This window comes from Equus caballus, chromosome 5, assembly GCF_041296265.1.
Source record: "Equus caballus isolate H_3958 breed thoroughbred chromosome 5, TB-T2T, whole genome shotgun sequence".
In the NCBI taxonomy this organism is placed as follows: Eukaryota; Metazoa; Chordata; class Mammalia; order Perissodactyla; family Equidae; genus Equus; species Equus caballus.
In genome coordinates this window covers 46,072,200-46,143,376 of record NC_091688.1, presented here as the reverse complement: position 1 = coordinate 46,143,376, position 71,177 = coordinate 46,072,200, and the positions used below count along the sequence as shown (strand labels likewise).

The 71,177-nt window shown below is 42.3% G+C and overlaps 1 protein-coding gene and 3 non-coding genes across 7 annotated transcripts; 2 read left to right on the top strand and 2 right to left on the bottom strand.

Moving 5' to 3' along the window:
* Positions 1-14,093: 14,093 nt before the first annotated feature.
* On the bottom strand, positions 14,094-14,165 carry TRNAH-GUG (transfer RNA histidin (anticodon GUG)). Its single transcript has one exon. It is a non-coding gene; the product is annotated as a tRNA-His (tRNA).
* Positions 14,166-28,803: 14,638 nt separating this feature from the next.
* On the bottom strand, positions 28,804-50,906 carry LOC100068789 (neuroblastoma breakpoint family member 6-like protein). Of its 4 annotated transcripts, none has more exons than XM_070268404.1 (6): positions 50,362-50,906; positions 36,297-36,509; positions 35,760-35,833; positions 34,328-34,430; positions 32,451-32,686; positions 28,804-29,017 (listed from the first exon to the last, which is right to left on the bottom strand). In XM_070268404.1, the coding sequence occupies exons 3-6, from the start codon at positions 35,821-35,823 to the stop codon at positions 28,962-28,964; spliced, it is 459 nt and encodes a 152-aa protein (XP_070124505.1). In that variant the 5' UTR covers positions 35,824-35,833; positions 36,297-36,509; positions 50,362-50,906; the 3' UTR covers positions 28,804-28,961. The 4 variants fall into 4 exon arrangements, with proteins under 4 accessions (XP_070124505.1, XP_070124506.1, XP_005610258.1 ...); XM_070268405.1 differs by lacking the exon at positions 50,362-50,906 and adding an exon at positions 36,731-36,867; XM_005610201.4 differs by lacking the exon at positions 35,760-35,833 and having other exon boundaries at positions 50,362-50,905.
* Positions 50,907-56,273: 5,367 nt separating this feature from the next.
* On the top strand, positions 56,274-56,347 carry TRNAN-GUU (transfer RNA asparagine (anticodon GUU)). The gene has a single exon. It is a non-coding gene; the product is annotated as a tRNA-Asn (tRNA).
* Positions 56,348-63,377: 7,030 nt separating this feature from the next.
* Positions 63,378-63,450, top strand: TRNAV-CAC (transfer RNA valine (anticodon CAC)). Its single transcript has one exon. It is a non-coding gene; the product is annotated as a tRNA-Val (tRNA).
* The last annotated feature ends 7,727 nt before the right edge of the window (positions 63,451-71,177 follow it).

Sequence of the window (71,177 nt, the reverse complement as noted above, 5' to 3'; positions counted from 1 at the left end):
TTTGCTGTGAGGTAAATGTAAAAACACCTACACTGGCTTTCTGTGCAAACCGCCTTTACCTCTTTGTCCTAGGTTAAAATTGACACTCATGACCTGTTGAACAGGAAAATTACAAAAGGCAAATAAAAGGAATTTCAGGTATTGTATAAGGTAAAACAAAACTGTCCTCCAAAAAGAATCTAAAGACCGATGAGGGAGAAATTGAAGAATCGTGAAATCTGCGTGGACTGCCTCTGGGTCCTCCACGGATTTATACTCGGCCTGGTATTCAAACGAATTTGATACAGGCCGGGAAAGGTGGCTCGGCCTGTGTTGGATGTTCGATATTTTAAAACAGCCAAATGTTCCACGTAGCCCTCTTTGCTGCGGCACTGGCGAAAACTACAGGCATCATTAAAGTATTGGATTTAAAATGAGTCGAATATAATAAGCGACAGCAGCAGGAACCGGAGGGACCCCTTTTGCCCAGAGGATACCAAGGAGACCCTCTTTTGCCGAGAGGACACCAGAGAAGCGCTAAGGCGAAAGGGCTTGCGAGGAAAGAGCGCGCAGGAGCATCGGAGCAGAGGGGAGGGCGGGTCCTAGGGTTCCCAGGTGAATTCGAAGCACTGGTCATTTGTCACGAGCCAAAAACGCTGACCACCGGGCCGTGAAAAAGGTCTCGGAAGCGCGAGTCCACAGCCTCCGTGGGGCGAAGTCCGGACTCCTGGGCGGCGGCGGGCGCCCGGGGCTCAGACGCGCCCCACCCGCCGGCTCCTGCAGCTTCCGGGAGCTGTGATCAGCGGGGGCGACTCCTGCACACGGGCACCTAGTCCTGGGAGTGGAAATCCTGAGTGTGATGCGGGACCCCGAAGTCAAACTGTGGGGTCCCAGGGCCCTGGCTTCGGGGATAGGCGCGGAACCCTGAGCCAGGGCCTCTCCGGAGCCGCAGTCTCCTTGCCTGAGGGGTCGCTGGTACTTTCCAGTTCAAAACAGTGGGCGTCTAGAATGATTGTGGCAAGACCTAAGGTTTTCATGGATATGTTGTTACGTTCTCCAACGCCCCTCCGTTCTGTAGTGTAGTGGTTATCACGTTCACCTCACACGCGAAAGGTCCCCGGTTGGAAACCGGGCGGAAACAACCTCTTTTTCCTCAAACTTACCTTCATGTCGCCAAATCAAACAGAGGAGGGGACCGGGCGTGGAGGTGCGGCCGCAGCCAATTTTCCATTCACGAGAAACGTGGCACAACTTGAGTTACTCAGCCCTAGGAAACAGGCCTCGTTGGTCTGCTCTCAGTCACAATGGAGACCGCAACACAGTCAGTGAGTCCAAGGGGGGTGCAGGACTAGGCTGACATCAGCCTACTTTGAGATCCAGAGAGCCCCTAACCTTCTCCTCTGTCGCCGAAATCTTCTCTGCAGGCTGACAGGTAACACGTGTCTCAAAACCAAGAACTTCTTTCCTGTGAAGCACATGTAGGGGAGGAAGACATTTCCTCTACCTTTTCTGGGTTCGTCTGGCTGGAGAATGAATTAAATTCACATGAGACAGAATAGCAGGAGAAACTTAAACAAAGCTTTATGAGGACCATGGCCTGGGGCCTTTCTTCCCAAAGGAAGAAAGGGCACAGAAGAAGTGGGGTGCACAAGTGGTTATATCCCCCCAAACAGGATGTTTCACATATGATTGAAATGTCCCTCCCACAATAGTCACAAGATTGCTTGATGGACACAGCACGTAGTGGGTCTGCTATCTCAGAGGGCATAGCAGGAGGCAAGTCTATTGTCTCAAGCTGAGTGGTCACAGGTGAGCACAGCAATCGGTTCCTAGCCTAAGGAAAGATGCTTAACCCTTAAGGAAATGCCAACGTTGGGAGGAGGAGAGAAGTTGCACCTTTATCTCAAGGGCCTTTGTTCTTGCCATAGTAAATGTTTTAAAGCAGATATACAATGTGTGCTGAATGGCCTCGGTCAGGCCCTTTTGGAAAAAAGCAAAGTCAGGCCGAATTAGGTTTACACCAAATGGCTTCCTCATGTCCTCCAACACATCCCATTGCTTGCCATTTTTATTTGTCAATATATAGATGGGAGAGGCTCAGGCAAGCCAAGCAATTTGCCAAAATAGCCGAAACCACCACCACAAACATCATATCCAGCTAAAAGACAAAGGAGGATATTGGGGGTGGGGGCAGTCAGTTACAGGAAGTTACCAGACAAGCACAATAAACAAATGCAGATTTAAGTCCTTGCCTTCCCCATTGATTAAGAGTTTCTAGAGATAAGGTCATCTCCCCTTCTTCCTGGTAGAGAGGGAGATATCTTTACAGATGGAGAGTTCCTTTACAATGTAAATGTCTCTTACAAAAGGGTAAGTAAATTCTACTTTTCAGTTGCTTTCCTGTCTGCAAAGGAACCAGCCTCAAATAATCATCTAGCCAAAGAGACATATCTTGGGGTGGCCAATTCCAGGCCCCCACACACACTTGGCTTTCCCCCTCCCAGCACACTTGCACAACAGCTTCATTTGCCTGACGGAGCAAAAGAAAGCAGAACCGAAGCTGGCTCTTAGGGCTCCAGGCAAAGGCACGTAGGACGGAGCCTCGTGCTCCCCCAATCAAGCTGGTCTAGGCCCCAAAAGGAGCCTGTACACGTGCCATTGTCAGGAGAGCCGCTTGAGCCAGTTCAGAGATCAGGGCGTAGACTGGTTCCACTTCTCACTCCCTCAGAGCCAAGTCCGCCCCTTACTCAGAAGGAAACCGAGGTTCGGAAAAGAGCACGTCCTTGGCTCTGCGGCACACAGTGTTAAAGCTACACTAGAAGGGAAGACAGAGCAGTTCCCCTGTGGTCAGGCCTCAGAGCCCAAAGCGTCCCAAGAGTCTCCCGGACCCGCAGAGGTGAAGGGTGATGAGCAGCCGGGTGAGGGCTGGGGGCCCTGCACAGCTGCATTCAGCCCTGGGCCGCTGGGAATCCTCTCCATTTCTGCCTTCAGGGTCTCAGAAATCGAACCTTTACTTTCAGAATTTTCACCTGGAGAAGCCAAATTAGAGTCCTTGTGTGATTCCCTGGTGGCCTAGTGGCTAGGAGTTGGTGCTTTCACCGCTGGCGGCTTGGGTTCCACTGCCGCTCAGGGATCTTCTCTGCATCGCAGAGATGCGGTTTGCGGCAAGATGGGGATGAGGCCTGATCACAGTTTCCAAGGCATCCCCCAGGCTGGCTGGGGTAGGTGAAGTGTGATGTCTTGACCTGGTCCAAGCAGAGACAGGCATCCTGATTTGTGATGGCTACTCAACTGTACTCCTCCCCAAAGTGGGAGATAGTGACCGAGCTCCTATTTCCAGGATCACAGTGGAGTTCAAGGATAATATATTGATGGGGTTTTTTTCTTGCACTTCCTTTCTTACTGAATCTGAAACTCAAAAAGAGATCTAGCTGTAGATAAATTAGTGGTCTCAGTATAGATATAAGAAAAATTCAAGTTGATAATAAGGATGAGTCTTGAATACTTTTAAACACTTTAAAGAATCCTAATAACTGATGTATAATGGCATTTTTATGTCATGTCATATTTCTAAAGATGACTCCTTGTATGTATCACAACACTTTAAAAATTTTGGTCTAAAAACTACTTTATGTTGTCTTTCAGATTTTCTACAATACTGTTAGCATAGTATTCTACTTTATACAAGTCTCGGATTTATTTTCTCTTCAAAATCCGAATGATCCTTGATGAGGATTTTTAGGCTAGTTACTTTTAAAACTGTAGATGAGAAGCAGGCTCCGAGGACTGGAATTTTGCTTGCCCTTTTGAGACATTTGCGTTTGTGAAGGAAGGGGGGATGACCTTGTAGGGACCTGAAATTGGCCACCCCAGGATATGTCTCTTTGGCATCAGGATTGTTTTGGGCTGATTGCTTTCGATAAACTGGGACAGGGAAGGAGGCTCTGGGGAATGGAACTTGCCCTTGTTGGGACACATTTACATTTGTAAGGTAAATCTCTATCTGTAAAAGGTGCCTCCCTCTCTGTACCAGGAAGAAGAGGAGAGATGACCTTGTCCCTAGAAGCTCTTAATGGGGAAGGCAAGAACTTAAGTTGGTTGCTGTCTGGCAATCTCATGTAACTGGTTTAGGGTGGTGGCGTCTAACCTTTCTAACCTTTACTTAATCCAATTTGATTCTTGTCTAAAAGTCATGGGATCACCCAATGACCAGACCCCACCTGCACTGATACCATTTTAACGTTTTTTCATGTTCTTTCCTTTGTCTTGTAAAGAGATGAATCATATACCTATGCCTTAAATTTAGCCCTAACCCTCAACTCGGGGCAGCAGCAGGAGCTCTGACTGCCCATGGGTCCTGTCCCCACACACCAGCTCTGCCTGCCCATGGGTCCTGTCCCCATGCTATTCTATACTATTCTCTAAATAAAAGAGCACTACTGCCAGATCTTGAGAGTCTAAGAAATCTTTCTTTCGACTCCTCGGCTCACCGACCCCGCATCAATCCTGATACTGCCTAAATCTCCTATGCTGGTTTTACTGATCAAATAAACAAACTTTAATTCCAATAAATATTTAAGTTTATAAAATTTAAAGTTATGTGTTCAAGTAAATGAAGCATGCTGTATAATATCTTTTAAATGGAGATTAAATCTTAAAATTCTAGAAATTATGGTAGCTCAGTTATTCCACTTACAATTTTTGGATAAATGTTTTTAGGTATCATCTAATATATGATTCCAACATGCATTTCTTTGTTATGTGTCACCTAAATTAGTATTTTAAGATCAATCATTATCTTTAAGTTATTTGGCTGATATTAAATTGAGCTAATTAATGTATAATCTTTGCCTGGATATTTTCTAATTAATATAGAAACAACACAACACCTTTTTAATATAATGCTACCTCATATTTTATAGATTATAGAGTGGCCATATGTTAACAGGTTAAGAGGAGGTGTGGGCGCCCTTAGTGAGTGTTGGTGAGCTTGGCCATCATTGTCAGTTTAAGAAGTGTAAACACAAGCAATGTTTGCTCCAGGAAGTAAGGAGTTATCACTGGAGGCCTATTGTTTTCCTGAAGTGTTTGCTTATTTTTTTAAAAAAAATCCTAGTTCTTGGTTACCTGCCTTCTAGATCTGAAGTCATCTATTTTCCCACTCTTCCTTATGCTTCTCTTGTCTTACTCACTTCTAGGGACCCTAGACGTGAGTGAGTGGATGCATCTGGGAAGGCTATAGCAGGGACCAGTTGTATTCCCAGCATGCTGCTCTTTTTTGATGCCTCCAGGTGTAGGCACCTCAGGGAAGGGACCTTAGGTTTAGTCATGATGCAGCATCTCTCCCAGAGCACAGCCTGGCACCTAGTAAGTGCCTAATAATGCTTGGTGATTGAAGGCATGCCAATGCAAGATCCCAGAAAGCTGAAGAGGAAGAGAAGAGAGTGGATAAGATTAGGGGCAGCCTAGAGTATGAGGGAGAGAGAGAGGCTGACAGACTGAGATGCACAGGTAGAGAAAGAGAGACAGAGAGAGAGAGAGAGAGTCCAAGAACCAGATTTAGTGTGTAAAAGCCAAAGAGCTCTTTTTTTGCTCATGAGATTCAACATAAGAACCAAGGGAAGGTGAGCCAATAACTCTAAGGATCCAAGTCTGCACAAGGTGCATTGTCAGGTGTAGGATTCTGTTGCTTCCAATGATTTTTCTCAAATGGGATAATTTTTGTAGAAATACCCAAACACTGTCAAAGAATTTTATAGAGACAGTTATCAGCATGCTAATGCAACCTAGCATAGCAGGGAGACTGGTCATTAGATTGTATGCATAAAGGCAAAAATGCAATTCATAAAGGAAAGAGAAGAGGAACAAATGTCTGGGACCAGTAGTTCTTTTCCCCTCCAACTGATAAGCTGCTTGGCAGGAAGCAATCCCCAGTCATTCTGGCCAGTCTTCTCTGGATCCTATTAAGTAGGTCACTATCGAAAACAATTACAATTATTGGAAGACTTTCTAAACATCTTGGAAGTTTAGCTGCTGAACCAATGTAATAGGGTATCTCTGGGTAATGTCCACATTGTTCTACTGTTGTACCTCCCACTAAGTTGAGTCAGGAGGGCACCACTCCTCTTGTTAGAGTATTAGATGCATGTATAGAAAGTTTGCTGTGCTGGCAAGAGTATGAAGAAGCAGGCTCCTTCATCAAGTTGGAAAAATAGATTGGAATATAAATTGGCACACCTCCTATTGACGTCAAACTAAGAATACATAAAGAGATGTCTTCAGCTTCTGGCAAAGGTGGAGTGACAAGAATCAGATTTACCCTCCCCTTCCCCCATGCACTCAAAGAAAACAAAAAGACAAAATACTTGAAATACCACTTTTCTAGACACTGGAAATCAGGCAAGAAAGACAGTAACCCCTGAGAGATGAAAAACAAACCAGGTGAGCCCTATCATTGGCCCAGCTTACTGCTTTCAGAGAGAGTCCAGGCTGGACAGGAAGAGAGAAATCTGAGGCTAACTCATTTGATTGTGAGGATGAAGCTGAGTATTCGTGGAGAGCAAGGCAGCTAGAGTTCGTAGGACAAACAGCCAGTGATGAGGGAGGTGGACAGAGAGAGAATCCAGGCATATGGAAAGGACCTCCCTCAGGTATTCAGCAGATACTGATCCGGGCATTCCTATGAAGAAACTGCCTGAGGCTAAGGGAAGAAACTTCTGAAAAGATCATGGAATGGTGCCTGGTGTTCACACAGGGCAGGAAATCTTAGTTGCTCCCAACAGCCTGACTGGACTAATAATTCATGGGCCATTGGGAAGAACACTCAGGAAGGTCTTGTTTCAGTAGTAGCAACATCAGCTCTAGACTGACCTACCTAAAAAATCATAATGGCAAGATCCAAAGGGATCGCCAACTGTTTAAAAGTCACTTCACTGTACCCAAGAACAAAACTCAAGAAGATTTATAGGAATACCAACATAGCTGGTACCCAAGAAGGAAAACTTTCACAATTTCTGGCATCCAATCAAAGAATGCCACGCGTGCATAGAGGCAGGGAAACATGACCCATAATGAGAAGTATAGTCAATCAAAACTGAACCAGGGGCTGGCCCTGTGGCAGAGTGGTTACATTCGCGCCCTCAGCTTTGGCAGCCCAGGGGTTCACCCATTAGGTTCCTGGGTGCAGACATGGCACTGTTCATCAAGCCATGCTGAGATGGCATCCCACGTAGCACAACCAGAAGGACCTACAACTAGAATATACAACTATGTACTGAGGAGCTTTGGGGAGAAGAAGAAGAAGAATAAAAGATTGACAACAGATGTTAGCTCAAGTGCCAATCTTTAAAAAAAAGAAAAAAAACTGAACCAGAACTGACATGATGTTAAAATTAGCAGTGAGGACTTTAAGACAGTTATTATGACTGTATTACATACGTCCAAAGAGTTAAGTAGACATGTTGAGTGTATACAAATGGCCAAAATCAAACTTTAGGGATGAAAACTAGAATATCTGAGATAAAAAATTCATAAGCTGGAATTAACAGCAGATTAGACATTGCATGAAAATAGGTTAGAGAACAAAAAGCCATGAATAATTGAAAATATTCAAAATGAAACACAGTCAAGACAAAAAAAAATTTTAATAAACGTAGCATCATGAATGGTAGAGCAACTCTAAAAGGCCTAATATACAAGCAATTGGAGTCCCTGAAAAGACTGGGGGAAAATTTTTTTGAAGAAAATATTTTTGAAGACATGATGACAGAAAATTTTCCAATCATAATGAAAATTATAAACCCACTGATCCAAGGAGCCAAATGAACCCCAAGCACGAGAAACTAGTCACATCATAATTAAATTGCTCAAATCCTTTGAAAAAGAAAAAATCTCCAAAGCAGCCAGAGGAAAAAGACTTGGAACATACATAAAACAAAAATAAAGATGATATCAGATTTCTCATCAGAAGCAGTGCAAGTGAGAAGACAGTGGAGCAATATCTTTAAATGACTGAGTGGGAAAAAGTCAACATGGAATTCTATGCCTCCTCCTCCACAAAAATCTTTCAAAAATGAAGGTGAATAATGACATTTACAGACATACAAATGCTGAAAACTTCATCAACAGTAGATCTACAATACAAGAAATGTTGAAGGAGTCCTCCAGGAATAAGGTCACTGATGCCAGATGGAAATCTGGATGTACACAAAGGGATGACGGACAAGAGAAATGGTATCTGCATGGGAAAGTATATAAGATTTTTTTCTTAGTAGTTAAAGCTCTTTAAATACATGGAACAGATTAAACAAAAGAAATACAAACGGATTGTGGGGTTTATAACTTATGCAAAGTAAAATGCATGACAACAATATCATAAAGGCAGGCAGGGGAGAAATGTGAAGTATGACATTTCTTGAAGGCAGACTGGTAAGTTACAGATGTAAGTTATACATCGTAAAGCAGTCGCTTAAATAACAAAATAGTTATAGCTACTAACCCAACAAAGGAGAGAAAATGGAATCATATACAAAACCATGTAAACACTATGATAAAGCAACTGCTCTTCCAGGACTCTATAGATATTTGTAGAAGAATGATGACTGCAGTATTATTTGTAATAATAAAAGCACAGAACCAAAGTAATTTCAAAAGTATATGGAAAGGGTTAAATAAATACTAGTACAAACAAACAGTGGAAGAAACTTCATAGTGAAAAGGAATCAGAAGGTAACAATGATGACTCTACTCTTTTGAGGGTTCGTGGATTCCCAGTGACCTGTCTTCCCCTGGAGCTAATCTCTGAGGATCCATAATGATCTTGACTTAGATCGTCCCGATGTGCACAAGACACAGAGGACAGGAGGGTATGCGCGGAGCCCTCTTTCCGCCTTTGCTTTAAAGGATGGGCAGAGTATAACCGACAGCAAACACTTGAACGTTCTGAAAACGCGAAGAAGCGTCCCTGGTTGGGCTCGAACCACCAACCTTTCGCTTAACAGCCGCACGCGCTAACCCGTTGCGCCACAGAGACACATGGAAAGATCCTAGCCTCACCCCAACAGAGGACAAGCACTCGTTCAATCTAGGTGGGGCCACCCACCTTTTGCAGGACAGCTGTCCAGTCTAAAGCCTCGGAAAACCATAGAGGTGAAGTCGACACAGCATGCTCGTCCCCTTTGAAATACGTTCGTTGAGTGATTCCAAAAGCAAAGGCAGCCGAACGGCCTCGCCCTGCCTTGCTTCACACCCGCCTCAGATGCCAGCACCATGGAGACGCCTGGGGCCGCGACCCCCCGGGCCTGGGCCGAGTCGGGCGCAACGGCAGCTGAACGCCGGTGGGCTCCCGCGATGGCTCTTCCGGACCTTTGCTCCGCCTTCACCCGACCGTCTGCGCAGTTTGCGCTCCCCTCCTTCCACTCGGTCGCGGTCTGTGAAGTAGGGTGGGGTCGGTGTGGCTGCAGCCCGAAGAGGTCAGGTCAAAAGACGAAATGTGAAAAGCAGCGAAAGAAAGCAGAGGCATGAATGAGGTGAGAGCTCCCGGAAAACCTGTGAAGAGGCATAGGCCCGAATCCTGAGAGATGAAAATTGTTTTTATTAGGTAGCAGAATGGGGAGGGAGAAACGGAGAAGATCATGAGAGAGGTCTGGAAGTAGGTGTCCAAAAATGAAACAGCAAAAATAGTGTGAATATTTTTACATAAAAAAGAAATTGTAGGAAGTACAGTGCTTCCAGCAGGCCGGGGTGGCATCATGACCCTTTAGTGGTTAGTACTGTGTTGTGGCTGCAGCAACCTTGGTTCAAATCCAAGTTACAGTAGGGCACTGTCCACCACCGGTCTTTCTGTTTGCTTTTCATCCCAGCACCAGCTGAGCTCCTTTAGCAGCTGTCAGAGAGAACAGTTTACCGCTGGCCCCATAGTGAGATGCCATCAAAGGAGTAAATCCCACAATGCACAAATCTATGGATGGCCTGTGGAAGCGAAACTTTGGATGTTTCCTTGTCTCACTATTGAGCAGAAAATATATCCAAAGGTGAAATACCATCTCTCAAGGAGCCTTGTCTGTAGCTTCTATTAATGAAATAGTGTGGTCATAGCCATTTTTCTGGAAAAATATTTCAAATATCAGTGCGAGGGTTTTTACGCTAATGAAGAACGAGTTTGTAGTGAATTGTAAGTGTATTGTATTGAAAGTAAAGTGTATTGTACTCTACAATAAAGTACAAACCAGTTGTGTCTACACCCGCTTTTGTCCATCCACCATCCACTAATTTTTATGGGAACAGTCAATTATTGAAACATAGTCCACATAGAGTAAAAATCACAAATCTTTATCAAACACTTTGTTGAATTTTGGCACATGTAATCATCATCCAGATCAAGTTACAGAAAACTGCCTTCATCCCAGAAATGTCCATTGAGCTGCTTTCCAGGCAATTCCTACCCTATCTTGCTTGGTTAATTACTATTCTGAGGTCTGTTGCCATAGATTACTATTGCCTGTTCTTGAAATGCAAATGAATGAATTTTGTATCTCGCTTTCTTCATGGAACATTATGTTCATTAAATATATCCATATTGTTATGCATATTACCTCTTAATTTTGGTATTATTGGAGTAATTTGAGTGTTAATTGGTGTTGTTGATGAGTACCCAGTGTTTTGATGAGCACTCTCTAGCAATCTTTTTCTGCGCTTGCGCCTTCACAGAAGTACTGCAATTGCTGCATCATGACACAGGTACAAGTTTAACTTTATTAAAAATTGGCAAACAGTCCTCTAGACTGGTTGTAAACCCACGACTACGGTTGCAATTCCTCCACACTCTTGTCAGCATTTGGTGTACTAATTCTTTTAAATATAAATATGATATAAATATCATGTGATGGTATCTCCTTCTAGTATTAATTTGTATTTCCCTAATAGGTAAAAAATGTCAAGAATATTTTCTCATAAGTTTTGGTCATTAAGATAACTTCATTTGTGATCCAGGAAGACCCTGGCTTAGGCTTCCCAGGAGAAGGAAATGGAGTTGTACAGTCAGTCACCTTGGGGTAGGTGGATCCTCCTGAGGTGTCTCTCGGAGACCGTGACCTGGCTTCAGGATTTTTGGAGCAGCAGACCAGAGCGGCATTGGATCACAGGCACAGATCCAATGACTGGCACAGCATCAGCACACATGCTAGGGGCCCCAGGCTTTTGCCGTATCCACACACTTGTCAGTTGAGCGAGAGCTGAATATATTTTTAAAATATTTTCTTTCAATCGATTCATATTCTTTTTCCTGAGTAGTTTGACTTTTTAATTCATCCCACTACCACAAATGGAAAACCGGTATCAGTTCCATAAGCAGAAGGTAGGTGTAAAAATCAATACCAGAATATCAAAACAATGATGTTCCAGGCAAATGCCACAACTTCTCCAACTGCTGTTTTGTTTTTTTTTTAAACCTCTGTGGACTCTACCAGGCACTGCACACTTGCTCCGAAGATCTGTTGGGATAAATGTTGTGTCCAACTGTAAAGGCAAGAGGAGAGGGAGAGCCTGGGAAGGTAATGTGGACCGAGCTACAGAGGCAGCAGGTGGAGTATGTAGATGAGACAGTGCACTGGCTGCCGGTCAGTGGATCTGGAGCCTCTGCTGAAGGGCAGTCAGTCTGGTGGGCCCGCCTGTGGGGTCTCCCCTGGGGGTTGTGGGGGTGGTGGTGAGGGGGCATGGCTTGACTTGCTTTGGGAGAACAGTTTAAAAGAATGGTGAGGGGTGGGTGAAGGGGAGGGTGGTGATCCTGAGTGAACGGTGGGGAGATGGGAGGCTGCATTGTGCCTGCAGGGAGGTGGCTATACTTACCTGGTTGAAGAGATAACTCGCCCACAAAAGTCGTTTTCCTCTGGCTGGCTGTGCTGACCCATGCTGTTTCCCTGCATGTGGGAGATTTGGCTGTGGAATTAATGCTAGCAGAGGACTGAGTTTGCGCTCTCACCAGATATTCTCTGGTTCTTGATGTCTCTTCCATGTTGCCTCATTGCTCTCTGCCAACCCAGGCCCAGGACAGCATACTTTGGTGTGCCACATTCGGCAGTCTCCACCTCTGTATTCCTGGCTTTTTTCTTTCCTGACCAAGCGTATGGAGAAGCCCTGCTTTTTGCGTGATACCTTCTTTCTCTCCAAATGCTACTAACCCGCAGCTGGCCATGGGTGTGTTCATACGTGGGGACCCCACGGAGAGTATGGTCACAGCAGCCCCTGCATGCTGGCTCTTTGGGGTCAGGTCGGAAGGAGGTACCCTTTCCAGGAACAAGGAAGCCTGACGCCTGGCTTCTCTGGGAAGCTCTGTGTCCAGCGCCAGCTCCATGTCTGGGCTAGCCGGCTGCTTCTTGCCTCTCACCCCATTTACCCTTCACTCACCTTCTGCACACCAGCTGCATTCCTGGGCACAATAAGCCTTTCCCAACCAGCAGAAATGACTGAGACGCCTCTCCTGTGCTGGGGAGAAAATTGGATCCACGTTCTCAAACAACAGGAGGAGAGAACCTGAGGCAGCAGGAGGTTCCCTAGCTGGTTCTCTTGCCTCAGCCATTTGAGGGGCCCGGCTCAGAAGCCTTGAATCCCCGCTCCTCCATGAGGGGCCTATGTTGAGTGCGGCTCATGAAGCTGGCCAAGTTGGTGTCTCTCCCACTACTCCTCAGGGATCAACAGGAATATCCTGTGGAGTTGCTTTGACCCAGAAGAGACACCAGCAAATATTCCAGGAGAAGCCCGGACTCTGCGCACTGGACCACTTCGGAACGACGCTTCCGTCAGCCCATCCTTCCCTAGGAAGACCTTGGAGAGAAGAGGCATGATGGAAGAGAATGTGCTCTTCACTGGCAGTAAAAATTCTACTTTTCTCTGACTTGCCTCGCTGTCGCCCTTCTCTCCCTCATTCTAACACCTCTAGGATAGAAGGCCAGTGGTCTTGCTTTCCTTGCAGATTTTTTGTCTATGGCTTCCCTTCTTTCAGTGGCCATTTTTTCACATATCCACAAATTACTACTAGAATGGTATTCACATGAGCCTTTTCCCCAATGCTGTGGTTTGAAATTGCCCAAATGTCCATCATTTCGGGTGTCGTTTACATTGGTGTAAAGCTTAACATTTACACCAAAATTAAGGTGTGACGAACGCAATAACGTACATATATATCAAAGATATAAGGTTGCTTGATAAGAGCTAGACTGAAAAAGTGTACATCCTTTTGTGTGAATTTGAAGAAAGGACAAGCCTAATCTGTGAGGGTAGACATCTGAATAGTTATAAAATAGCAGGGGATGAAGGCATTACCTGGAAAGTGTATCAAAGGGCCATGCTTAGATGATAGAAAATTTCTGTATGTTATGATCCTGTTGAAGGTTGCATATTTCAATATTCATATAGCTGTCCATTTGTCCATTAGAGATTTGTGCATTTTGTTCTGTGAATACACATTAATAATTCCCTTAAAGGATAAAAATTGGCCGTCGGATTTCAGAGACTGCAACGGAGACCACGACCAGTTTGGAGTAATTGTTAACTCTTTAAAACCTCTTCTTTTTGTGTGTAAAAAAGCCTCGCTGATGTTTGAAATGTTTCCACTAAAAAACCCCTAGTAGGGGCTGGCCCCGTGGCCGAGTGGTTAAGTTTGCGCGCTCTGCTGCAAGCGGCCCAGTGTTTCGTTGGTTCGAATCCTGGGTGCGGACATGGCACTGCTCATCAGACCATGCTGAGGCAGCGTCCCACATGCCACAACTAGAAGGACCCACAACGAAGAATATACAACTATGTACTGGGGGGCTTTGGGGAGAAAAAGGAAAAAATAAAATCTTTAAAACCTCTAGTGACTAGACCATTCCCTTAGTGGAAGTTACACACAAGTCTCATTGAGAGCTCGCACCTCATCTTTATATATTTTCTGTTAAATGGTGTGGTGTGGAGCACGTCCAGGATTGTCTCCTGTGACTGTGCTAGAGCTTCGTGCGCTGTTATATTTTCTTCCCTTCTCGTGACGTTACTGCACTTGGTGGCCAGCAAAAAGCGCTCTCTGGCCCCCAGGTAAGAGGGGCAGCCCGTAAGGTTTTAAACACAAAGCAAAAGGGAAACACTGCCGTGACTCGGATTCGAACCGAGGTTGCTGCGGCCACAACGCAGAGTACTAACCACTATACGATCACGGCGCGCCACAGCCCGGGTGGCACACTCCACTCGTGCTCTACGAATTTTGACGTAAAATCATTCCAGTCGCCGCGTTTCTCTCTTCTTGAACAGCTGCAGGTACGCATGCTTTTGCCTCATGTTGTCTCCGTTTTCCCTTCCCCATTCTGATGTGTTTCTCATCTCCCCTGAATCCGGGCCGCGCCTCTGCGTAGGGCTCCCGGGAGGTCTCGTCCTCAAATGCCCGGCTTCTCTCCCGCCTCTTCGCGTTTGCGTCTTTTGACCCCCAACCCCAACTCCCTGTCACCGACCGCAGCCGAGCCGAGTGGAGTGAGGGGAGCGCCGGCGGCGCAGGTGGTCGGGTGAAGGCGGAGCAAACTGGACGAGCCGCCCGTCACCGGAGCCCATCTGGCGTTCAGCTTCTCTTGGGCCCCACTCGGCCCAGGCCCGGGGGGTATCTCCGTAGTGCTGGCATCTGAGGCGGGTGTGGAGCAAGGCGGGGCGAGGCCGCTTGGCTGCCCTTCTGCCTCCGGAATCACTCAACGCACGGGTCTCAAAGGCGATCAACACGCTGCGCCGACTCCGCGTGTCGGGTTTTCCGAGGCTCTGGAGCCGGCACTGCTGTCCTGCAAGGGCGGGTGGCTCGGCCTGGCGTTGAATGAGTGTTAGCACCCTGTTGAGATAGCAAAGGCTCCCGTGTGTCTTCGTGGCACAACTGGCTGGTGCGTTAGACTGTTAACTGAATGGCTGGCGGTTCGCGACTACTTACAGTTGTAGCTTTTTGCAGTTTAGAAGTATTTACCCTGCAATCCTGTCACCTACAGGTAGGGAGAGGGAGAGACCTCGCTTGCGTTACCCTCCTGTCCTCTGTGTCTGTGCACCACAGGAGGATCCTGAGTGAGATAGTTTCAGATCTCAGATCCTCCCAGGAGAGCCATTGAAAACATACCTAGGTTTATGCTTCAGAATCAAGAAATGTATGAAAAAGCAGAAACATCGAAATTATCCTCTATCTTACTTTTGACAAGAGTTTCTCCCATTGTTTCTTTGTACCCTTTCCATATATTTTTAAAATTAATTTGGTTCTATGCTTTTAATATTACAAGTAGTGCTGTGATCATCATTCTTGTACATATACCTTTGACCGCTTATAGTAGTATTTCTCTGGGGTAGGGTCCTGGAAGAGCAATTGCTGTCATAGTGTTTACATGGTTTTGTATACAATTCCAATTTCTCTCGTTCATTGGCTTATTCACTGTAACTCTGTTATTTCAGTGACTGCCTTAGGATTTACAGCGCACATCTGCAACTTACCACAGTCTGCCTTCAAGTGATACCATACCTCTTCAGTTTTCTCCCCTGCTTGTTTTTAGGCTATTGTTGTCCTCCATTTTACTTAACATGTGTTATAAACCCTACGATCCATTATTATTTTTGTTTAATCTGCTCCATGTATTTAAAGAGCTTTAGCTACTAAGAAAAAGTCATATATTTTCCTATACAGATACTGTTTCTCTTGTCCTTCATCTCTTTGTGTACATCCAGATTTCCATCTGGTATCAGTGACCTTATTGGAGGACTCCTTCAACATTTCTTGTAGTGTAGATCTACTGTTGATGAAGTTTTCAGCGTTTGTATGTCTGTAAATGTCATTATTCACCTTCATTTTTGAAAGACCTTTTTGGGAGAGGAGGCATAAAATTCCACATTTGATTTTTTTCCCCCTCAGTCATTTAAAGATATTGCTCTACTGTCTTCTCACTTGCACTGCTTCTGATGAGAAATCTGATATAATTTTTATTTTTGTCTTCTGTATGTCCCAAGTCTTTTTACTCTGACTGCTTTGGAGATGTTTTCTTTTTCAACTGATTTGAGGAATTTGATTGTGATGTGACCAGGTGTGGTTTTCTTCATGTTTCTTGTGCTTGGGGTTCATTTGGCTCCTTGGATCAGTGGGTTTATAATTTTCACTAGGATTGGAAATTTTTCTGTCATTGGGTCTTCAAAAATGGTCTTCAAAAAATTCTCCCCCTGTCTTCTCAGGGACTCTAGTTACTCCTATATTAGGCGTTTTAAAGTTACCCTACCACTCACTGATGCTATGTTCATTAAAAGAATTTTTTTTGATCATGAGTTTCATTTTGGATATTTTCAAAGTTCATGGCTTTTTGTTCCCTAATCTTTTTTTCTGTGATGTCCACTCTGCTGTTAATTCCATCTGGTGAGTTTATCATCTCAGACATTACAGTTTTTATCTCTAAAGTTTGATTCTGGCCATTTGTATGTGTTCCATGTTTCTACTTAATTCTTTGGACATATGTAATAAGTCATAGAAACTGTCTTAAAATCCTCTGTGATGATTTTAACATTGTGTCAGTTCTGGTTCCGTTTTGATTGATTGCTTATTCTTCTCTTTATAGGTCATGTTTTCCTGCCTCTTTACATGCCTGGCATTCTTTGATTGGATGCCAGACATTCAGAAGGTTTTCCTTCTTAGGTATCTGCTATTTTGATTTAAATCTTCTTGAGTTTCATTCTGGGGTACAGTTAAATGACTTATAAACTGTTTGATCCTTTTGGATCTTGCCTTTATGATTTTTTCAGGTGGTTCAGGAGCAGTGCTCATTCTAGGGCTGGTTATTTCTTACTACTGAAGCTCTGAGGTTATGAATAGTTCCAGTCTGGCTGGTGGGAGCAGGAAAACACTGTTTCTTGCTCTGAGTACCAGGCCCTGTTCCATGATCTTTTCAGATGTTTCTTTCCCTGGCCTCAGGTAGTTTTCTTCACAAGCATGAGCTTGCTGATCAGTTCTCTGCTGAATACTGAGGATGGAATCTCTACTTGCCCCCAGATTCTCTCTCTGCCTCAGCTCTCTCCTCACTGGATTTTTGTCCTGTGAACTCTCGTTGTTTCTCCTCAGACAGTCAGCTTCATCTCCTCAATGCAACCTTTTCATCTGCCTCAGATCCCTTCCTTGTGCCTAGCCTGGAAACAATTCTGCACCTGATGGTGTGAGCTGGAGTAACCATAGGACTCACCTTGTTTGTTCCCCACCTCTCAGAGGTTGCTATCCTTTATTGCCTGATTTCCAAGGTCTTGAAAAATATAATTTCATGCATATTATCGATTTCTTTTTTCGTTTTGTTTTCAGGTCAGAGGGTGAGCCTGGTTTCTGTTACTCCAACTTTGCTGGAATTTGAAGGCTTCTCTCTACATTTTCTTAGTTTGACTTCAGTAGGAGGTGGACCAATTTACATTCCAATGTGTTTTTTCAACTCAGTGAGAGACCCTTTTTCTTCATACTTTTGCCAGCACAACAAACTTTCTATACATCTATCTGATACTCTAACATTTTTCACTTTTCTCACAGAGAGAACACTGATTCTGAGAGTATGAGCATATTTACTCAGAAGAATTGCTCCACAATACAATTACCAACCAAAAAGTTCAATTAAAGGACAAGATTTCTTTGAAGTTCCTAGAAAGTACTCCACTAGGGGTGTATAGGTAGAGCATTGCTTTAAAAAATCACTAGAGGGACATTCATTTCTAATTAGGGTATAAAAGTTTACGAGAGAGTGTCAATCCCTCCCTAACCTTGAGAACAATCTAGATAAGCTAAAAATCACCAGAATGCAAAGAAATTAAAATGAACTGAATTCCAGGAAGTGATAAGCCCATTCTAGGAAAGAAGAAACTATGACTGTTTTCATCTCTTATGAACTGGTGGAATTAGAAGAAGTCTGCAGTACATGAAAGTAAAGTAAAATCAGCCAAATCTTTAAGAAAATTTTAATGGTAACATGTTGGTTACTGTGATGGATTAGCATCCCAAGGAGCTCCAGTTACAGATCAAGTCAGTACCCATCCATCAACTTTTTCTTAGAGGCATTGTTACGGAATGAACTGTGTGGCCCCGCATCCCCCTCCCACCCAACCCCTCCAATTCATGTGTTGAAACCCTAACTCCCAATACCTTAGAATATAGTACCTGTTCTTGGAGATAGGACCTTTAAAAGGTAATTAAGTTAAAATGAGGCTATTAGGTTGGGCTTTAATCCAATCTGACTGGTGTCCTTTGACAAATAGAAATGGCAAGCAATAGTATATATTGGAGTATAAGAGGAAGCCATTTGGTGTAAACCTAATTCGGCCTGACTTTGTTTTTTCCAAAAGGGCCTGACCATGGCCATTGAGTACGCATTGTATATCTGCTTTAAACATTTACTATGGCAAGAACAAATGGCCTTAAGATAAAGGTGCAACTTCCCCCTACATTGGCATTTCCTTAAGGATAAGCATCTTTTCTTAGGCTAGGAACTGATTGCTGTGCTCACCTTTGACCACCCAGCTCACCTGTGACCACCCAGCTTGAGACAACAGACCTGCCACCCTGCTGTGTTCACCGAGACAGCAACCCACCTACTGTGTCCATCAATCGCTGTGCCGACAGAGCAGTCCCGCGACTATTGTAAAAGGACATTTCAGTCATATGTGATACATCCTCTTTGGGGGTATATAACCACTCTGTACACCCTACTTCTTTGGTGCCCTTTCTTCCTTTGGGAAGAAAGGCCCTGGGCCATGGTCCTCACATTTTAGCTCAGAATAAACTCTCCCAAATTTTCATTTATAGATTGGTTATGGATTATTTTTGTCAACACCTTATAAGAATAAGAGATTAGGACATATTGAAGGAGACACCAAGGATACTCCCTGCACAGAGAAAAGGCCAAATGAGGACACAGAGAAAAGGTTGCCATCTGCAAGTCAAGGAGAGAGGCCTCAGGAGAAACCAAACCTGCTGACACCTTGATCTCGGACTTCCAGCCCCCAGAACTGTGAGAAAATAAATTTCTTATTGTTTAAGCCACCCAGTCTGTGGTGTTTTGTTAGGCAGCCCTAGCAAACTAATACAGACATCAACAAATTCATGGTAGTACACTGACAGCTGAGGGCAGCGCAGGAGGGGTGTCAGAGAAAGAAAAGACAAGCCAAACTGAAAGTGACAAGCAAGCCTTTATTCACTTACTGCTACAGTACAAGCAAGAGGCTAAACAGAGTAGGTGTCAGCTCCTTTGGTGTTCCATTTTTCCCCATGGAACAGCACCAAGCAGGGGTCAGATGTATCAGTGCAGATGGGAGGATCATTTGACTGCCAAGGGAGCCCTGAACAAAAGGCTCCCAAGGGCTAGGGGGTAGGTGTAAGGGTTAGGAGTAGAAAAGTACTAACTACAGAGTCAGAGTAAAGAAAAGTATCTTTGAGGGCCCCTGATAAGATCATTTTCACAAAGGCACCTGAGCAGTGTCTCCACCGAACCTCTCACTCCCACTTCTAGCCTCTGAGCTAGGAATGAGGATATTTATTGGAGCATGGCTGGCCCTAGTAGGGTGGAGGGTGGAGGGAGAGCCTTAGTCCTTAATTGCAACTACCTCCAGAGATCAATGAATGCACTGGCTGCTCACCAAGTCTGTGTTGGAGGGTAGCTTTCCCCCATGAGGCCTGCCTGGTAAAGCCTTATAATTGCCTATGGTTGTGAAGCTGGTTTCTTGAGGGTTACTGTAAATATTCAATAAGAACATGATTACTCTTCAACCTTGTTCCCAAACACAGACACAGATGAAAAGAAATCAATCTTGTTAATTTGCTGTTTTCTTGTTTAGCCTGAGGGGTGACTCAAGGGTCACAAGGACTTTTTAGCTTGTTTTGCATAAGAAAAAGAATGCCTTTAAGGAAGTCACAACCACCAGATAACCATCCTCCAGCTGCCACTGACACCCAGAAGTCTGGTTGCCCAAGGCCTTGTCTGGAGTGAAAGAAACACGGACTTCCCCTTTGTTTCTCTGAAACTCCTTCTCCCAAGCCCCTTAGCTCTGTAATCTTTCTAAATAGCAAAAAGCCATAAGAAAATATGTTCAACATCATTAATCACTATGAAAACACAAATTAAAATGGTGATGAGATACCATTACATACCCACCAGAATAGATAAATTTAAGACAGAGAATACTAAATTCTGACAAGATGTGGAGTAATTATACTGCTCATTGCTACCATTTTACAAAACTGACAGTTTTTAATTAAGTTCAACTTGCACCTACCCCATGACACAGCAATTCCAATACTTGTTGTATACTCCAGGGAAATGAATGTCCACAGACAGACTTGTACAGGAATATGTATACAGCCTTCTTCACAATAGCCCAAATTGGAAATAGCCTAATTTTCCATCAACTGTGATGTATTCACATACTGGAATAACACTTGTCAATGACACCCAAATTAATTACTGATACACGTAACAGTATGGATATATTTTAAAAACAGGAGAGAAAAAAAGCCAGATGCAAAAAAACGTACACTCCTTTTGTGAATTTCAAGAAGAGGCAACACTAATCTATTAGACATCAGAATAGAGATTAACCAAACCAGGGGAAGGGTGGGCATAGATTGCCTGGAAAGCAGCTCTAAAGACCTTCTTGGGATGATGGAAATTTTCTATAACAATCTGAGTTGTGGTTGTTTTGTCAAAATTTAATAACCTGTCTAGTTAAGATTTCTGCATTTTACTCTGAATTACTGTTAGCATACACATGGGGGATGGGGGATGGATATATACCCGTGTAGATTATGGCAAGGAGTGTAGATTTTATTTTAAACACACTAAGCTCATCCTCGTTTCTCCCTGAAGCCCCACTAATATTTTAAATATCTCAACCAGAAAAACAGCTATGAAGGCACCATTTCATTAGTGAAAGCTACAGACAAGGCTCATTGAGAGGATGCATTTCACATTTTGGAATAGTTTCTGCACACACTCAGATATGCGGCATGTCCAAGGTACCCAATGACCTGGCTCAATGCCAGTTTAATGTGGGTTTTCCTTCTCTTCTAACAGTAGTGCGCTGGTGGTAAACTGGCTGCAGATAAGGGTTGCGGTCAGTGCCAGGATTAAGAGCAAACCAGAAGGCGCATCAGTGCCTGTGGAGATACGCCAGACACTGGGGGTTTGGATTGGAGCTGAAGTTACTTCAGCCACAACGCAGAGTACTAAACTTGCTGGCAGATGCTGCGTTTCCTTTAATATTTTTGACATAAAAATATTTTGTTTCTTTGTTCTTGGACAACTTGCTTTCTGACAGAATGCAGTAGGAAGCACACATACATATGTGCTGTTCTTTCCAAAAATGTCTAGTTTACCAGAATGTAGGATATCAAACAAGATAACTAGCCTGTCTTCTTCAAAAATGTAATGCCATCAGAAACTACAAAAACAAAGAAATCAGGAGAGAGTTCCAGGTACTAAGGACTAAAGTGCAATTTAGGAACTTTAATTGGAACGTGGAGAAATATCAGTATCACAATACACACTCTTAATCCTTAATCTCGCTCTCGTATATATATGATATAGATGCATTTAACATATGATATATATACATACGGTTTTTAAATAATGGGAAAATTTATATCTGGAGCAAATATTGGATAATATTATTGAATTAATGTTAATGTCCTTAGATTTGATAATTGTATTATGATTATATAGGATAATGCCCTTAATATCAGGAAATACGTACTGAAATATTTAGGGGTGAAGTGGGCTTTTTGTCTGCATTTACTAAAGCAATATGAACATGTATGGGTGTGTGTAGACAGAGAAAAGGAGCAAATAAATGTTAATTGATGAATTGAAATGGACAGAATAGAGGTGTTCATTGTATTGTTCTTTTAACTTTTCTGTGGGCTTGAAATTTCTCAAAGTAAGTGATTGACGGGGGAAATGATTGTAAAATCAGAGGATGATGAAGAGCTAGCTGAGTCCTGGACTAAAAATTGGCTATGAGTGTCCCCCTTGCAGGAGGGTATGACAGTCCTCAATAAAACCCACTAGCACAAAAACATTTGTTACTAGCCTGCTGTACAAACCCATCTAAAGGATCCCTTCCTACCACCCACGACTTGTCCTTCTTACCTGAATCAGCCATCTAGCCTGGAAACCTGGTAAGTTGGAAGCTACTTTATATGTTTCAAAGCTTCTGAATAAGATGTCCTGCTTTTATATTTGCTTGCAAAAGACAAGTCAATGGGTACAAGAACTTATTTTCAGGAAAAAAAAAAAGTCCAAATGAGACTGGAGTTATTTTAAACCTACCAGTTCCACCCAGGCATATTATCTCTCACTGTGGATCCTAAACAGAGACCTCTAGGGTGGAACTTTTGCTAGACCTGTATAGGAAGTAGAGGAGTGAACCCCAAACTCCCAGGATCCTTCTCTGGCAGAGATTCTATCATTGTTTCCTTGGATCTCCCATAGGTGGACATGTATGAGACTACTGTTCTGCTTACAGACGCCTAACTGTTGGGGCAGAATTTTTTGCTTAAGTTATCTTGGTTCCTAGAGTGTGAGACATAATGTAGTTTTTCTATGTAATAACATTTAATTTTGGAATGAAGTGGTGCACCCCCAACCTGGGCGCTATCACTCTTGGGGTATAAATGTAGTGGCCATATTATGTTTGAGTTTCCTGCTTTTAGCTGGACAATGAAAGCTTTATAATTTTGATTTGTACCAAAAAATGATAGGCAACAGAATATATACAAAGTAAACTCTATTTTCAGAGATTTCTAAACCTCTTTCTTCAAGGAAGATGGATATGTGCTGAAGAGCTGATGAATAGTCTGCAGCAACATTACGCTGACTTATTCTTGACCCAAGTCCTTGCCTTTTTCTTCCAGCTGCTGCTGACTCCAGTGATCCACAGGATTGGGCGGGGGGGGGAAGGGATGGGGCCTCTCAAGATCCGAGAATCTAAGTATTGGGGTCCCTTAGGTAGTATCACATTTGCAGGCTGATGGGCTATGATTTCTGCCATCAAACTATCCGTTTGGAGAACAAATCTAGACTAGCTGTGAAATCTGATTCTCAGAGATGGAGCCCTCTTGCTTTGAGATTTAGACTTTCATTGGTTTCGTTGTTTTAGTTTTTCTCATCAATTGGGCAACTGTTGGTGTCTAAGCTTTGTTGAAATTAGACAAGAACTTTTCATAGTTCTAGAAATAGTTGTTACCTGAAACAGAAAGAAAAAACTAAACTAAATGAGAATTTCCTATCAGGTTCTGCTGATACCTAACTGAGCCTGGAGTGAGAGCTAAGTGAGCAAAGAGGCTACATAGAACCTGAATGAAGTTAAGTGGATAAATTCTGGTGGTAATCTACAGTCTGGAAAGAGATAGTCATACTAGCAGATTAGAGGGTGTCCACACCATCTACCTTGTGGTGTGGACAATAGGGCCCCACCACCTCATAATGCTGATAGTCCTACTCAAAGTTGCTGCAGGTAGGTTAGCCAGATCCCTACCACCTCCTCCTCAGTATCAGTTTGCCCTCCATTCTACTCTTCTGGAGAAAAATGAAGGCGTTTCACACCTCCCGGGAGAGATGTGCTTAGCTTCAAACATGCACATTCAGAAACAGTCTGTTCTAGGAAAAAGGATATTTTGCATGGGAATCTCACACCTAAATCCATGTCCTATTCCTTTTAAATGGGAAGGATGCCAAAGGAAGAGCCCTAGAATGTGAAAACCATCAAGGTCCTCAGACACCATCTGTGACATTGTGATGTGTAGTAAAAACTATATATTTGGGGGCCAGCCCCATGGCCCAGTGGTTAGGTTCGCACACTCCGCTTTGGTGGCCCAGGGTTTTGCCAGTTCAGATCCTGGAAGAGGACCTAGCACAGCTCATCAGGCCATGCTGAGGTGGCGTCCCACATAGCAGATCCAGACAGACCTACAACTAGAATATACAACTGTGTACTGGGGGGCTTTGGGGAGAAGAAGAAGAAAAAAATATATATCAATATATATATTTGGTCTTCATCCAGTTTCTGGCACAGAGCTCCTAAAACCCTTGGAATTTCCTAAGTTGATAAAATGTCTTTTGTTATGTCAATGAGGTGACTTTTGGAAAACACCTAAAGATGGGAGCTAGTTGCCAGGAGAGCCAAACATGTGATTAGAGGATTGGAACTTCCAGTCCCAAGCCCTGACCTCCAGGGAGGGGAGAGAGGCTGGACTCTGAGTTCAATCCCCAATGGCCAATGATTTAATCAATCATGCTTGTATAATAAAGCTTCCATAAAAACCCAAAATGATGGGGTTCAGAGAGCTTCCAGGCTGATGAACATGTGCAGGTGCTGGGAGAGTGGTGTGCTCTGAGAGAGCATGGAAGCTTCATGTCCTTTACCCGTGCCCTGCTCTACGCATTTCTTCTGTCTGACTGTTCTTGAGTTGTATCCTTTTATAATAAACTAGTAATCTAGTAAGTAAAGTATTTCTCTGAGTTCTGTGAGCCGCTCTAGCAAATTAATCAAACCCAAGGAAGGGGTCTTAGGGAACCTCTGATTTATAACCAGTTTGTCAGAAGTACAGGTAACAACTTGGGACTCATGACTGGCCTCTGAAGTGGTGGGAGCAGTGGTGAGGGTGCAGTCTTGTAGGACTGAGCCCTTAACCAGTAGAATCTGATGCCATCTCTGGGTAGATAGTGTCAGAATTGAGTTGAACTGTAGGAGACCCAGCTGGTATTACAAGAATTGCTTGTTGGTGTGGGAAATGCCCTCCCCTCTAGTATTGGCACCAGAACCTATTTACTATCCTAGTACAGTTCTATATTTGGCCATGAGGAAACAGTGGTGTCAAGAAGCTAAGTACTAGTTAAAGCCACGTGACCTGTAAATGAAAAACCTGGGACTAGAATCCAGGCCTCAAGCCTTTTTACTACATCGCAGAGTTGAAAAATGGGAGAGGAAAGGCTCCAACCTGGAGGAAGCCAACAGGCTCTGGAGGCTGTTGGGTACCGTGGCTGGGGCAGGAATAAGACTTTACAGAAAGTCTCGTAAATGTTCTTCTAAAGAGATTAGGAAGAGAGAAAGGAATCATCAGAAAGAGAAAAAAGGAAATGAGCAAATAAAGAGCAAAGAGTTAAACCTTGGTCTGATTCATTTATACCCTGTGGAGACCAACCTGCTGTACAGTTAATTCCACATCACATTTCCACTTAGGGACATTTCTAGGAATATTTCCAATAGATCAACTAACAGAGTTCCTGAGTAAAAATTGAAAGAGTACTAATTTCTCATTCCTAGATGTTTCCCATCACCTAATTCTTTCCAAATTGCTTCTTACAGAAAGATTTTTTTCAGTATTTCACTCCTGTGTAGAGAAGGCAAGTATAAATATAAAATCTGTTCCTTAAGATTTTAGATTTTGTTGCTGTTGTATTCTCTTGAGGTGAGTAAGATCTAAAAGTTCTTGAAGGTATCACAGATTTGGCATAAAGATTATTTTAAAAGCTAAAACATTTGTAATCTTATTTGCCCTTCCCTTGTTTGACTAAAGCAGAGCCTCCCAAAAATACAGGTGCCATGAACTTCCCTTCAAAGGGAGTTTCCTGCGAATTCAGCTGCTGTGGAGACAGACTGTCCATTACCAATAACATCAAAAAGCCTAATAAAATTTTCCATACTTTTCCACTGAAGCCCTAAACCTGACCCCCTTTGTTAAGTTGGTGTATAAACCTTTATCTCTGGGTTTTCAGGAAGTTATTCTTTACTCTCTGAGTAAGCAACTCCCACTTGCATGTGTAAATAAACTTTGTCTTTTCTCCTCTTTATTATCAGTTAATTCAAAGACCCTGGATCATTCAAACATAAGTGGATAGAGGAAAAGTTTTCCCTCTGACACTCTCTTTTGGAAGTTTGCTTAATGAAGAGGCTAATCACAAGGGAAATTTTTCAAATTGCGATTCTGAACCATTAGTGGGTTGTGAAATCAATATGGTGGACTGTATACTACAGGTTTATTTGAAGGATCAGAAAGGAAAACACTAGGTAGGACCCATTACATGTAAGGCCTTTTTTTTTTTTTAGCATAACACCAGGTCACAAGGAATTGTATGTTTCTTACTGTGTCTTGTGGTCAAAAAAGTTGGAGAAAGTCTACCCTACATAGACAGGTTATGGGTTCAATCCATCCATCTACCTCTTTTTCTATTCTTTTTTTCCCCATGCTATACAAACAAGATCGTTGAGAGAAGAATGCAAATTACATCAATGGCTGGTATTCAGCCTTTCCAATGAAGAAGCCACACATTTGGGATACTTCTATATTGGTGACCCAAGATCTTAGTAGATTGATGGTGCTTCTCATCTCTAGCCATATATTTGAACCACTTGGGAGCTTTTAAAAGCTACTAATGCCCCAAACACATGTGAAACCATTTAAATCAGAATCTCTAGATGTGGAGTCCAGGCATTTGTGTCCCGCAAAACTTTATCAGTTCTTATAATACGACAGCATATTTTAAAGCTACTTAGTAAACCTGCCCCATTTCCCATGGTTCTTTTTGTTTCTCTCTAGCTCTCCCACCATGGGCTTCTTTCCCATTGGACCTACAGATTTTAATCTGACTTCTTACAGTCTCAGGTAAATTATTCTCTTTCTCAATTGGACTTCCAAGCAAAGATTTCCTTCTGTTTATCTACTTGGGCCTTTATAAAGTTTGCCTCTGAATTCCCTTTTCCCCTCAAGCTGATCCCTCAAGTCAAGCAGCTTGGCTTTTATATGCCTGCACCTGTGTCAATCATGTGTAAAGGCTTTACAAGTAGGGTCATTGGGTGCTGTGGGATTGACAAAAACTCCCAGTTCCTTCCAGCTCTCTGAGCCATCAGGCAAAGTGGTTCCATGAGTCTGAGGGCAGTCCTATTCAGGAGGGTCCTTGAAAGCAAAAGCAACATAAGCATAAGAAGGTAAAAAGAATCTCAGATGATCTTTCTTCACTGACACCTAACAGATCTCATACAGGGATGTCTACTGAGGTGGGCATTGCATTCAGCAAGAACTCAGTAAATATTAAGTCTAGAGTATGGGGGATAGGCTTAAGATATTTTGCAGCTTTGTAAATATTTTTGCCAATCTGAAGGTATTTTGGTTTGCTTTGATATTTTGGCTAGTTTCAGGGGGAGAGGCATGCTTTGGAAAGGAGCATGCTAGTGGCATTGCTTGTAGATTTAACCTTTTCCCTAGTAGATATGCTGGCTGTTGGTTTAGGTTAGATTACAGCACTGAGACTAAACCCACAAACATTTTTTTAAAAACCCAAAACTTTGGTCCTACACAAAATATGGAAACCCTGGCCGTTTACTCAAGGGTTGCCAAGATCAGAGCCTTGTCTTTAGGAAAACCCCCTCATGTTCTGGTACCAAAATGGAAGCTTATGCGGAGGCAAGCCACCTGAGGGGAGACGGAGACTGGACCTTGAACAGCGGAACCATGATAACTGCAAGACTGCCCATATTCTTGGACAGCTAGAAAAGCTTAAGGGACACTGTTTAGGAATTGTAATTAGCAAGAACATTTCAGGAAAGCTAACATGCTTCATCTTAAAGAAGGAGGCCTATTACATAGATTCTGTGCATATGCCGAAGTGGTGGCAGAGAGTTTGCCATGATCCCTTCACCATCTCCACTCTGGCTTTCCTGGAGTTGACCAGCTTGCATATGCCAGTGTGGGCCAGAGTGACTGAGTAAATTACCTGACCCACCAGGGATCTGTACTTGAAACTTGGTCCCACAACTGTGTCCAGTCTAATCACTTTTTCAAGTTTAATCTTTAGGGCCTACCCGCAGAGATGATGTCACTCAGCCTAGACAGAAGTGGTGAGCATGTAGAAGCTACTGGAGCTTTATTCTCCAGTTTTCTGGTTGTTGGAGTTTTATTCTCTTTGCAATGGGAGTACTCACTGGCTATGTCCACAGCAGAACTGGGTTCTTGTGTACCAGACTGTAAGGCATTGCTGCTGGGAGGCTGCCGGGAGTCATGGTGACTGGAGTGAGTCAAGTACCGTTCATCTAGTGAGTCCTCCGGGACTTCACTCACTTCTTCCTCCTGAAGGCCCCTGCTGAGCCTGGGGGCGGGGAGCAGGGAGATTTCAGGTAGGCAAAACAGGAGATTAAACTAAGGCAATCTGGAACCGCAGCTTCACAGTTGGTCCTGATCTGAAGCTCATTGAAGAGGCTCCAGAAACCAAAGGGGCCATAATATCAGAGAGAAAATATGACAATCCACTTCTGACTGGGGTTATAGTGTGTCTAGAGTTGGGGTAGAAGAGAGAGCAGCAGCTGCTCAGTCTACTGACCTCATAACATGTGGATGAGGACGTAGACTGGATTACTCCTCTAAAATATGCCTATGACACTCAGGATACACAGGATATAATACTGGCTTAAAAATGCTGTGGACAAATTTTATTTAATATTATATGAAGTAGTCCATTGAATACTGGCTCCTGAAACAATGTAACCTCTTAGGGCTCTTGAAGCTTTTAGACCTCTCTCTCTAGATATTTGATATGGGTTGAATTTGTTTTTCAAGATAACTTTCTGGCTATGATACATCTGCCAACATACCTCAGGACAACTGTGCAGAAACCAGATAGGCATCTTGCTTTGGTTTTTAACTACACAGGTCTATAGACTATAGAAACTAGGGATCTCTGGCTAGTTTACCTTTAGGTCAGACTGACTGTATTTAACTGAACTTGAAGAATTACTAGGAAATGGTAACCAATACAAGAACAACAAAGAGAACAGACCACATTGTTTAAAAGGATGCATCATTGTATGATGAACGAATGAAATAGGTACAATCAGCAGTTTCTGTTTTTTCTTCAGTCTGGGAACTTTGGCCTCTTGATCTCTCCTTCTGGAATCCTCTCTAGATTTCACCATTCCATTATCGGCCCTTTCATCATTCAGAGTTACCTGGGTGCCAGGGGTTCCTGTCCATCTTCATCCTTCTTATCATTACGATTTTCTGTGAACCAAAAATAGAAAGAGCTAGTCAGAAATTGAGCAGGTCTCATTTCACAAGTTACAAATATGACAGCCTGTATGATTGGAGACAATACTCTACATGTTTGCTCAGCGTGCTCTGGGAGAATTATTCCAGGAGGGCTCAGGTCATGTCTTTAGAGAAGTAGCCTGGCGGGCTTTTCTGAGTAATGCTGGACAGTATGTTCTTGGTATGGTGACTCATCACCATGATGTCTGCTGCTGAGTAAAGGCAAAAAGTTTAAAATTTCTTTTGTTCCCCAGTCTGCAGGATACTTGCCCAGCTGCCTTCTGGACTTCTCCAACTATGACCTTCACTTTTGCCTCAAGGCTGGTTACTAGACCATCGTTGTGTGTCCCATTACTGTTCTCACATAGAACTCACTGCAGTCTCTGAGGAGCAAAAACTTCAGGAGAAACCACCTCTTTATAACCAAATGACTGGACAAAGGGACCTCTGCATGCCAGAGAATGTGAAAAGAATCTTCCCTCCCTTTTCATTTCTTTTTGTTTCTTTTCTCTCCTGACTCCACCCAGAGACCAGCCCAGTTGCAGAAATGTAATGTCAAGAGGTGGCTGAGCAGAGACCAAAACCACGAAAGAAAATCTAGCTCTCTGGTCAAAGGAACCAGGAAAAAGGACTTCTTGTCTGAAAAATGTGAAGAGTGTCCCCCTTTTTTTTCTTTCTGAATTTTCTTGCCTCCTTGCTCTTAAAGGAGTTCTGGTCATGTGGAACTGCAACACAGTGTGAAAGGATAAATCTCTGAGAGAACTCAATCTTTCTGAATGGAGGAATTTGGATTAGGGATTCTTGGAAATTGGAAAGTATGGAAGAAATACCAGAGAGGGAGAGGGTGGAAAATTGTCTCTAAACTGACAGACGTCCCAGGGCTCATCCCCAAACTGAACAGGCGTGGAACAGATCCAAGGATTCATGGCAAAGGATTTGAGAACTGAATTACCATATAGACCCACGTAGCCCAGACTAAACCTGAGTGATATACTTGCTGGACTAACCCAAACAACACATCAAAGGCATTGAACACTGAACTCACGTTGAAACTGGTGCTCACAGAAGGTGAGAGGAGTTGCAGCTTGAACCTAATGGGATTGATTGCCTGCTAAAAACATAATTTCCAGAGGATTTTATAACCATCTCCATAGATAAAAAGCATTTGACAAAATTCAACATCTATTCAGAATAAAAGTCTCAGCAAATAAGATGTAAAAAGAAACTTCCTCAAGTTAAGTTGGAAACATTTCTTGGTCAGACCATGCCTACTTATGTTTGCATTAGGAGGCATAACTTCTTCTGTTGTCAGCAGTCACTATCATAAAACAAAAAACAGAAGGTTTGTCCATTCAATTATGAATAAATTTTAAAAAAGGAACTTTCTCAACCTGATGAAAGGCACTCTGATCATTAATTAGAAAGCTCAATATTATTAAGAATGCCAATTATCTTCAAACTTCTAACAGATTCAAAGAAATGCTACTCAACATCCCTGCAGTGGTTTTTTTTTTTTTTTTTACAGATAATGACAAGCAGATTGTAAACTTTATATGGAAAGACAAAGGACCTTGTTTTAGGTCAAGAGTTCTTAGATATAACTACAAAAGTGTGACCCATGAGTTGGACTTCCTCAAATCTAAGAAATCATGCTCTCTGAAAGAAACTGTTAAGAAAGTGAAAAGATAAGCCACAGAGTGAGAGAAAATATTTGCAAATCAAATATCTGATAAAGACTTGTATCCAGAAAATATAAAGAACTCTCAAGACTCAATAAACAAACAGCTCAACTTTAAAAAGGATAAAATATTTGAACACTCACTTCGCCAAAGATATATGTAGTGTCAATAGGCCCATGGAAGTGTCCTCAAAATTATTACTCATTAGGGAAATTCAAATTAAACCACAGTGATATACTACCACACACCTATTAAAATTTCTAAAAAGACAAAATCAACAGAGCAACCACCTGAAAGTATAGAGAGCTGGCATTGGGGAGCAATTGGAACTCTCATCCATTGCAAGTGGGAATGTGAAATAGTATAGCCACATTGGAAAACAGTTTGGCAGTTTCTCATAAGTTAAACATACACTTACCATATAACCCAGCAATCCCACTCCTAGATACGTACCCAAGTGAAGTGAAAATGGATTTTCACACAAAAACCTGTATGTGATTCTTTATAGCTATTATTCATAATTGCCCCAAACTGGAAATGATCCAAATGACCTTCATTGGGTGAACGGATAACAAAATTGGTACATCCCTGTAATGGAATAGTACTCAGCAATAAAAAAGACAAACTACTGATATATTCTGGAGATGGAAACTCTATAGGGACAGAAAAAAGACCCAGTGGTGGCCAGGGACTGAGGTTGGGGAAAACAGTTGACTACAAAGAGGCACAAGGGAACTTTTAGGGGTGATGGAACTGTCTTATGTCTTGTTTGTGGTGGTACTTACATTACTGTATACATCAAAACTCAAAACTGACACCACAATGGGCCATTTTATTATACATCAATTATCCTTAAAAACCAAAAGTGATTCCAATGGCTGCTGCCTCCTGCTCCAAAAGTCTGTGATGAAGGAGGCAGTTGTAATAATGTTACCTCCAGCCCTGTGTATTTCTCCATGTACTCACCCCAGCCAGTCCTGACATTGTCATGGTCCCCAGAATGTGAGGTGAAAAGCAAGTGCAGAGAAGCACCTGATAGTTGGCTTTTTTTAAAATTGTAATCCAAGTGTCTGATATTAAACTTTTGATTGCTGAGGGATCCACTTCAGAGACGGCTATCTCAAATAAACACATTGCCAGCTACAAACTAGATAAAGAGGCAGGCTACCCTGCCCCTGAAGTTTCCTTTGTTCCAGAGATAACTGGTGTTTGACCGCTTGATTTTCCTTCCTTCACTTTAACTCCCTCTCTTATATTTTAAATTTACCAATAAAAAGTGAACCCACAAAACCCTACGCACCTCACCCTTAACCCTAATAACAGCAGAACCCCAGGCCCATGCTTTCTCTCTACCTATGACCTTGCTGTGTGGCCCTGGGAGTGCCATGTACCCTCCAGGATTTGTGAATAATACATCTTGTCTTTTCCTAAGTTCCCCGAGGGTTGCTGCTGAAGTGCATCTTGCAATCATAAGAACCACAAGGGCCAGTCCAGCCACAACGTTAGCTCCAAAAGGGGAAATGTCTGTGGGGGCTTGCCTCAGGCCCAGGTGAGTGCCCCCAGGTATTTCTAGCTGATAGCATCTCTATTGGAAGGCAGAGACTGGCACAAAACAGCAAGACATCTGGCTAAAAGGTCACTGTGAGAATCGTGGAGGCATGGACTCTTAAGTGAAGATTGGATCTTGGGAGGAGCTAAGGGTCTTCAGAGCCTGTAAGCCAACTTACCAGTGGTGAGTTTACTGGCAAGGTTCTCTGCCAGCTGGCTTCCTTGGGCCAGTTGCTCACAGAATCTCTGTCGCTGGGAGGAGGCAATGCCAGTGCTTCTGAGGAGGCCCTCAAAAGTCTTGACGGTGTTCTTTGCGTGCTGGGTGAAAAGATAACAGATACCTTTTCCTTCCTGTATCTTCTGTCGTAAGTGGGTCAGTTCTTGAGCCTGAGCCTGAATTAGGGGATCATATTTCCTAAGGTGGGAAAGAAAAGTAAAATGTAAACATGAGAGTAGTGAATGATGGGTTATGGGAGTATCAGCAGAGACACCTCTTAGAATGCCCCTAAGGAATTCCCCAAGTTGAATCCTTGCATAAGTTGTGTGACTTGCCTGTGGCAGAGGGAATGAGGAAACAGCATTGGATTTGTTTGTTTCTTATTAATTTTGCTTTAAAAAGATGCCCCTTCATTTCCTCACTTCAGCCCACATCCCATTTCCATGTAGTATACATCATCAAGCATTATGCAGAAAGTTGCAAAAGAAAAAAAGATACAGAAGTGTTGGATGGGTACATCTGGTGTTAAGTGAAAGGATGAAAAGAAAAATCAATCAAAGAGTCAAGAAGGATAACATTCTTTTAAATGACATGAAGATAAGCCATAATCAGTATAGAGGCACTTAAGAATAAATAAAGTTCTGAGTAACAACTCCATCACTCTATGCAGAATTTCAGTTTTCTAATTATTGTACAAATATTTCTCATGCTTCCAATCTGGAATGTGAGCTCTGTAAGGCTAGAGATAATGCCACATATCATCCCACTTACAGTACCCGATAGAGTGTACACATACAAGTAGGCATTCAGTTAATACTTACAACCACATAATGCTAAAGCTGGACTAGATATTTATAGTCATCTACCCCATCTGATACCTTAATTTCTTCCCTATTGTCCTACTAAGCTATATTCTATAGAGTGCCTTTCAAATTCTTTTCCACAGAGTTCCTATAAAGTGTCAGAAGAAGTCAAGGCATATACTAGGGAGAAACAGGGGCTCCAGACCCATGCCTCCTTCCATCAAGTATCTCTTCTTTAGTGGATTTTACACTTTTGAGCTTCTTAGATTTCATTTCAACAAAAGGTTAAAAGACATCTTGAATGCTACAATCTACCCTATATTTGAAACCCTCTAAGAATGGATAGTACTGGTCCTCGGCAAATTAATAATTCATTTTTTAGACAGCAGCTGCTCAATTATCTATCTACCCGATGGCCCTACCAGTTAATACGCCACATAGTATGATATTTAGAAAAAAAATCAAAGTTGGGGAGGAGAACAATTTTTATCACGAAAGGGCACTTTGGAAAGCTTGGAAAATATCTGTTGCAGTAGAAGATGTTGGGTCCATTAATAACAACCACCACACCTATAAAAAATAAGAGCAAGTATAATAATTACAGCAAATATTTGTGGAGAGCTGCCTATGTGTCAGAGATGGTTCTAACCACTTGTAATCATGCATTTAATCTTCATAACCCTCTGAGGTAGATACTGTTGGTATTTTCATTTTACAGATGAGGTAGCAATGTAACTGAGATGCAGAAAAGTTAAGTAAATTTGCCCAGGGTCACACAGCTAGAAGCCACATGGCTCGTATTCCAATCCAGGTATCTGTCTCCATTTTATTGATATATTATTTAAGGGAGAAGCCCAGAGACCCATCTAGTCCATCATCCAGTTCCCTCAGCCCACCAGTTGTCTCTGCTTAGTTCTGTGCCTGCCATGTACATTTCTGCCCTTCTCTTTGCAAAAATTTGCTCTTTATTCTACCAGCCTGGGCCATCCCAATTCAAACAGTAATTCACCCACTTTCCCACATGGGTACTCCTTACCCAAACCTTGCAGTTGGTCTCATATTCTCTGTCAGCTCCCCCTCCTCAAACTGCACTTCCTCCTCCAACACGGACTCAACGATGTCTTTGTACTCTTCACACTCTGAGAAAGCAGAGATGCCTGGATCAGTGCTACTGGACATGCTGCTATGATCACTGCCTGCAAGGGACGAAGCAGGGCCCATCCCAAGGACAAATGTAACCCCATTACCAGGCTCTAACACTGGGATTTCCACATTTTATTTCTCATTCTGCCAACTACATGGCATTTGATTACTCCTCGTTTTAGAGATGAGAAAAGACAAGCTCATATGCAGATAAAATAACTTGCTAAAGATGATTCAACTGGAAAGAGGCAAAGTCAGAATTCCCATCGCTTAATGTGTGTCTCCAAATCTTGGGCCACTTTCACCAAGCCTTGCAGCATCTTAAGTGAAACACATAATGTGTAAAAATGTATATGAAGGGAAAAAAGTCTGAAAGACATACTAAGAGGTGCTGTGTTAGGTCAGAGGGAGAACTAATACACAGTGTTTGCCATGGCACTGTTCTAGTAGATTTTCAAGAATTAGCATCATGTAATCATCATCACTACCTGAAGAGGTAGACACTATTCTTATTACCATTACAGATGAGGAAACTGAGGCACAGAGAAGATAAAGAACTCAGATTTGAAGTCAGGAATTCTGGCCCCAGGGTACCTGCTCTTAATCACTACACTGAATTATCTCTACACTAAGATCTTGGGTGATATCCTTCTTCTCTAGCCTCAAAAAATTTGTTCTACAATTGTATTATGATTATAATTAATGATATAAAAAAAACCCGTATATTCCCACACCCCAAAGCTCATGTTTTCACTTTTTAATATGTAGGCTTTAATTTTTACTTTTTGTCAATGTCAGTAAGTTGTATAGCAAATTGCATCCCCCCTTTGATTTACTGGAAAACAACTGTAGACATTTGAAAGCAAACTCAACTTCACTGTCAGCCAGAATTCTCCTCTAATGGGGCTGGCCCCGCAGCGTAGTGGTTAAGTTCACGCGCTCTGCTTTGGCGACCCAGGGTTTCACCAGTTCAGATCCTGGGGAGGGACATGGCACTACTCATCAGGCCATGCTGAGGTGGCATTCAGTCACTACAGCTCCACCCCTCCCCTTGATTATGAACAGGTTTGAGATTGTCCAGTTGACTTCCAAATGTGAAAGCTGACCATGTAGAGGGATGGGCCAGCCCCTACACTGACCCGGCCTGCTACTGGCCAGGTCATTCTCATTTCGGCTGTGTCTCAAAGCCTAGATCCTGGACCTTTGCTTGCTGTCTGCGAAGTTCATATTCAAGGAGAGAGAGAAAAGGTGTTATAGAGTCTCCGATTTTCCTGGAAAAACCCTCAATCTCACCAGAGTGTGAGGAGTGGCTTCTTTAAACTTACGTGGAAAAAAAATCTTGCTCCAGGCATCAGGACTTTCTTCTGTGTCTGCTATTGATGTTCTCATCTGCAGATATCTGTGGTTCGATTGGGAACAGACAGTTCTGAGCTCCTTTAAGGCAGATAGGGTGTACTATTACTCTTTTCACCCCTAGTGCAGCTAGCGCTGTGCTTTGTAAATGGGTTCTCAGTAAATTTTCAACTGAATCCTGAGATACTTAAGCCAACAATGATATTATATGTTTGTAGAATCTGACACATGTTCCTGAGAGAGAAAAGACAGTTAATGCCTGAAACAACATTTTAGCCTCTAGTCTTCCCTATACTCTCACTGCAAACTTCACTTCTTTGTGCCTCAGTGTTTCCACCCTCTGCAAATTGAGGGTAAAATACCCAATTCCACCTTTCTAGGAGTATAGTCAGAATGAGATTTATTTTGATGAAGGAGAGAGAAGAATAAAGTCTGGAGAGTGTTTAGTTTTTCAGAAGGAAGATGGACAATTATCTATCACTTCGGTGACTGTACTGCATAGGGCTTACTGTATTTCTGCAGCCGGTTGGCCAGGGAGTAAGCAGTAGCTTTGGATGTAAGGAATTTCTCTGTGAGATCTCGGAAGTTCTGTTTGCTTTCTTCCAGCTGGGAGCGCAAGTACTGATTGGTTTCTAGGATGCTCATTTCTGTTCTTGGACTAGAGGAAGTGGTGAGAGATACTGCCATGCTGAGGCTTGTGGTGGAAGAAGTAAAACCAGAACCTGAGGAGGAGAAACCCAAATAAATAAAAAATTAAAAACAAGTGAATGAATTGTGGTAATAGTTGCACTGCCTGGTAAATTACTAAAGGGAAATCATTGAACTATACAATTATAATGGGTGAGTTTTATAGTACATAAATTATACCTCAATAAAATTTCTTTAAGTGAAAAAAAATGGATTCAAACAGGTCTAAAGAATGCAGATGTAGTTCATAACTTACTTTTGGGCTAAGTTTTATCAGCATTCCACAATTCCAAGAATCCTTAACCACAAAAATAAGGCCCAAGATGCCAAAGCTCAGATCTGAAGGCACTTCCTGTAGCTCAGGCTCTGAGAAGAGTGCCAGAGGGAGGATCCAGTGTGCCAGGTAACTGTCTGGAGTCACAATAACAGAATTGGAAGTAGGGGGTGTCATGGAATCTTAGGAGCCTCACTTTCCAGTTGTCTAGGCCATGCTGATGCACCAGGCCACCTAGTCTCTTCTGAAGGTCACCACTGATGGAGACCACCCCGCAGCTGCCACTCTTAATATTTGTGTGTCCTTGTGTTGATACCACAGACCTATCTCTTTCTAAAATTTAAGCATATTTTTCATTGTTTATTCCTGTAAATCCATAGAAAACATCATGGAATCAATATCTTCCCAAATTCTTTCATTGTCTTAAGGACTATCATGAAGTCACTTTTTCTTCATGAAAAATTTAAAACTTTCAGATGGTCTTGGTATTCTTCTTTTGTTCTCTGTTTTTTCCACAACTTTTTAATATTATAAGAAAAAAAATCCTGAGTATAATACTCTACTCAGTGTGAATAATTACTTTATAAGAAGGATTTCTATCTTGACTGTGTCAATTTTCTTCTTGCTGCAACCCAATGTTATGTGGGCTTCTTTTCCCTCACCGGGAAGCATGTCGGCTTTTCATTAAGACTGAAGTCAAGTTTGACATTCCCACTTCCTAGCCCCGCTGTCTTTCTCTACAAGCTGCTTGCTCTGTGTTTTAATCTCTACATACATTATTTTGTGCTTGTCACTTTGTAACCAAGAATGAATGAGTTAAAACTTTCCCTGGATTAGAGTGAAACTGTGCCTGGTACCCACAAGGTTAACATGGGAAACAAAGTAACCAAGTTTCTGAGCTCTTTGCAGAACAACAGGAAAACCACTGATAAAAGAGCAGCTTGCTGACAGCCCCCACCCCTGCCTGAGTAACTATCACACAGCTACACTGAGAAGCTGAAATGACAGATTGTAAACTTCAGACTTCACAGACTAAAAATCCATTGCATGCAACACGTAGAACTCCTCCAAATTTGCACATGTGACCCATGAAGAAATATGAAAGACAGTTGCCCCTATGCAGAGGACCCTTAAAAAACTTCAGTTCCCAACACCTTCCTACTCCCTCTTCTTCCCCAAACCCTAGATAAAAAGCTCTATCTTTTTCCCTTTGAGGATGTGGATTTGAGTTTTAGCTCCCATCTCCTCATCTGGCTGCCATTCAATAATAAACCTCTTCCTTGCTACAAGCCTGATGTTTTGGTAATTGGCTTTGGTGCCTATCAGGTAAATGAACCTGTGTTTGTGTTTGATTTCAACTTATGAATTTCATTCTAGCTCCACAAGATCTCCTTCCAATTTGTCAAAGTCATTGAAATAGTTTTTGTACATTTCTTCGAGTACACGCAGTGGCTGCTGAATTTCGAATGACTTATAAACTAATGCTGTTCCTTATGTTCAGAGCAGTTTTTATAGAACATTGATTGATAGTTTGTGTTGACCCAAAACCATTGATCTGTGGTTGTATTCCCAGACAGAGCATGGTAAAAATCAAGGTTTATGATGGTTAGTGGTGATCCACAGCATTCCTGTGGGATGGGATTTAGTGACATAGAATCTGGGATTTTAAAGAGGCACAGACTGGCAAGAGAGAAAGTGTTCCGCTGACATCTCCTTACTTCCTATGTATCAATTCCTCCCTGGTTTTGTGAACCTGAAACAAAGAAAACTTCCTTGGAATATCTATCTCTTCCCTTCAGCTGCCTACTTTTCTGGGCTAGTGTCCTACATACATATGTGGCCATGGCCACTTCCATATGTGCTACTGAACATTTATGACAAAGTGAAGGAAGGAGGACCAGACAAACTACCCACCCCACTTGCCGACCTGAAACTGTACTGTGTGATAGTATTGGTTTGTGAGATGTCTCAAAATTTTATATGATTTCAGTCTTTTTAAGTGTATTGATGCTTATTTTATGGCTTAGTGTATGGTCTATCCTAGACAATGTTCTTTTTTTTTTCCCCCCCCCGAGGAAGATTTACCCTGAGCAGACATCTGTTGCCAATATTCCTCTTTTTTTTTTTTTTCATGTGAGCTGCTGCCACATCATGGCCACTAACAGATGAGTGATGTCACTTCTCACCTGGGAACCGAACCTGGGCTGCCAAAGCAGAGCATGTTGAACTTTAACCACTAGGCCACTGGGGCTGGCCCTTTGAGAATGTTCTAAGTGCACTTAAGAGAAACTGTATTCTGCTCTCATTGGGTGGAGTGTTCTATAGATGTCCGTTAGGTCATGCTGTTCTTCTATTTCCTTGTTGATTTTCTGCCTGGCTGGTCTATCCATTATTGAAAGTGTGGCAGCAAAGTCTCCAACTCTTATTGTTGAATTGTCTACTTCTCCTTTCAATTCTATCAGTTTTTGCTTCCTGCATTTTGGGACGCCGTTGGATATAAATGTGCTTATGTCTTCCTGATGGATTAACCCTTTTATCATTATAAAATATCCATCTTTATCTCTGGTAACATTTTTAGTTTTAAAGTCTCCTGTCTATTTTGTCTTGGATTAGTATAGTCATGCCAACTTTCTTTGTGGTTACTATTTGTATAATTATCTTACATTATATGGCAAAAGTGATTTTGCAGATGTAATCAAGTTGACCTTAAAATGGGGAGATTAGGGCTGGCCTGGTGGTGTAGTGGTTAAGTGCGCATGTTCCGCTTTGGCAGCCCGGGGTTCGCCAGTTCAGATCCCGGGTGTGGACACAGCACCACTTGGCATGCCATGCTGTGGCAGGCATCCCACATATAAAGCAGAGGAAGACGGGCATGGATGTTAGCTCAGAGCCAGTCTCCCTCAGCAAAAAGAGGAGGATTGGCGGCAGTTAGCTCAGGGCTAATCTTCCTCAAAAAAAAAAATGGGGAGATTATCCAGGTAGACTGACCTAATCACCTGAACCCTTTAAAGCTGGGTGTAGAGATCGGAGAACTAGAAAGTCAGAGAGAGTCAAGCTTGTCAGAGATTCAATGAGGGAGAAACTCTTCATTGCTGGCACTGAAGATGAAGGGAGTCATGGGCAAAGTCCTCAGTCCTACAGCTTCATCATTAGTGCTACCTACAAACATAAGCTGATAATTTTTAAAAATGTATTTATGATATGTGCTGCACAGATTCAGACACTCTCACTGCCCCCGGCCTCCTTCTCTTCTGCTCTGTCCTTGCACATTGCTATGTCTGCCTAGACTGGGGGTCACAACTGCCAGTGCTTCGTTCAGCCTTTTCTCCTCTCTCACATGTGCAATGGCTCTCTGGAGCCAGATGACACTGCTGAGGGGGGCTGAGCACTGGCAGGTAGTGTTATTGGAAGGCACAGGCTCTTGATTCATCTAGACTTTGACCTTCACCCACCTGGAAGGCCCAAGTGCCCTTCTCACAGCTTTCTATCAGCAATATATGGATTATTATGTACAAGCCTTGCCTTTCCCTGGACCTCTAAGGCCATGACTTCTAACATTTTTCTCACTTTTGGGGTATCTAGCCCACCCCAAAGCTACTCTCCTTCCTGGAGGCTCAGTTACCTCATCCCTACCGCATAGTGAGAAGCTACCAGGTAACCAGCCCAAGGCCCAGCATGCATATCGGTGTTAAACAGTGACCTGATGATATGCTGTCTAAAGCAACCAGAGGTGTAGGCAAATGTGCCAAGGATATTATTTCTAATGTTCTACACTAGAGAAACACACCAGAACTTACTTCCCACCTTGGAATATACAACTTGGAGGAATGGTTGTTACACCTCAGGCCAAGCACTAATCCATCCAGGATCACAACCTGGCCCCCAAGGCTGCCAAGCTGCTGTTTAGACAAACTCTTGAATATCTTTTATTTCAAAATCACTGCTGGATTCCCCACAATTACTCCGGTTGACAGCAGCATTGCTCCTGGCTGGCAGATCTCTGCATAGACCAGACTTACGTGTGAAATACATATTCCAGTAGAGGTAGTAAAAAGGATTACTGTTCTAATCTTGCATGCACAATAAAGATCCCCACAGATGCTCTGCAGAGGCAGTGAATGAACTGTGGTAGAGTGAATGGCAAACATGTACATTGGCCAGGAATCAAAACTGGGCACTCCACATGAAACCACAGGTCCTGCCATTGAACCGCCAATATTCAGAATTCAAGGTTGCTTACGTAGCTCATAACACTCTCAATGGTTCAGGTTCAGCAACCACTATACTTAGACTCAGTGACACCACAGGTCCCAACTACACTGAGAGCCCTTCTGTTTTGGAATCTTGGTCTGGAAAGAACCAACTGAAAGAGAACTGCAACTGGGATCAAACTCCTCTTCAAGCTTACAAATAGCCAGCTGAGGTCTGAAGTTCCAGAATGCCCCTGTTCAAAAGTCTCTGTGGTCCAATGGCAACTTTGAGACCTGACTACTAAGAATTCCCCTAAGGCAAGTTCCATAACATTTCTTCCAGGGAGCTTCCTTAGAGGGATCTTTCATGGCCTTCATCCTAGCTGCTGCCTTGAATGGATTCAGAAGCCAGAAGGTCAGGCACACCAGAGTTGTTACTTGATTTGATCCCTGCTTCCTAATTTCTGAGCACTGGCAGAGGCTCTTGGTTCTTCCGATATGAATCTGTGTTTCAAAGCTAACAAAAGTACAGTTGCCACTACCTCAGCTGAACTCTGTTCCAGGAGGCTGGGCCCTGCAAATGTTCTCCCATCACCTCTCAGGATCAGCACAGCCCTAAAGGCCAAGGGAGAGAAGATCGCTGTTGATCGGTTACTCCTCTGATTAGTGTGGTCCAGATGCCTTCAGGACCTTGATAATTAGGAACCAACACATCAGGGTGGTGCAAATCTTTAGAATTTTGTGTTCAAGGAGTAAGACCCAGGGAAAGCACAAACTCAGTCTCAAACCACTATAAATTTTGCTGTATATTTTTCCACACTTGGGAAATAAACCAGTATCATTTGGAAGAGCCAACTGAGAACTCCCTGACAGCATTTAGTGAAATTAAGCATGTACATATCCTGTTCTCCAGCCATCCCATCCTTGTGTGTATACCACAAAGAAAGAGTTGTGTGATTCCATGATGAGATGTGGATGGGAATGATCTTTTTACCTTTACTTGTAGTGTCCTGGAAGTGGGAACAAACTATTATCTATTTTATTATCTATGTGAGAATAGATAATAAAATGTGGTAAAAACATGCCATAGTATTCTGTGTAGCACATGGATATAATGGGTAAGATCCTGAAAAGAGTGCTAGTAGAAAAAATCAGGAAATAGAAAAAAAAATTTATTGTTATTCAATAATCTTATTGAATCAATTACAGTTCAGTTTAGGAAACAAATTGCCAAGAAGCTGTTAATTCCACCTTGGAAAGGCTGGAGAATTAGTATTCAGGTGGAAGCACTGGTACATGAAATTCAGTGACTTTCCTCCCTAACTGCCATCTAGGAGTCAGGAAGTTTTGATTTCCGTAGGAAGGGAATCCTTTGATTTCCGTAGGAAAGGGCCTTACTCAGAGCTGCCACTATTGTGTGTTCTGAACTAAGGAGCGAAGTTATCTTTATCTTATGTATCTGAGACCTAAGAAAATACATTAACTAATCGGTGACATAGGCTTTCAAAAAATGCTATAGGGAAACAGAAATTTTTTTCTGAACAGACTAATCTGGTTTAAATAGGCACAAAGGAATTTTTTTTTTTATCCCCAAATCCCCCCAGTACATAGTTGCGTATTTTAGTTGTGGGTCCTTCTAGTTGTGGCATGTGGGACGCAGCCTCAGCATGACGTGATGAGCGGTGCCATGTCCACACCCAGGATCCGAACCAGTGAAACCCTGGGCCACCAAAGCACAGTGTGAGAACTTAACTACTCAACCACATGGCCGGCCCCAGAAAGAAATATTTTTAAAGCACAGAAATCACACAATCAGGTGGTAAAAATGAAAGCAACTCTGTCAGCAATCTTCAACTAACACTAAATACAAGTAATTATAACGGATCCAAATCTTCTTGGATTGGGTATAAAAGTAAATTTCAGCTATAGCCGTGCATTAGACAGAAAAATGTTATATGTTGAGAACAGCACAAGTCTGTACCAGGCTAATTGTAAACAAAAGAACAAAAATAGGACTCTTAGGCAAAGGCAAATGGGAGGGAGAAGCTTTAAACTAAAGGAATAATGTTCTAGGAAATTGTCAAATTGTTTTTCCCTAACACGTTTTTCTTTCTGTGGCCAAGAGGATGTGATGAAGGGAAGAAATCTTGGAATGAATTTTCACTTTAATTCATCCTGTGTAGGTCTCTATAAGACGTCACAGTTTAAAGTGGGACTATTTGATGTTTGGTCTTTTCCAGACACTCAAAAGAGGCTCCAGAGGAGAGAAATTCAATTATCAGCCAGATTTTTCTGAGTAACTCAGCACATACCCAAAGATCCAGCCTCCTGACCTGAGTAAAGAACTGGCATGTGAAAAATTGGGAGGAAAGAGTTTGGAAGACACCAAGCAATGGGAAGGCAAAGAGATTGCTTCAGCCAGTGAGGAAATGAACTTTCCATAAGACACACTAGATCTAGGACCAGACACACAGGCCGGAATGAATTTTTAATGTTTTTCTACAGAGGTCTAGTATCTACTCGGAAAACCTTTTTTCAGAATTAGGCTCTTTCAAATCAAACTTTTTTATTTCTGTGCCGTAACTTTATAGTGCTTCCTTATATAAATCCCCTATGCAAGCCTTTGCTCCAGGTATTTCTATGTGCTATGTGTCTTCCAAAGAAAACTGTTGTGTAAACCTATTTTAGAACTGCTTTTTCAAAGTCCTTCCAGGAACTATTCCTGATTAGACCTACTCCAACAGTTGAGAAGCAAGCATCAGTGGGTCAGGAGCAGAATCTTGGTCTCCCATGCAGGGGGTCTGGGTTCCATTCCTGGTCAAAGGAGGGTTTTCCTTATGCTCTTACGTGTCCAGTGCTCTCTCTGCTGTGCATTAAATATTGCACCAGCAGGATGAGTTATTACAGGGTTTGGGCCTCAGGAGGCAAAGATAAAAAGAAAGAAAGGACAATCATACTCCTTGGGTTAATTCCAGAGCAGAAGAGATTAAGGTCTGAACAAGGAATTTTTCAGAACACTGTCTTTGAAACTACACATGAGGATGGTGGGTCATTTTGAATACTTGAAACCAAAACCTTTGCTACTTCTATCCTTTCTCTTGGCAGGTATCTGGAATTTAAAGAGTCAGCAAGTCATTGATTCATGTGCTGGACCTTGGGCTGACTTTTGAGCATCGTCTCACTATGGAGTGAGGATCGAGAAATGAAAGTCAGGAGAAGAGAGAAGCTGCAGGCCCAGCAGACAGTCTGGTGGTAGAGAAGGCATTAGAGGCCCAGGAAAAGGGAAGGTGTGTGGAGGAGTCAGCACGGACATGAGGGAAGCTGCAGAAAGGGGCCTCAGACCTTTCTGTGGAGGTAGGCCGAAGACTTTGCTGATCTCGGTAAAATTAAGGACAAGGGTGAGCCCCAAGAGGGCAGCAGCAGGTACAAGAAAATCATTTTGATCACCCTTGTTTATTTCATACCCCACCAGGCCAGACTTTTGGTCAAGGGCTCATTTTTAATGCTTATGGGTAAGCAACATTGAGAGGAAGCTATGACAAATCATTGGCTCTGGAGGTTTGGAGGAGGAGGCCCTGGAAAAGGAAACCCTTATTTTCATCAACTCTTTTCCTCAGCAAAGCTTATGTGGGTCTCAGATATCCCATTGCAGCTACCATATGTAGATTGAATGAGTGCTGCTGATGATTTCTTTCTTGAAAGGGCAAGCAGTGATTGACCCATAGTTATGACAACGAGATGCAAGAGCAGAGCTTAAAATACTTTTCTCTATCTTGTCTTCTCTCTGCCACTTCTGAATATCAACCTTTCACACATACACTGGTTTGAAATAGCTTTGAGTCTCTATGGAGAGTTACAATTTTTTCATAGGTTCTGAAACCATGTTTCTCTTCTGTTTCTATAATTCTTCTAGAGGAAGCTGGCTTTTTAGGAAGCCAGTCTGCAGCCCAGACTTGTTCAGCATGCTATATTATTTGAATATTCCCAGCTCTCAATAAATATCACGTAATGCTCAGTTTTATTTTATTTCATTTTTCCTGAATACTTCCCACATTGAGTCCTCCATCCTTCTGCTGACATTTCCTCTAATTGCTCTCTAAGCTAACATCCTACTTGTCATCCTGCAGTTTCCCTACCCTCCTCTATTGTGTTGGATTTCCTGTGTTTTAGATTTTATGTCTTTCTCTTCCTTGATTTTCACTCTCATTTTACTGGGAGCTACTGTTCCTAAGACACCTTCACACGTTTGATAGTTTGTGTATAAAATTATAGTTTAAAAGTAGTTTTCCTTGATTTTTTTTATTGCTTTAATGTTGTTTTAAGACCCTCAGTGACATTCTGAGATTTAATCCTTTGTGTACAGTCTTCTTTTTTCTCTAGAAGTCTCTAGAGACTTTTCTTCAACCCTGGTATTCTGAAATTCCAGGATGGTGTAACTTACTGTGATTTTTCATTCCTTCTTTGGGTCAGGCTATCCACCTAGCCTTCCAATAAGGCAATGTATGTGATTAAGTTGTAGGATATTTTCTCATAATGATTATTTCCTAATTTCCTCTGCTTTCTTTTCTCAGGAAGTATAAGAAATGGTTTCTGTTGGTAGTGGTATATTATGTACCCTCTTCACAGAAAACCATGTTTTTTCATGAGAGATTTTTTTTTGTATTATAGAAAGTATTACCAAATATCAAATTACAAAATATATACATAGAGAGTTATACTCAAATTCTGAGGAGATACCAAAAGGAGGACCTTGAGGAGAAGTTCATTTACATTTCCACCCAGTCTATGATTTTCCAATGGTTAGTTCTAGGAATGTTAGCCAAGCCCAAAAGCCTGCTAAAAGACAAACAAGCATACTATTATATTTTGTAGAACAATTTTCACAGAGAACTAACTGGAGATAATTTCTCTCACACTCCTGAGTCTTTGGAATTTACTATAATTAGTAGATTTGTGCAGGCAGGAGAAAGTAGAATGTATTCCTACTTTTCAAGAGCTGTTGAAGAAATCTTTGTCTGGAGTTTTAGAAGCATTATCTTTCAGTGCAAATTATGCTTATAGAATCAATTGTGTCACTGCCTGTCTTGACTTTGAAAACTAGCCTTAAATGTTACCTTGAAGGATTGACACCACTAGATGAGCAGTGAAACAATGTGGGATTCCTCTGGACCTCAATCCTCTGCATGTTAACAGGATTGTCAGGAGCCAAAATGCTTCCCCAACAAATCATGTCACTCAGCATCTCTGACTCTCAAAAGTACCTTGGATGGACTAATCCTTTGAGTCTTGATTTGGGTGGGGCGGTTGAAAACCTTATCTTAGATTTTAATTAATAAAACTTTATATAGCTATCCTAGATATCAACCTTATCCTAGATATCCTAGATATAATAGCTTTTCTTATATAAGTACACAAGTACTTTCTCCAATTTTTCCCTTTTCCTTGTAACTGGATACCCAGTTTTTTTATGTGTATATATTCATTTTTTCATCTTTAGTGAATATTTTGATTAATAAGGCTAACTGAATGTGTGATTAAAATGCTAAAGATGGTAAATTTTGTGGGTTTTTTTATTGAGGTCATAATAGTTTATAACATTGTGAAATTTCAGTTGTACATTATTATTTGTCAGACACCATATAAATGTGCCCCTTCACCTCATGTGCCCACCCCCCCAGCCCCCTTCCCATCGGTAACCACTAAGCTGTCCATGTGTTTGTTTATATTCCAAAAATGAGTGAAATCATATGGTGAAATCAAATGGTGTTTGTCTGGCTTATCTCACTTAATATAATACCCTCAAGGTCCATCCATGTGGCTGTGAATGGGACGATTTTGTCGTTTTTATGACTGAGTAGTATTCCATTGTATATATATACACATCTTCTTTATCCAATCATTAGTCGATGGGCACTTTGGTTGCTTCCACATCTTGGCTATTGTGAATAATGCTGTAATGAGCATAGGGGTGCATAAGTCTCTCTGTATTGTTTATTTCAAGTTTTTTGGATAAATACCCAGTAGTGGGATAGCTGGGTCATATGGTATTTCTATTTTCAAATTTTTGAGAACTCTCCATACTGTTTTCCATAGTGGCTGCACCAGTTTGCATTTCCAACAGCAGTGTATGAGGGTCCCCTTTTCTCCACAACCTCTCCAACATTTCTTAATTTTTTTCTTGGTGATTATAGCCATTCTAACGGGCATTAGGCGATATCTAAGTGTAGTTTTGATTTGCATTTCCCTGATGACTAGTGATGTTGAGCATCTTTTCATGTGCCTCTTGGCCATCTGTATATCTTCTTTGGGAAAATGTCTGTTCATCTCCTCTGCCCATTTTTTGATTGGGTTGTTTGTTTTTTTGTAGTTCAGTTGTGTGAGTTCTTTATATATTGTGGAGATTAACCCCTTGTTGGATATATGGTTTGCAAATATTTTCTCCCATTTGGTAGGTTGTTTTTTCATTTTGATCCTGATTTCCTTTGCCTTCCTGAAGCTCTTTAGTCTGATCAAGTTCCACTTGTTTATTTTTTCTTTTATTTCCCTCATCTGAGTAGACATGCTATTCGAAAAGATTCTTTTAAGGCTGACATCAAAGAGTGTACTGCCTATATTTTCTTCCAGAAGTTTTGTGCTTTCAGGTCTTACCTTCAAGTCTTTGGTCCACTTTGAGTCTATTTTTGTGTATGGAGAAAGATAATGGTCCACTTTCATTCTTTTGCATGTGGCTGTCCAGTTTCCCCAGCACCATTTATTGAAGAGGGTTTCCTTTCTCCATTGTATGTTCTTGGTTCCTTTGTTAAAGATTAGATGTCTGTAGATGTGTGGTTTTATTTATGGGCTTTCAATTCTGTTCCATTGATCTGTGTGCCTATTTCTGTACCAGTACCATGCTGTTTTGATTACTATGGCTTTGTAATATATTTTGAAGTTAGGGATTGTGATGCCACCAGCTTTGTTCTTGTTTCTCAGTATTGCTTTGGTTATTCAGGGCCTTTTGTTGCCCCATATGAATTTTAAGATTCTTTGTTCTATTTCTGTGAAGAATGTCATTGGGATTCTGATTGGGATTGTAATGAATCTGTAGACAGTTTTAGGTAGTATGGACATTTTAACTATCTTTATTTTTCCAATCCATGTGCGTGGAATATCTTTCCATTTCTTTATGTTGTTATCAATCTCTTTCAGTAATGTCTTATAGTTTTCCTTGTATAGGCCTTTCACCTCTTTGGTTAAATTTATTCCTAGATATTTTATTCTCTTTGTTGTGATTGTAAATGGGATTGTATTTTTGAGTTCTCATTCTGTTAGTTTTTTATTGGCATACAGAAATATGTTATGCATTTTTTATGACAATTTTTAATTATTTTTTTATTTATATTTTTGAGGAAGATTAGCCCTGAGCTAACATGTGCCACCAATCCTCCTCTTTTTTGCTGAGGAAGACGGGCCCTGAGCTAACATCCATGCCCATCTTCCTCTACTTTATATATGGGATGCCTGCCACAGCATGGCTGGACAAGTGGTGCGTGGTCCGCACCCAGAATCCGAACCAGCAAACCCTGGGCCACTGAAGCGGAAGGTACAAACTTAACCACAGCACCACAGGGCTGGCCCCACCACAATTTTTTTTTAAAGTCTCACCCACAATTTGTTCATGAGGATTGTTGAAGAAAAAATTATGCAGTGACACTTGTTAAACCATGGTAAGGAAAACTTTATTCAAGGGAGACCATGGCTATAGGTGTCGGGATCACTGCGATGGGGTCTCGCAGTGGGGGAGAGAGATTGGCTTCAACTCTGAATACAACAATGAAAAGTGGGAATTTGTAGCCAAGGGGCAGGGTGAGGGATCAGTGGATAGGAAATTACTAAGGGTAAACATCAGAGGTTAGGAGGATTCTGGCTAAACCAACCCAACAGGATTCTTGCTGAAGGCAGGCCAGGGCGATTAGGCATCACATGGGGGATGGTTGAGGAAGAGGAACCTGATTAGACATTGAGGGTGATCAGATATGGAGGGTGGGGGATTCTGGTTAAACTGACTTAGCAAGATTATTACTAAAATTAGACAATGCTGAGACAAACACAGAAGTCCACAAGTTGAGGCCTGGTTGAAAGTTCAGAGGACACTGAATAGAGTTTGATCAAGGAGAGAATCTTTGTCAGCATCTGTCAAAGGTTTATTTCAAACTGATCCCGATAGAAGAAGCTTATGCGTAAGCCAATTCAAATATTTGTGTCTTGATAGAGAATATAAAAAGTCATTGGTAATCAATGCTAAGTTGAATACAAAAAAAAAGAATGTCTGGATAAAGACAGTTAGATTTATATGAAAATGGATCAAGATTATTTGGCTTCACCCAAAATTGATAATAAACTAGCCAGAGTTCTCAGAAAGAACTCTTAAACTCATTGTAATCTATCAACATTTTATCAGTGGTGCTATTGTTTTCCCAGAGGAAGTAGCTGATCATATCAGATTGCAAAAGTTCTTTCCAAGCTCAGGTTGATACAATTTTCTACCTCAATGTTATCCTTTATTCATTTCTGAATTTAAATAGTTTAATCCACATTTATTTTGCATAGTATGTATTAATGTTTTACTGCAACGACAACAAACCAAATACTAAATACCTCAAGCCAAGAAAGGAAAGGTGGTCATCAGGAAAATTTTCAAAGACTGAAAATAGGTAAAAGAAATTACTGGGTATCTTTTCTAGGAAGTATTGGGCATAATTTCATGCAGAGTTCGACAAACTTGCTCTGTAAAGAGCTAGAGAGTAAATATTTTAGGTTTGAGGGCCAAGAGGCAAAAGCAAGGATATTATGTAGGTACATATAAGAAAGAAAGCAAATTTCCATAGAGTTTTTATTGACAAAATTCATAATTAATAGTAACGAGTACAACTTCTTGGATAGTAAATGTCCTTTGCATCCAGAACCTGGCACTGCCCAACTTGCATGGGCTCCCTGGTGCCACCCACCCTCCCCTCCCCTCCCCTCCCCTCCCCTCCCCTCCCATCCCTTCCCCACAGGCTGTTCCCTCCCAGCTTTTTCCAAAAGGGGAGCCCCACACGAAAGGCCTAGTGCTCTGCCGGACAGTGATCTGCCGCGAGGCCGGCCAGATCCACCAGTCGCGGAGGGTGACACCTCAGAACTGCCCTGGAGACACATCTTTGCGAGGCACCCACGTGTGGAGGGAAGGTCACCGGGGCCTGGGAGCGGACGTGGTTGCCAGGAGGAGGTGGGAGGAGAGGCGTCCAGGTGAGACCCCGGCATCTCCAACATCATAAAGGACCCTGAGGGATGCAGGAACGGAGACGGCTAGGATGGAAAACTCTTTGAAGGAAGGCCCCAGGGCTCTGGACTAAATTCCAGGTCTTTCCCCTAAAACCCGCTGCGCCTGTACTTTGAACCTACCTTAGTTGATGAGTTTGCTCAGACCAAAACACAGAGTTCTCTTTGACGCCGGTCTTTCTCTCACACCACACATCCAGTTTGTCACAAAATCGTGTTTCCTCTCTGGTTAATTGCGGACTTTAGTCCACACAATCTTTTCTCTTTCTTAGTCTCTGATCTTGGCAAACGAATCTCCTGATAAAGGCGTGGAGATCGAGTCAACTCCCAACCCTCGTCCGTTAAGACTTTAGGGTTTGAGACCTTTAATCTCGGGATCCTGGGGTTGGGCCGCCGTTGAGACTTCCTTTGGCTCTGCCCGTCAACATCAGCCTCTTCCCGTCCTGTCCTCCAGGGCCAGTGGCCCCCTCAGCGCGGCCCCTCTCACCGGGTCAGGAGCCCCACACACGTCTCCAGCGGCGCCTGCACAGAAGCGTCGAGAGGCGTTGATTCAGTTTGACCCGAGCCCGCGGGGCGCGCGGGTGCGGGCGGTGCGTTTGTGGGTTCCAGCACCGCTGTGCTCCGGCCCCCGGTTCTCAGCCGCCGGCAGTAACGTCCGCGTTAGATTGAGCGGCGAGCACGCGCAGGCAGGGAGAGAGCGGTAGGAGAAGGTCAGCTTCGCCAAGTCCTGTCCAGTAAGGATCCAAAAACGATCTTGAAGAGACAGAAAGGGAGAGGTAGAAACAGAGCAAAGGGAAAGGAAGAAATCCTATGAGATTTCCATGAAGATCAAATCGGAGTCCTCTGGGACCCGGTCCTCCTGTCGCTGGTGAAAATGAGTCCAGTTCCCGTCTATAGCTGGAGCCAAAGCAGACGAACTTGGCCTGATTACCAGCGAGTAAGCAGCTGCTCTTCCTCCCTCGTTGGGCAGCACGTGGTCTTGTGGTGCTTGAACGTCTCTTTCTGGGTTTTCTACACATTCCAAGGAAGCAATTGGTAAGTTTTTAAAAAATACCCTTATTTGAAGTAAGAGTACTTTAAAATCTTTTAGCAAAGGAAATTATTTCTGATGAGTTTTGAACTGAGGACTCTTAGGTGTGGGGGAAACTAAAGAAAGCAACAACTGTTGAAGCTGTCACCCAACCAGGGGCACTTCAGCAAGGTAGATTTGACACCCCTCACCCCCGTCCGGTGGACCCATTTTACTTTCAATGCATTGTTTGTGGAACTTATTTAAATATGCATTTTTTTTAAAGATTTTTTTTATTTTTTCCTTTTTCTCCCCACAGCCCCCCAGTACATAGTTGTATATTCTTCGTTGTGGGTCCTTCTAGTTGTGGCATGTGGGACGCTGCCTCAGCGTGGTTTGATGAGCAGTGCCATGTCTGCGCCCAGGATTCGAACCAACGAAACACTGGGCCGCTTGCAGCCGAGCGCGCGAACTTAACCACTCGGCCACGGGGCCAGCCCCTAAATATGCATTTTTTTAAAATACATAACAAGTACATCAAGTCCACCTTTTGCTATTTTTACAAAGATGAAAAGAAGAAAAATCAAACAAATGATAAAGTGTCATAAAATGGCCTTTAAATAACTGGTTTCCACTGAAGTTCTTCCTCCCTTTATATGCCCATCCAGCCTCTTCTCTATCCATGGCGATATCCATGGCCAAACTCTAAAATCAGTTTCCTGGTTCCAGCCTATTCTTCCCTGTACTGTATCTAAACGTCTCTCTCATCTTCCTTCATATGCAAAAAAAGAGTCAGCTCTCCTGCAGCCTCCATTTTGCAACCTCATGTTCAACATGTTCAGCCTAGCAAATGGGGCCCTCCATGAAACTCTATCTCCCAAGAATGAAGCAGAAAATTTAGATAACACATTATGTTTCATGGTCAGAAGTGATTAAAAGGCCTAGAAAGTGAGTTATATTTTGTTTTAAGGAAAAATCCAGAGTTTATGCTGAGTGTTGTGGACATTGTGCCTCTCCATTGTAGTTGCACACAATTGAAGACTTATTTTCTTCAGAGGGTACAAAGGAGGATCTTTAGCAAAGGGATCAACCAGGACATGGAAGGGCAATGCCATGATACTGAAGTGAAAGGGACTAAGTAACAGCATTGTTTGATCTGTGTGATGACTACAAATTATGTACATATTTCAAATTTTATTGAGCTGTGCAAAAAATGTACAAAGCTGGTGGGTTTACACTACCTGACTTTGACTTACTATAAACTATTATAAATAAAACAGGGGCAGTAGCATAAGGAAGATAATATAGATAAATGGAACTGAGTTGGGAGACCTAAAATAGACTCACACTTACATAGTCAGTTGGTTTTCAATAAAGATCTAAATTCAATGGGCAAAAGAATGTTGCTGAAACCAATGGTGCTGGAAAGAAACTCTATTCCTGCCTTACCACAGTCACGAAAGTTAATTTTTGATGGATCATAGAGTGAAACATTAAAGCTAAAACTATAAAGAATGAAGAAAACATATGAAAATATCTTTATGACCTGGGTAGGCAAAGATTCCTACACAGAAAAAGATTCCTACACAGAAAACAGAAAATAATCAATATAAAGGATAGTGATAGTAAATTAGACTTTATGGACGTTTTAAAAAATCTTCTCATCAAAGGACCCCCTTAAGAAAGTGAAAAGGCAAGCCACAGACTGAGAGACTAAATATTCAAGAAACAAATCTGACAAAGTACCTGTGTCCAGAATACCTTATAAGTTCTTAAAGATTGATTTAAAAATCAAGCAATGCATTTTTTTTTAAAGATTTTGTTTTTTCCTTTTTCTCCCCAAAGCCCCCTGGTACATAGTTGTGTATTCTTCGTTGTGGGTTCCTCTAGTTGTGGCATGTGGGACACTGCCTCAGCGTGGTCTGACGAGCAGTGCTATGTCCGCGCCCAGGATTCGAACCGACGAAACACTGGGCCGCCTGCAGCGGAGCGCGCGAACTTAACCATTCGGCCACGGGGCCAGCCCCTCAAGCAATGCATTTTTAAAAATACGGGCAAAGGACTTGAACAGACACTTCAGAAAGAAAGATATACAAATAGTTAGTAAGCACAGAAAAGAGTGCTCAATATCATTAGTTGTCAGGGAAATGGAAATTAAATGCACATTGAGATATCATTACACTCAGTATAATAAATAAAATTGCGAAGTCTGAAAACACCAAATTTTGGTGAAGATGTGAAACACGTTAAAGAAAAAATTATTCATGACTTTTGTTAAAGGACAGGAAGTCAGACTTTATTCTGGAAGACTATTACAATGGGACTTTGTAGTAGAAGAGAGAAATCAAACTCAATTCTTAATACAAGGAAAAGTGGAAATTTATAGCAAGGAGCAGGGTGAAGGTTAGTGAGTGGAAAATTACTAAGAGGAAACATCAGGGTTAAGGGGAGATTCTGGCTAAACCAACCTAACGGATTCTTGCTGAAGGTAGGCCAATGTGATCAGGTATCACCTGGTGGACAGTGGAGGATGGGGAACCTGATCAAATATCGTGGATGGGGGAATTCTGGTTAAAATGACTTAGCAGGATTCTTGCTAAAATTGGACAATGCAAAGACAAACTCAGAAGTTTGAAAGTTAGGGCCTACTTGAGAAGAGATTTCAGAGGAAACTGAGCCGAGTTTGGTGAAGAAGAGAAGTTTTATTCAACAACCAGAACTGTCATTGTCGGTGTGACTCTAAAATGATACAACCATTTTGGGAAATATTTTGGCAGTTTCTTATCAAATTAAACATACACCTCCCCTTTTGATTCCATCAAATCCTCCCTTAGGTATTTATCCCAGAGAAATAAAAAAATGCATCCACAAATGCATTGTAATAGAACATTGTCATAGAAGCTTTGCTCACAATAGACAAGACTGGAAACAACCCTAATGTCTAAGAGAACAGTAAAGGAATTGTGAAATATCTGTGCAATGTGTAGGGGAGGCAGACATTTCCTCTACCCGCTCTGGGTCCTTCTGGCTGGAGAAGGAGTTAAATTCACATGAGACAGAATAACAGGAGAAAATTAAACAAAGCTTTATAACATGTATACATGGGAGAGGCTCAGGCAACCTGAGCAACTCACCAAAATGGCTGAAGCCACCACCGTAAATATCTTCAGCTAAAGACAAAGGAGGATGTTGGGGGTGGGGGGAGTCAGTTACAGGAGTTTACCAGACAAGTTCAGTAAACCAGAGTAAAATTATTATGCAGATTTAAGTCCTTGCCTTCTTCATTGATTAAGAGTTTCTAGAGATAAGGTCATTCTCCCCTTCTTCCTGGTACAGAGAGGGAGACACCTTTACAGATGGAGATTTCCTTTACAAATGTAAACGTCTCTTAACAAAGGGTAAGTAAATTCTACTTTTCAGAGTTTCTTTCCTGTTTGCAGTTTTTTAAAAGTGACCAGCCCCAAATAATCCTCATGCCAAAGAGACATATCTTGGCGTGGCCAAGTCCAGTCCCCTACAAATGGAATATTACTCAACAATTTAAAAGAAAGGAAAATTTGATATACTCAGTGACACAGATAAAACTCAAAGACATTGTGCAGAGAGAAAGAAGTGGACACAAAAGCACATATACCCTTTGATTCCATTTAGAGGAATTTCTAGAAGAAACAAAACTAATTTAAGGTGAAAAAAAAATCAGGATAGTGGTGGTCAAAAGATTCAGAAGATAAGGACAATAATATTCACGATTCTGCTGCTTATAACGTTATTGATCCAGTAGTTACTAAATCCAGGCATATCTGACAGCAACAGAATGAAGGAGAATATCCTTATTAGTCCCATTTTACAGAAGAAAGAAGTGAGGCACATAAAGTGTACTTTATTTGTCCAAGGCCACACGAGGGCAGAACCAGATTTACAGCCCAGAGCTGATACTCTTGAGGACGGATTAGGTTGGGTCTTTCTTTGCAGATTTGGATATTTCAGGATTTCTCAACTGTAGGGATGGGAAGAAGAGCGAGAAGGAGAGAGGGCAAGAGAGGGAGTGAAAGAGGGATGGAAGCACAAATTCTCTCCCCGCCCCCCCCATTCCTTCCTCCCTCCCTCTGTCGTTTTCTCTCTTGCTTTCTCTCCCACTTCAGCTCTCTCCCTCCTTCCCCATTCTGCTATATACCAAAACCAATTCTCATCTTTATGGATCTGGCCTGGGGTTTCTTGGCTCTTGTCCAAACCCCACCTACCCCGCTGGTTTTCTCTGGGTACCATTTCCCTGTTGGCCCCGCCCCTTTCCCTCTCCTGGGGATCTACTCCGCAGAACAAGCGGCCTAGTGGAGCACCAGGAGCCCACAGCGCAGACTGGCATCGTAGGCCTTTCCCGTTGCCCGCCCCACGAAATCAATTAACCGGAGTGAAGTCCGGTTCTTTTAGAAAGAACTTTCCGCTTTGAAAGACCTTTCATTATTTCCATTCTCAGGATTCTTCATGGAACTAAAAGCTACAGACGACAATGTATTCATTCAACAAGTCCTAGTAGAGAGTCCTGTGGAGTGGCAAATCCTATTGTCGACAAAGGGACACAGGAGCGACCACTGCCCTCGTGGAGCTCCGGTGCTGGACACAGGAACCTGCAGCATCTTTCCGAAGGCGTCTCAGAAGCCTGGGCAAACGCTCATTCTTTTAGGTGAAAATGAAGAAAACGGCAAGAGCCATCACGAGAGCCCACAGGCTGTTCACCTTCCCTAGGCCCCCACGTGGCTCGGGGGATCGCGCACCCGGGCGTCTCGAGGGACGCTGGCCTCTGAGGCGGGTGATGGGCAGGGCGGGACGAGGCCGTTCTGCTGCCCTTCTAGTTTCGGAATCATCAAGTGCACCAGTTTCCAACGCGACAAACAGCATGATTCATCGCTCTGGTCTCTCCGTTTTTCCGAGGCTTTGGACTTGCAGGTGGACTTCAGGGCGGGCGACACATCCTGGGGGCTGAGTAGGTGCTCACATCCTAAGGAGACCAGGAGGCGGAGGCGCTCGAGTCCCTGTGGCGCAATCGGTTAGCGCGTTCGGCTGTTAACCGAGAGGTTGGTGGTTCGATCCCACCCAGGGACGTAAGCCCGTGGATTCCAACTTCGTCCTACGTGTTTCCTGCTCTCCATCTCCTGTGGATTTTTCTCTTACACAATTTACCCTCCTGTGTTCTGGGCTCTATCCTCCTCACACCTCCACAACCAGATTCTCACACAGTGTCTGCTGGGATGTCAGGTTTCTACATGCAGTAGAGGAACTCCTGAAACAGAGTTCTGCTTCTGGTGTGGTGAGATAAAATCTTTATTCTGCCCTTTACAGGCTTGAAGAGTAAGCTGAACTTTTGGTGCTTCAGCATTTCTCTGTGCGTGTGTGTGTGTGTGTTTAATTTTCTAGACATACTTGCATTCCTTTTTCAAAATGCTTACTTTGGGAAGATTGAGCTTCTCAATTGTGCTTACTTTTTTGTTTTAATTAAGACTAATATTTAGAGCGTTTCGGGTTCACAGCAAAATTGGAGGGGAAGGTACAGAGATTCCTCGCACGCTCCCTGTCTCCCTCCCATATGCATAGCCTCCCTCTTTATTAGCATCCCCTAACAGAGTGGTACATTTGTTGCGGCTGATGAATCTACATTGACACATCACAATCTCCAAAGTCTGTAGTATACATTACAGGTCACTCTTGGTGTTGCACATTCCATGGGTTTGGAGAATTTATAATGACATGTATCTGCCATTATAGTCTCATACAGAGTGTTTTCACTATCCTGAAAGTCCTTCCTGCTCTGCCTATCCATCCCCCTCACCCCACCGCTGGCAACCACTGATCTTTTTACTCTCTCCATTGTTTTGTCTTTTCTAGAACGTCACAGAGTTGGAATCATACAATATGGAGCCTTTTCACATTGGCTTCTGTCACTTAGGAATATGCATTTAAGATTCCTTCATGTTTTTCATGGCTTGATAGCTTATTTCTTTTTAATGCTGAGTAATATTCCATTATCTGGATGGACCACTGTTTATCCATTTAACTAGTGAAAAACATCTTGATTGCTTCAAAGTTTTGGCAATTATAAATAAAGCTGCTATAGATATCTGTGTGCAAGTTTTTGCGTGGGCATAACTTTTCGACTCCTTTGGATAAATAGCAAGGAGTGCAATTGCTGGATCATATGTTAAGAATATTTTTAGTTTTGGAAGACACTACCAAACTCTTGCAAAGTGTCTGTACCATTTTGCGTTCCCACCAGCAGTGAATGAGAGTTCCTGTTGCTCCACATCCTTGGCAGCATTTGGGGTTGGTGTGCCACAGGTTTTTCATCTGTAAATATGAGGCCAACGAAAGTTTCCTTCCCCCAGGATGTGCCTGGATTTGGTAACTGCTCTATCAATAATGTTGTGATCTGGTGAATCATCATTATCCTCTGCATTATTTTTGACAAAGGCACTTCTTCCATAGTTTGTGCATTATTTAACCTTTTTCATATTGCTTTTTAAATTAAGTTGACTTCATGGTTTTATGACTACAAATAATGCTGCAACCCTCATTCTTGTTCCCATATCTTTGGCTACTTACACAGGTATTTCTGTAGAGTGGACAACTGGAAGTGCACTGTCTAAATTGTAGTGTTTATACGCTTGTAATTTCAGTAAATCCTGCAAATTTGCCTTCCACAGAAGCAGTACCAAATTACTCTCCAATTTATTTTCCAACTCTATCAATGTCCCCTTCTTCACTTACTTGCCAACACAATAATCTTTCTATACATCCATCTATGATATTCTAAGAAGGGAGTGGTACCCCTCTGACTTAACTAAGGGGGAGGTACAACAGAAGGGTGTTTGAGCATTACACAGAGAGATTCTGTTGCGTACGTTGGACAGCTAATGGTGGTTGACAGGGATCTATTCCCTGTTAGGTAGTAGATGACAGCTAATCTAGTCTGTGAGCCTCTTTTGATTGCCTGTTGTGCTGTGGATTCTTGTATTTCCTGGTACTTGAGACCGTAGTGATACTGAGCAATGAGTTCACTCTGCTCTCCTTGATCTGAGCCAATTAATCACAATGAGTTAGGGAGTGAGAAAGGAAGATTTAATTGGATTAGCTGACGTGATCAGGAAGATGACAGACTAATGTCTCAAAAAAAAACCATCTTCAAGGATTACAGAACCTTGAGGTAGTTATATAGGGAAAATGGGCAGTAAGGAGGGGTTTTGTTTCAGGCAGAGCATGTGAATTTTTTTAGAGTATGTGCAGAGAAGTGAGTAGTCACACAGAGGAGGGGCTGGGGCCATTTGGCGTAACAAGATGGCCTCACTTATGCTCACTTACAGTAGCGATGAGAAGTTGTTCACATCTTGTCTCTCCAGTGAGGGAACTTTATGGGCCCAATCAGTAGTTGTCAATTTCTGCAAAAAGTGGAGTATCTGTAATAAGGATGATCTGAATACACTTGGTCCCTCCACAGGAACTCTTGGCTTTAATAAATTGCTTGAATGAAAGGAGGTGTTAGTACAGGAAGAAAACTGAATTTCTAGCATGCAGGGGGCAACTTTCATTGATTGGTAAACTCAAGTTTCTAAATAGCTAAAAGATTTTTCTTTAATGTTCTTTAAAGATTGTTCAAATGAGACCCAAGAAAGGAGAGGAAAAAAGATATTTATATCATGGCAAACAAGCAATTAAATGAGCAACATGAACAATTCTGACAATTATACAAATCAAGATTTAATACTTCCCAAAACTATAAGCAGTAAGGTCAGCCCTTAGTAAAATCATGAAAATCAATAACTTTGTGAACAGATATATACCCTGGAAAAGACAATGTCTTGCGCGACTCAAAAGGACGTCATGGAATTACTCCAATTTTTAGCAATGAGGGTCCTTCAAGGACCTCATGTTGCTAAATTATTTCCTTTTGTTTCCTTCACCAGTAAGCACTGTTAATAGATGTCATTGCCTCTCTTCCCACCTTAAATAATGATACCACAGTTAGTTCCTTTAGAATGCCCAGTAGGTTGATGGGATCTTTCCCTTTTGTAAATATATTTTCTCAGAGACAAATCGATATGCTTTCTCTTCCTCTGGAGGGAATAGACAAATTAGCTCTCAAAAACTTTAAAGGTGTTACTGCCAGATTAGTTTAAGGGTGGTAATAATCACTTATATAAATTTAAAATAAGAGAATTAAGAATTTCTAGAAAAAATGTTTTGCTACTTATGCTTTAAATGTGATATATCCATAAGGAAAAATTTTGTTGCTGAATTTGCAACATGGAAAAATAAATGATTTAGCTATAGATTGAATGAATGGTCTTGATTGCTTGGTACAAAAAAAGGAAAGAAATGAAGTTGATAGAGAGGAATCTTAATACTTTTCAACAATTTAAGTAATTTAAATATTTGATATATAATGGCATTGAACAAGTTTATGTCATGTTGGATATTTTATTTATCAAGGTGACTCCTTACAAAAATTAGAATGGTTTAATAATTTTAGTTTAAAAAGTATCATGTATTTTCCTTCAGATTTTCTCATAATGTGGAAAATAATGGTTACATAATACTCTAGTATATACAAGTCTTGGGTTTCTTTTGGCTTGAAAGTCCTAATTCAGTTAAATTTCCTAAATTTCCTATACCGGTTGTACTGCTAAAATAAGCAAACGTTAATTCCAATAAGTATTTCAATTGATAAAATTTTAAAGTTATGAGTTCAAGTAATTAAATATTCCAGACGCTATCTTTAGAAGGGGATAAATTCTTACACTTCTAGCAACCAGAGGACTCAATTATTCCATTTACAACTTTTGATAAATATTTTTAGGTGTCTTCTAATATATGATCCCAACATTCTCACATTCCAATATGTATCAGCTTATTTTACAATTTAAAGACCGATAGTTAACCTTAAACCTTTGACTAATATTAAATTGTTATTTAATGAATAATCTTTGATTGCCTGCAAATTCTCTCTCTCTCTTTCCTGTTTGCTCTAATCTCCCGATAGATTGGCTGGCCACATAAATATCACTTTACTTGGGGAATGTTGTTGTTTGCTGAGTTTGCCTAGATTTCTGTATTTTGTGGGTATGTGGCTGGAGCTGTGGATATTCTTATGTGTTCTCTTGACTCTCTGCAAAGTGCAATAGAGCGGTTTGTTGTTTCCAGTGTTCTGACGTTTGAAACTCACATACCTTGGTGTTGTGCACTGCACAGCTTCTCAAACTGCCACCTACATTTCCTGTTTGACATGGACTTTTTGCATGGTACTTGCTTTTGATCACAGCAACCACCAAAATCCAGCTTTGCAAAGAAAGGGTATCATTGAAAAATATGTAGTGTGATCTAATGTTGGTGAATTTTAATTTACGTGACTATCATCTCAATAAACCTGATTTAAAAAAAAAAGAAAAGACTGACAATTCCACATGTTGACCGGATGGGGAGCCCTGGAAACTCTCATCCATTTCTGGTAAGAGTATAAATATGTTGAACAATGCTGGAAGAATTTTTGGAAGTATCACCTAAGGGTTGTACATACACACTTGTGTGCTGTGGCCCAGAAATTCTACTTTTAGCTCTATACCTTACACCTGCACTGTCCAGTATGGTAGCTACGAGACACGTGTAGCCTCTGAACACTTGAAATGTTGCTAGCGTCTCATGTTGCAGTGATAATATTTTTGATACAGTAGGTCTCCTAAAACATTATTAAAATTGATTTCACCTTTTTTATTTTAATTTTTAAAATACACCTACCAGGAAATTTAAAATTCCTATGACTGGCATTACATTTCTATTGGAACGGGCCGCCCCAGAGAAACGTGTGAGTGTGTCCACCAAAAGACATATAAAAGATTGTTCCTACCAATTCGAAATATCCTAAACTGCAAACGACTCATATGCCCAACAACAGTAGAAGAAATACATATGTTGAGGTATGTTCATACAAGGAACACACACGGAAACAAAGAACTACGTGGAAAACATGCATACATTTCATAAACGTAATGTTGAAATGACAGGAGTCACACCCACGCCCCTCTCCCACAAAAACCCCTGTACATACTTTATAATTCAATTTATGTGGAAGTAAAGGGCAGGAAAAACTAACAGACATTGGTGGAAGTTGGTGAGTGGTGGGGGTGGAGATGACTCTGTGAGCTCTTGCATGGCAAGAGTCACGAGGAAGCTTTCTGGGGTCTGGAAACATGCTACACCTCAGTCCGGGCACCACATCAGTAGTTATTCAGGTCGGTTTACATTGGTAAAGGTTTTCGAACAGTACACATTAGGTCCTTTATATTTATTACACCACAACAAAAAAAGTTGAAAGCCACCCGATTATTGCTAAAGTGATATTGAGATTTATTCTTCTGGTTTGGCCTAGGCTGTTGGATGCAAAGTAAGTTCAAAATCTTTATTGTGATATTTCTGCTGTCCTCAGGTTTTTGACTTTCCTCCGCAATCTGATATCTGGTTACGTATATGTTGCTCACGACCGTTACTTTAAGCTGATATCCAACTGTGTGAGGGAGAGACCGAAGTGCCCATGGTCAAATCTGCTCTTTTGAGAATAATTGTGACCCCAAAAGGGGGAGAGAGGAGATTGAGAAATCCTGATGAGGAAAATAGCACAATTAGGCTTAACTGACTCAGAGGTGCCAAAGGAAGGACACTGGCAGGTATTACACAAAGAAAGTCACCCCATTCATTCCACAGCCAAGCCTTCGAGAATTTTTGGAGCATCTATAAGTAGCCAAAATTGTTTATCTGATGACTTTGTCAGCTTCACCAGAACAAGCCATCAGACAAGCCGTTTGATGCCTTTCTGCTCACCCGTTTCCTAAGGAAAAGATAAATACAATTCCCCATTCCCAAGCTATCTGTGGTTTCTTTTTCCTTTCTTCTGCCTCTTCTATAAATTCTGTTTTTGTCTTTGTTTCATGACAACATTCTAATAACTGTTTCCCATTTTTATGAGTAAGCATGTGAGCTAACACTCAAATCTCTTATTTACTACTACTAATTAAATATAGTTTTCATCCTAACGTCTGTAGACACATCGTAGCTAGCTTTGAACTATATTCCAGGCAGACACACTTCCATGGAAAGTTTAGCCCTCGAGCCGTTGGAAGACAGGTCCTTCTCAGTCTTTAAATAAAGCCAGTTCCCCGTTGGTGTGTAGGTAACAAACCCGTTGCAATTCTCTGTGTCTAAACCTCTTTCCTCCTCCACTCTGGTCCTTGTGTCTCACCCTCTGCTTCTGGTGGATCTGGGAAACCTGTTGCGCTCTTGCTTTGCTCCAGGATGCTCTTTTGCTCTCAGGAGGGACTCGGGAATGAAGGGTAATGGCCACCGGATCGGAGCCCCTGAGGTGCCAGAGCTTCCCCGGGCTCGGCCATTTGGCTCCCACTGAGGGTCAAGACCTCTCCATCACCGCTCAAGTCCTACCTCAAAACTTTTTCCCTATCTGTCCTCTAAGGCCATTGTTTCCGTGACTTCCATTCTTATACTGAAGTCTTGTCTGTGCGATAGAGAAATCCGCTCTGCAAAAGTCATTAAAACGCCGTTCTTGAGGATCAAACGCAGTGTCCTGGAGATGGGACAAAAATTCCACCTGTGTCCCGCAATTGCTGACAGACCGTCTTACTCCTGCATCACCTAATCCACACCAACACTGCATAGCTCTATGTGGCTGTGAAAATGGCCACGGAGGCGCGCGTCCACAGCCCCGGAGGGGCGACGTCCGGACTCCTGGGCGGCGGCGGGCGCCCGGGGCTCAGACGCACCCACCCGCCGGCTCCTGCAGCTTCCGGGAGCTGCGATCAGCGGGGGCGACTCCTGCACAGGAGCGCCTAGTCCTGGGAGTGGAAATCCTGCGTGTGATGCGGGACCCCGAAGTCAAACTGTGGGGTCCCAGGGCCCTGGCTTCGGGGGTAGGCGCGGAACCCTGAGCCAGGGCCTCTCCGGAGCCGCAGTCTCCCTGCCTGAGGGGTCGCTGGTGCTTCCCGGAGCCTCTCCCAGTTCAAAACAGTGGGCGTCTGGAATGGTTGTGGCAGGACCTAAGGTTTTCATGGATATGTCGTTACGTCTTCCAACACCCCTCGTTTCCGTAGTGTAGTGGTTATCACGTTCGCCTCACGCGCGAAAGGTCCCCGTATCGAAACCGGGCGGAAACAACCTCTTTTTTCCTCAAACTTACCTTCGTGTTGCAAAAACAAGCAGAGGAGGGGACCGGGCGTGGAGGTGCGGCCGCAGCCGCATTTTCCATTCACAAGAAACGTGGCACAACTTCAGTTACTCAGCCCTAGGCCAGTTACTCGGCCTCGGTTGTCTGCTCTGAGTCACAATGGAGACCGGGACACAGTCAGTGAGTCCAAGGCGGGCGCAGGACTAGGCTGGCTTCGCTTACCTTGAGATCCAGACAGACCCTAACCTTCTCATCTGTCTCTGAAGTATTCTCTACAGGCTGACAAGTATCATGTCTCTAAAAACCAAGAACTTCTTTCCTGTGAAGCACACTTGGCTTCCCCACTCCCAGCACACTTGCACAACAGGTTCATTTGCCTGACGGAGCAAAAGAAAACCAGCCGAAGAAACCGGGTCTCCAGGCAAAGGCACGTAGACGGAGCCTCGTGCTCCCCCGGTCAAGCTGGTCTGGGCACGAAAAGGAGCCTGTACACGTGCCGTTGTCAGGAGAGCCGCTTGAGCCAGGTCAGCGATCAGGGCGCAGACCGGCTCCGCTCCTCACCCCCTCAGACCCAAGGGCGCCCCTTACTCAGAAGGAAACCGAGGTTCGGAAAGAGCACGTCCTTGGCTCTGCCGCACACAGTGCTAAAGCTACACCAGAAGGGAAGACAGACCAGTTCCCCTGTGGTCAGGCCTCAGAGCCCAAAGCGTCCCGAGCGTCCCCCGGGCTGAGAGAGGTGAAGGGTGATGGGCAGCCGGCTGGGGGCTGGGGGCCCTGCACCGCTGCGTTCAGCCCTGGGCCGCTGGGACTCGTCTGCGCTTCTGCTCTCCGCGTCTCAGAAATCGAACCTTTGCTTTCAGAACTGTCACCTGGAGAGGCCAAGTTAGAGCCCTTGTGTGACTCCCCGGTGGCCTGGGGCTAGGAGTAGGCACTTTCACTGGGCTCCGGGATTGGTTCCCCATCAGCGACGTCTCTGGGCACGGCCTCCGCATGCAGGAGTCTTCTCTTCACCCCCAGAGGTGAGGTGGGCCTCAAGCTCCAGACGCAGGGAAGAGCCTCTGCGGGAGGCCAGGCCACAGGGGCCAAGGCATCTACCTCCCAGGCTGCAGAGGTGAGATGTGAGGGGCAGCCTGCGCTCCTCCTCCCTTGTCTCAGAAACCTAATGTCTCACTTTGAGTTTTCATCTAAAGAGAACTTGGGGCTTAGGTTCCAATTGCTGCTTAAAAATAATTGAAACATTCAAAAAAGTTGCAGGCATTGTATTTCGTCACCTAAATGCACCAGTTAGCCATTTCCCACTTTGGGTTTCTCGCTCTTTTTCCACATATTCGTGATTTGCGACACCCTTTGAGAGTAATTGCAGACATCTCAGAATCATTTAGTGGACCGCTGTTGCCCCTTTCCTTTCGCAATGTCCCTTGGAACCAGCTGGAGGACTTTTCCTCCAAGGACAGGGGAGGCCTTTGTCCTCTGGAGGAGACCCCTCTTGCCCTTTCAGGAACCTGACACCCGTTTCCTTCAGGCTATAGAGAAGCTTCAGGCGGAGTTTGATTGGGCTCTCCCCTTCTCCCCGACAGTGCAGGCCAGGCCCGCCCTCTGCTTGGAGGAACAGATAGGTTGTCAGTCTCCCCAGCACCATCTGCCCTCCGGACTCCTCCTCGTTGCTTTGGCGGGCAGTGGGGTCTTGAGTCCGCCTGAGCTCTAGCGCTGCCCACCTCTTCAGGGAGACCCTCCAGGGGAGCGCAGCTGCCCCCTTGGCTCCTGCCTGGCTCTCTCTGCCCTGCTGGGATCTTCAAGAGTTGTGACCCGACAAAAAGGTGAAGGATCCTTCCTTGTGGTGCGAGGTTGAGGGGAGCAGGTGGAAAATGAATCAGAGGGAAGGCGAGAGTTCTCAAGACCTTTCCAGAATCCTGCATCTGGCACTGTCAGGTAGGCGGCTGCCCTGTGAGAATGGTGCTTAGTCTTGTCTTGACCTGACCCTGACCTGGTCCTGGGTTCAGTCTGAGTCCAAGCAGACAGAGGCAAGCTGATTCGGGCTGCGTACCCAGTTGTGCCTCTCCCCAAAGTGGGGTAATGACCGAGCTTCTATTTCCGGGATCCCAGTGGAGTCCCAAGGTGCTGTTGATGGGGGTTTTTTTCTTGCACTTCCTTTCTTGCTGAATCTGTGACTCAGAAAAAAAAGAAAAAGGATTTAGCTGTGGATAAATTAGTGGTCTCAGTGCTGGGTACAAGAAAAAAATTCAAGTTGATGATAAGCATGAATCTCAAATAATTTTAAACACTTTAAAGAATTTTAATAATTGACATATAATGGCATGGAAAATGTTTATGTCGTGTCATATTTCTAACGATGACTCCTTGTATGCATCAGACTGGTTTAGCAATTTTGGCCTAAGAACTACTTTTTGTTGCTGTCGTCCAGACTTTCTAAGAATGTGCAAAATATTGGTGGCATAGTATTCTAGTTTATACAAGTCTTGGACTTCTATTCTCTTCAAAATCCTAACGACACTGAACTGCCTAAATTTCCTACACTGGTTTTACTGGTCAAAAAAGCAAACTTTAACTCCAACCAATATTCAAATTTATAAAATTTTATGATCTGTAAATGAAAGATACCATATAATATCTTCTAAAAGGAGATCAAGTCTTATAATTCTAGAAATCACGATGACTCAATTATTCCACATGCTTCTTTTGAGTAAACGTCTTTAGGTATCATCTAATATATGATCCCAACCTGTCTTTCTTTATTACGTGTCAGCTCAATTTGAGATTTTAAGACCTACCATTCTCTTTAAGTTCTCTGACTGATATTAGATTAAGTTAATTAATGTATATTCTTTGCCTGGAGATCTAATTAAGATAGACATAACAAAACACTGTGTTAATGTAAAGCTGATGATATCATTAGAGATTATAGAGTGACCATATGTTAAGAGGTTAAGAGGAGGTGTGGGTCCCCTTAGGGGGTGTTGGTGAGCTTGGCCATCATCGTCACTTTAACAAATGTACCCACGAGCAATGCCTGCTCCAGGAAGTAAGGAGCTGTCACTGGAGGCCTGCTGTTTTCCTGCGGTGCTTGTTTATTAAAAGAAAAGAAAGAGAGAAAAAAGTCCTGGTTCTTGGTCATGCCTTCCGGATCTAGAGTCATCCGTCTTCCTGTTCTTTGCTGTGCTTCTCTGGTGGTGCTCACCGCTAGCGCCCTTAGGCCTGGGCTGGTGGAAGCACCTGGGAAGAACATGAACCAATTGTGCTCCCACTGCTCCGCCCCCCCCTTTTTTTTTTTTTTTACTTTTTATTAAGATTATGATAGTTTACAACCTTGTGAAATTTCAGTTGTACATTATTGTCAGTCATGTTGTAGGTGCACCACTTCACACTTTGTGCCCACCCCCTCACCCCCCTTTCCCCTGGTAACTACCAATCTGTTCTCTTTGTCTACATGCTTAACTTCCACCTATGAGTGGAGTCATACAGAGTTTCTTCTTTCTCTATCTGGCTTATTTCACTTAACATAATACCCTCAAGGTCCATCGATGTTGTTGTGAATGGGATGATTTTTATCCTTTTTTATGGCTGAGTAGTATTCCATTGTATATATATACACCATATCTTCTTTATCCAATCATCACTTGATGGGCACTTAGGTTGCTTCCACACCTTGGCTATTGTAAATAATGCTGCAATGAACAAAGGGGTGCATGGGACTTTTGGAATTGCTGATTTCAAGTTCTTTGGATAGATAGCCAGCAGTGGGATGGCTGGGTCATACGATATTTCTATTTTTAATTTTTTGAGAAATCTCCATACCGTTTTCCATAGTGGCTGCACCAGTTTGCATTCCCACCAGCAGTGTATGAGGGTTCATTTTTCTCCACAACCTCTCCAACGCTTGTCACTTTTTGTTTTGTTTATTTTTGCCATTCTAACAGGTGTAAGGTGATATCTTAGTGTAGCTTTGATTTGCATTTCCCTGATGATTAGTGATGATGAGCATCTTTTCATGTGTCTATTGGCTATCCGTATATCTTCTTTGGAGAAATGTCTATTCATGTCCTCTGCCCATTTTTTGATCAGGTTGTTTGATTTTTTTTTTTGTTGAGTTGTGTGATGTCTTTATATATTATGGAGATTAACCCTTTGTCGGATACATAACTTGCAAATATTTTTTCCCATTTAGCTCGTTGATTTTTTTGTTTCAATCCTGTTTTCCCTTGCCTTTAAGAAGGTCTTTAGTCTGATGAAATCCCATCTGTTTATTCTTTCTATTGTTTCCCTTGTCTGAGAAGACATGGTGTCCGAAAAGATCCTTTTGATACTGATGACAAAGAGTGTACTGCCTATATTTTCTTCTGGAAGCTTATGGTTTCAGAACTAATCTTTAGGTCTTTGATCCATTTCGAGTTTATTTTTGTGACTGGTGAAAAAGAATGGTCGATTTTCATTCTTTTACATGTGGCTGTCCAGTTTTCCCAGCACCATTTGTTGAAGAGACTTTCTTTTCTCCATTGTAGGCCCTCAGTTCCTTTGTCGAAGAGTAGCTGTCCATAGATGTGTGGTTTTATTTCTGGGCTTTCAATTCCGTTCCATTGATCTGTGCACCTGTTTTTGTACCAGTAACATGCTGTTTTCATTACTGGAGCTTTGTAGTACGTTTTGAAGACAGGGATTGTGATGCCTCCAGCTTTGTTCTTTTTTCTCAGGATTGCTTTAGCAGTTCAGGGTCTTTTGTTGCCCCATATGAAATTTAGGATTCTTTGTTCTGTTTCTGTAAAGAATGTCATTGGGATTCTGATTGGGATAGTGTTGAATCTGTAGATTGCTTTAGGTAGTATGGAGATTTTAACGATGTTTATTCTTCCAATCCATGTGCATGGAATGTCTTTCCATCTCTTTATGTCGTCATCAATTTCTTTCAGGAAAGTCTTGTAGTTTTCATTGTATAGGTCTTTCACTTCCTTGGTTAAATTTACCCCCAGCTATTTTATTCTTTTTTTTTTGCAATTGTGAACTGGATTGTGTTCTTGAGATCATTCTCTCTTAGTTCATTGTTAGAGTATAGAAATGCTACTGATTTATGTATGTTGATTTTTATACCCTGCAACTTTGCTGTAGTTGTTGATTATTTCCTAGTAGTTTTCCAATGGATTCTTTGGAGTTTTCTATATATAAGATCATGTCGTCTGCAAGAAGTGAGAGTTTCACTTCCTCATTGCCTATTTGGATTCCTTTTCTTTCTTTTTCCTGCCGAATTGCTCTGGCCAAAACCTCCAGTACTATGTTGAATAAGAGTGGTGAGAGTGGACACCCTTGTCTTGTACCTGTTCTCAGAGGGACGACTTTCAGTTTTTGCCCATTGAGTATGATGTTGGCTGTGGGTTTGTCATATATGGGCTTTATTATGTTGAGGTACTTTCATTCTATAGCCATTTTATTGAGAGTTTTTATCATAAATGGCTGTTGGATCTTGTCGAATGCTTTCTCTGCATCTATTGAGATGATCGTGTGGTTTTTGTTTCTCATTTTGTTAATGTAGTGTATCACGTAGACTGACTTGCCGATGTTGAACCATCCCTGTGTCCCTGGTATACATCCCACTTGATCATGGTGTATAATCTTTTGAATGTATTGCTGTATTCGGTTTGCTAAAATTTTGTTGACGATTTTTGTGTCTATGTTCATCAGTGATGTTGTCCTGTAGTTTTCCTTCTTTGTCTTGTCCTTGTCTGGTTTTGGAATCAGGGCTATGTTGGCTTCATAGAATGTATTAGGGAGTGCTCCATCTTCCTCAGTTTTCTGAAATAGTTTGAGAAGGATAGGTATTAAATCTTCTTTCAATGTTTGGTAGAATTCTCCAGAGAAGCCGTCTGCTGCTGGACTTTTATTTTTGGGAGGTTTTTGATTACTGTTTCGATTTCTTTACTTGTCATTGGTCTATTCAGATTCTCTATTTCTTCCTGCTTCAGTTTTGGGAGGTTGTAAGAGTCTAAGAATTTATCCATTTCTTCCAGGTTGTCCAATTTCTTGGCATATAGCTTTTCATAGTATTCTCCTATGATCTTTTGTATTTCTGTGGTATCCGTTTTGATTTCTCCTCTCTCATTTCTAATTTTATTTATTGAGTCTTCTCTCTTTTTTTCTTAGTGAGCCTGGCTAAGGGTTTGTCAATTTTGTTTATTTTTTCAAAGAACCAACTCTTTGTTTCGTTGATCCTTTCGACTGTTTTTTTGGTTTCAATTTCATTTATGTCTGCTCTAATTTTTACTATTTCCCTCCTTCTACTGACTCTGGGCTTCGTTTGTACTTCTTTTTCTAATTTGGTTAGATGTCATTTGAGATTGCTTATCTGAGGTTTTTTTGTTTATTGAGGTGAGCCTGGATTGCAAGGAATTTCCCTCTTAGGACTGCTTTTGCTGCGTCCCAAATGAGTTGGTATGGTGTGTCTTCATTTTCATTTGTCTCCAGATAATATTTGATTTCTTTTTTAATTTCTTCAATGATCCATCGCTTGTTCAGTAGCATGTTGTTTAGTCTCCACATTTTTGCCCCTTTCCCAGCTTTATTCTTGTGATTGATTTCTAGTTTCATAGCATTATGGTTGGAAAACATGCTTGATATTATTTCAACCCTCTTGAATTTGTTGAGGCTTGCTTTGTTTCCCAAGAGACGGTCTATCTTTGAGAGCATTCCATGCGCACTTGAGAAGAATGTGTAACCTGCTGTTTTTGGATGGAGTGTTCTAAATATATCTATTAAGGCCATCTGGCCTAGTTTTTCATTTAATTCTATAATTTCCTTGTTGACTTTCTGTCTGGATGATCTGTCCATTGGTGTTAGTGGGATGTTGAGGTCCCCTACTATTATTGTATTGTTGTTGATATCTCCTTTTAGCTTTGTTAATAGTTGCTTTATGTACTTTGGTGCTCCTGTGTTGGGTGCGTGTATATTTATAAGTGTTATGTCTTCTTGGTGGAGTGTCCCTTTTATCATTATAAACTGCCCCTCCTTGTCTCTCTTTATGTGTTTTGCTTTGAAGCCTACTTTGTCTGATATAAGTATGGCGACACCTGCTTTCTTATGTTCCTTATTAGCTTGGACTGTTGTCTTCCATCCTTTCACCCTGAGTCTGTGTTTGTCTTTGGGGCTGAGGTGTGTTTCCTGGAGGCAGCATATTGGGTCTTGCTCTTTAATCCATCCTGCTATTCTGTGTCTTTTGATTGGAGAGTTCATTCCATTTACATTTAGAGTGATTATTGAAATGTGGGGGCCTAATGCTGCCATCCTATCGCTTGTTTTCTGCTTCTCTTGCATTTGCTTTGTTTCTCGTCCCATGATTTTTGGACTACCAATTCAGGTAGGTAGTTTTCTACATTGGCTTTCTTCTTATTTGTAAGTTGTGTCTTTATCCTTGATATTTGTTTAGTGGTTACCATGTGGTTTGTATAAAACATCTCATAGATGAGATGATCCATTTTCTGATAGCCTCTTATTTGCTTAGATTAAGCTGTTCCATCCCTTTCTTCTTCCCCTTCTAGGTTGTTAGTGTCAGATTTTTTTTTCCCTTCTTGTGTTGTGAGTTTGTGGTTAAAATGACAAGATTATAGTTATTCTTGGTGTTTCCCTTCCTTTTATCTTTAATATTGTACTTGGCCTTTGCTAACCTGTTCTGATGGAGAGCCGCAACTTTCTGATTTTGTCTTTCTACTTATTTCC

Bases quoted from the DNA above. Each gene is read 5' to 3' on its own strand.
- LOC100068789 (XM_005610201.4), bottom strand. From the start codon at position 36,474: ATGGCAGTATCTCTCACCACTTCCTCTAGTCCAAGAACAGAAATGAGC. The intron at 34,431-36,296 runs GTAAGCCCTATG...CTGCTTTCTCAG, and splicing joins CAACCGGCTGCAGAAATACA to AGTGTGAAGAGTACAAAGAC. The intron at 29,018-32,450 runs GTAAGTTGGCTT...TTTGGTTCACAG, and splicing joins TGCCAGTAAACTCACCACTG to AAAATCGTAATGATAAGAAG.